This window comes from Hyperolius riggenbachi, chromosome 6 (assembly GCF_040937935.1).
Source record: "Hyperolius riggenbachi isolate aHypRig1 chromosome 6, aHypRig1.pri, whole genome shotgun sequence".
NCBI classification, from domain to species: domain Eukaryota; kingdom Metazoa; phylum Chordata; class Amphibia; order Anura; family Hyperoliidae; genus Hyperolius; species Hyperolius riggenbachi.
The window spans coordinates 198877203-198949291 of NC_090651.1; the positions used below are offsets into that span (position 1 = coordinate 198877203).

The 72089-nt window shown below is 46.5% G+C and overlaps 2 protein-coding genes across 3 annotated transcripts in view; one reads left to right on the forward strand and one right to left on the reverse strand.

The window, feature by feature from the left end:
* The first annotated feature begins 5803 nt into the window (after positions 1–5803).
* LOC137522115 (V-set and immunoglobulin domain-containing protein 2-like) lies at positions 5804–52692 on the forward strand. The gene is made up of 6 exons (XM_068242143.1): positions 5804–5812; positions 7274–7478; positions 17107–17259; positions 19834–19953; positions 46538–46685; positions 50488–52692. Exons 1-6 carry the CDS (start codon positions 5804–5806, stop codon positions 50579–50581), a joined length of 729 nt encoding a protein of 242 aa, XP_068098244.1. The 3' UTR covers positions 50582–52692.
* An 11965-nt stretch (positions 52693–64657) lies between these two features.
* Positions 64658–72089, reverse strand: part of SPA17 (sperm autoantigenic protein 17) — a 654098-nt gene continuing 646666 nt past the window's right edge. For both annotated transcript variants that reach the window (XM_068240291.1, XM_068240289.1), the window contains one exon: positions 64658–65526. The gene's annotated coding sequence lies outside the window, so the exon portion shown is untranslated. The remainder of the gene's footprint in view (positions 65527–72089) is intronic.

Below are 72089 nucleotides of genomic sequence, written 5' to 3' on the forward strand. Positions count from 1 at the left end.
TTTAAATGCAGGTATAGAGTTTGCCATAACGACTTCCTGTGGCAATGCATTCCACATCTTTATCACTCTTACTGTAAAGAACCCTTTCCTAAATAAATGGCTAAAACGTTTTTCCTCCATGCGCAGATCATGTCCTCTAGTCCTTTGAGAAGGCCTAGGGACAAAAAGCTCATCCGCCAAGCTATTATATTGCCCTCTGATGTATTTTTACATGTTAATTAGATCCCCTCTAAGGCGTCTTTTCTCTAGACTAAATAAACCCAGTTTATCTAACCTTCCTTGATAAGTGAGACCTTCCATCCCACGTATCACATTTGTTGCTCGTCTCTGCACCTGCTCTAAAACTGCAATATCTTTTTTTGTAATATGGTGCCCAGAACTGAATTCCACATTCCAGATGTGGCCTTACTAGAGACTTAAACAGGGGCAATATTATGCTAACATCTCGAGTTTTTATTTCCCTTTTAATGCATCCCAAAATTTTGTTAGCTTTAGCTGCAGCTGCTTGGCATTGAGTATGATTATTTAACTTGTTGTCAATGAGTACTCCTAAGTCCTTCTCCAAGTTTGATGTCCCCAACTGTATCCCATTTATTTTGTATGGTGCTAGACCATTAGTACGTCCAAAATGCATGACTTTACATTTGTCAACATTGAATTTCATCTGCCATGTATGTGCCCATATAGCCATCCTATCCAGATCCTGTTGCAATATGACACTATCTTCCTGAGAGTTGATGATTCTGCACAATTTTGTATCATCTGCAAAAATAGCAACATTGCTCACTACTGCATCTACTAGGTCATTAATAAATAAATTGAAGAGCACTGGACCCAGAACAGACCCCTGTGGGACCCCACTGCTAACAGTCTCCCATTTTGAGTACGATCCATTGACCACAACTCTTTGTTTTCTGTCCATTAGCCAGTTCCCTATCCATGAACACAGACTCTTCCCCAGTCCTTGCATCCTCAACTTTTGCACTAGACTTTTGTGGGGAACAGTGTCGAAGGCCTTTGCAAAGTCCAAGTATATCACATCTACAGCATTCCCAATATCCATATTAGCATTCACTACCTCATAAAAGCTGAGCATGTAAGTCAAACAGGACCTGTCTTTAGTAAACACATGTTGATGCTGAGAAATAAGATTATTTTCTACTATGAAGTCATGTATAGTATCTCTTAGTAACCCCTCAAATAGTTTGCATACAACTGATGTTATGCTTACAGGTCTATAATTTCCTGGATCTGATTTTTTTCCCTTCTTAAATAATGGGAAAACGTGGGCTGTACGCCAATCCACTGGGACTCTGCCAGTTGCAAGAGAGTCACAAAAGACCTCCAGTGTCCCCCTCTGTGTCACCTCTGCCCTCTGTACCTGCTTATACAAGTTTAAAAGCCAATTTTTTAATAAATTTTTAAAAATCGATTTTTTTCAAAAACTACAAGTCCAATTTGAAAAAAAAAATGTTTTTGACTTGTTCCCATGGAAACACAGAATCCATGCTTTTCGTATCGGCGGGACGTTCGTAAGTCGGGGACTACCTGTATATGCAGTGAAGGGGGGATTAAAGGGAACCTAAACTGAGAGGGATATGGATGTTTCCTTTTAAACAATACCAGTTGCGGGGCAGTCCTGCTGATCTCTTTGGCAGTAGTAGCTGAGTCACACACCTGAAACAAGCATGCAGCTAATCCAGTCTGACTTCAGTCAGAGCACCTGATCTGCATGCTTGTTGAGGGGCTATGGCTGAAAGTATTAGAGACACAAGATCAGCAGGAGAGTCAGGCAACTAGTACTATGTTACAAGGAAAAATCCATATCCTTTTCGGTTTAGGTTCCCTTTAATGATGATCCTCCTGTGCTTAGCTACTTGATTCCTGAGCCTAGCTGCAATATGAAGCATAAATGGATTCTAGGGTTCACGTACCATTTCATTTTGAAACTCTATCATTTGTATTCAAATTCCAATTCAGAGTTTTGTTAACTGTTACAATGACTTTAGAGCATGTTTCCATAAACATGTAAGATTGTTTGTTTTTTTGCTGTTAGTCTTTATTTTTGCTAAAACAAAAGTGAGTGGCCCATGTGCAATTCACTTTTTCTCCTGAGTTTTCTGCTAGGTGATACTTTCACAACTTGTCATAAAATGCATTTTAAACCGCCAACAAGCAAGTAAAAACAATAATTTTGTTAGCACTTTTTCACCAACTTTTAGGTAATTTTTCAATTGTAAAATGCTGAAAACTTACCGTATTTTAAAGCGAAGATGACAATTATCTCCTAGGAGATATCTCAGGAGAAAAGGTGAATTGCATATGGACCTGTGTGTGTGTGTGTGTGTGTTTGCGTGCGCGCGCACGAAAAAGATGAATGGGGGCACCAAAATCTGGATTAGCTCAGGGCGCTGTGAAGCCTAAGGCCGGCCCTGCCCAGGAGTAGTCTTAGCTACCGTAATATCTATGTTACGGCATGTTACACTTTCTCTTACAGGACTATGGAAGCCGTTTTGCCCATGCGAAAAAGCGAGGTGCAAAAATGAAATCATGCCTAGCAGAGGATGGTTTCAATCCATCAACCTCTGGGTTATGGGCCCAGCACACTTCCACTGCACCACATGCACCAGAAGGATACATTAGTTAGTAAGAAACAAAGTACATCTAGCAGAGGATGGTTTCGATCCTTCAACCTCTGGGTTATGGGCTCAGCCCGCTTCCGCTGCACCACTTTGTTGCCATACAGCAGATGATTTGTTAACCCTCTGGGCGATATAATTACATCGCCCAAGAGGGGGCGCAGCACTTTTTTTTTAATTTTTAATTTTTTAAATCCTGTAGCGAGCCCTGGGCTCGCTACATGATAGCCGCTGCGCACCGACATCCCCCCACCCACTCCGATCGCCTTCGGCGATCAGAGTAAGCAGGAAATCCCGTTCAGAACGGGATTTCCTACTGGGCTTCCCCGGTCGCCATGGCGACAGGGCGGGATGACGTCACCGACGTCATGGACGTCGTGACGTCAGAGGGAGTCCCGATCCACCCCTCAGCACTGCCTGGCACTGATTGGCCAGGCTGCGCAAGGGGTCGGGGAGAGAGGGGCTGCGCGGCACGGCGGATCGGCGACGAGCGGCGGCGATCGGAAGTTACACGCAGCTAGCAAAGTGCTAGCTGCGTGTAACAAAAAAATTATGCAAATCGGCCCAGCAGGGCCTGAGAACTCCTCCTGCGCGACATACCCCGAGCTCAGCTTATCGCCCAGGAGGTTAAAGACAGTCTTAAGCCAGTCTTAAGCCAATGTGTTGTAAGACACAAGTAAGCTTTAGGTTAGCAGGAATGGTTGCATGGCCACCTAGCTTTTCATCCTTCCCACCCTTGCCCTGGAATCTTCCAGACTTCAAATTCAGCATGTAGTGTTGGTGGTATAGTGGTGAGCATAGCTGCCTTCCAAGCAGTCGACCTGGGTTTGATTCCTGGCCAATGTATGTGAGCTTGCTTTTGACATCCTACAAATCCCTGGAAAACAAGACAAAACAAGGGAGGAGGAGAAGGAGAGAGAGAGAATTTTTTAATCGGATCTGGATATCTGCAATATCCGCGGATATCCGTGTTATGCGTCGAAATATCCAGATAAAAAAAAAATCTGGAATCCGAATCGAATAGCATAAAAAAGTTTGGATATCCGGATTACCCGGATATACGGAATCCGGATGAGCATCCCTGATCCCCACTGTCAAATATGGTGGTGGCAGCATCATGCTCTGGGGGTGCTTCTCTTCAGCAGGGACAGGGAAGCTGGACAGAGTTTATGGGAAGATGGATGGAGCCAAATACAGGGCAATCTTGGAAGAAAACCTCTTGGAGTCTGCAAAAGACTTGAGACTGGGGCGGAGGTTCACCTTCCAGCAGGACAACGACCCTAAAGATAAAGCCAGGGCAACAATGGAATAGTTTAAAACAAAACATAGCCATGTGTTAGAATAGCCCAGTCAAAGTCCAGATCTAAATCCAATCGAGAATCTGTGGCAAGATCTGAAAACTGCTGTTCACAAACGCTGTCCATCTAATCTGACTGAGCTGGAGCTGTTTTGTAAATTACAATGAGCAAGGATTTCAGTCTCTAGATGTGCAAAGCTGGTAGAGACATACTCTAAAAGACTGGCAGCTGTAATTGCAGCAAAAGGTGGTTCTACAAAGTATTGACTCAGGGGGCTGAATAATTACGCACACCCCACTTTGCAGTTATTTTTGTATGATTTTCGTTCCACTTCTCACGTGTACACCACTTTGTATTGGTCTTTCACATGGAATTCCAATAAAATTGATTCACGTTTGTGGCAGTAATATGACAAAATGTGGAAAACTTTAAGGGGGCCGAATACTTTTGCAAACCACTGTACTTACCATAAACTTTGTATTGATGTTGAAATACAAGTAATTAAAAACAAATTAAGAAAAAGGACAGACTAAACTTAATTTAACAGAGGTTTATTACTGTATAAAGAATTGTAAAAAGGAGATTTATGCATCCTGGAAGGCCAAGATTTTTTTTTCTGGTTGCTTGAGCATTCTGGTTAACTGCATAATGGGGGTTTTACCTAATACAAAAGGGCACCTGTAGCTACCTAAGATAGGTAAGAGAAGTAAGGAAGAAGTGACAGCTGGGCCAGTTGTAGACCGTAAGTAAATTTACCGATAATGTAATACCGCTTTGAAATTGTTACTTACCATTTTTGTTATGGTTATTGTTATTTAACCTTGCACATAAATTGTTATTTGCCGTAATTGTTATTTAAAGTCGAGCCTAAATTAGCTCGCATCTTTTTCAAATGTATGCGTCAGAGATGCAGGCATGTGCCTCTCTTGCTGTGTAAAGAACAGAAAGGGGCTTCTTATCAGTTAAGAGTAGTGGAGTAGTTAAGAGTGCAACATTTCATTCAGATACATCTTTAGACTTAGTAAAAGGCTTGGATTATGAATGTAATTTGTTGATAATGACTTTGTCAAAATGTTTGATAAAAGAGAACTGAAATACCGTATTTTTCACCGTATAAGATGCTCCGGAATATAAAACACACATAGGTTTAGAGGGCAAAAACCAGGGGAAAAAATAATATAAACTAAACCTGGTGCGTCCATATTTCAGGAGTATTTTGTACAGGACCTCCCTCAAATGGTGCCCTCCTGTGTCCCCATGTCTCCACATGTATCCTCCTGTCACCCGCAAGTGTCGTCCTGTCACCCCCAGGTGTCCTTGGTGTCCTGCTGTCACCTTCAGGTTTCCTGCTGTCCCCCCCAAATGTCCTCCTTTCACCCCTATGTATCATTCCTGTCTCCCCATGTGTCCTCCTATCACCCCCAAGTGCCGTCCTGTCACCCCCAAGTGTCCCCGTCACCCCAGGTGTCCTCCTGTGACCCCCAGGTGTCCTCCTGTCACCCCCAAGTGTCCTCCTGTCACCCCAAGTGTCATTCCTGTCACCCCATGTGCCATTCCTGTCACCCACAGGTGTCCTGCTTTCTCCTCTATGTGTCCTTTTGTCACACCCATGTGTCCTTCTGTCTCGTCCATGTGTCCTCCTGTCACCCCAAGTGTCCTCCTGTCACCCCAAGTGTCCTCCTGTCACCCCAAGTGTCCTCCTGTCACCCCAAGTGTCCTCCTATCACTCCAAGTGTCCTCCTCTATCCCCCAAGTGCCTCCTCCACTCTATGTTTTCTGCTGTGGCTGAGTCCACCTAGCTTGTCGCTACCCCTCCTTGTGTTGCCAGGCACTAGAGGAAGCCACACAGGGAAGCCAGATGTCTAGATGGAGGAGGTAAGCTTCTGGCGCTGCCGCTTCTCACATGGGGGGGGACCAGGGGACACAAGGAGGGGGTAGAGACAAGCGAGAGGGGGGGGGGGACTCAGCCACAGAGGAACACAGGCAAGGCAGGGAATCCCAGATGATGGCAGGTCAGTGGTTCGTATCGGCAGGCGTCCGTAAGTCAGGTATTCCCTGCCTTTGCCGTATAAGATGCAGGGACTTTTTCTCCCCATTTTTGGGGGAGAAAAAGTGCGTCTTATACGGCGGAAAAAATGGTAGACAGAAAGCATCAGGCAAATGCTTCAAAGCCTAGTAACATATGGGGTTGTATTAAAAAAAAAAGAAGAAGAATAACTTGCTCTACAGAGTGTTTAGCATAGCAATTAGGGCTCATTCACACTAGTCAGTGAGTTGAAATGCATGAAAATGCATGAATAAAAACTCATGAATGGTTGTGAATGGGTTTGTGAGTTGCTGTGGATTTCCATGCATTTCCATGAGTTTTATCTCCCGACCAGTTGAAATGCACTGCACAGAAACTCCCTGTTGTAGTGTGAATGATAAAATGAAAGTCTATGGATTTTTATATTCCCATGAAAAATGCACTCTATGTGCAGTGAATCAAAACTCACTGCAACTCACTGAGGCCTCGATTCATTAAGCATTACCGCATTCGGTAATGCTGAAAACAGCTGAGTTTATAGAGCATTTAGTAAAATATCAATTCATCAAGGCTGTTACCATATGGCAAGCTGAAATTACTGAGCAGTGAGGTAAATTATCGACTTGTACGCTAAATGCCTCAACACATATCAGTAAATGTCAATTAATCAAGGTCTCCTCCGTTGAAAACCAGCTTCGAATGCCTTCCATGTGACAGGAGCAGAGAGCCAATAGGAACAGCCTCTGTCTCCTGCAAGTCCCTATGATCGAAAGCCTTCTCCGGCGGGTCCAGCTTTCTACCCCCCAGGCAGCAAGCATAGAGAAAAGAACAAAACAGGCTTCCCCTGCGACCCTTTGGCCGTTTAAGCCCTTAGGTTCCTGTTTGAAGATGCAGAGGAGCTAGTGGGGAAATCACCTAAGAATGGCATGTGTAATGTCTCCTGGAAGTTCTTCTAAGCTGTAGCAGTTAAATCAAATGTTAATAAAGACTAATGGTCAGATTCAGAGCAAGCAAAGGCAGTACAACAAACATGTACATCTAAAGGGATGTTGGGATGCCTCTTACTATTGTAATGCTGTCTCTGCACGGAGAACAGAGACAAATACACACTCTTCTGCTGTTACTGGACAGGTATTTTCCCGACACGTTTTTTTCTTATTATCATACAGTCTTTGATGAATTGAAGGCTCAGTGTGAATGAGCCCTTAGTACTCGGGACAGTGTCCTTTTCTTATAATGTTACATAGCGCATCCTGAAAATGCTTCTGTCTTCCTGCCATTTTTACTTATTTGTTTTTCACATTCTGCAGATTTATTACTACTCAGGTTCGTCTTATAAACCAGGATCACAGGCGGATAGACTGAACGTTGTCCAAAGTCCTCCAACCTCTGGAATAGCATCTATTCAACTAAGTAATATCGCCTGGTCTGATAATGGCTCCTATGTCTGCGAGGTCAATAATCCCCCGGATTTCTCTGGCACTGGCTCTGGTGTGGTGCAGCTAATGGTTCTGGGTAAGATGGGGAAAAACCATGAAGTACAGTAACAAGAAAAAAATAAAAGTCATGTGTATAGTTATACAAGCTAATTCGCACCCTTTAGGGCATAGTTCAGCTCACTAAAACACTGAGAGATATGGGTACAGAAAGGGATGATGTAGGTCTGATGTAGGTCTTAGGCACAGAGGTGTATGAAGTATAATTAAGTAAGAGGCATAGAGAGCACTGAAGTATGAGATGATAGGCATGGATATGGATGAAAAGCAATGAGATATGAGATGCAGAGAAAGTTGAGTTATGGTATGGTACAGTGTATGAATAGGAAATGATGAGATATCGGTTATAGAGTGTGATGCTAAAGGCAGAGCCAGGATAACACCATCTTGTGCCGTGTGGATGCCATCTAGGGTAATAACATTGCTGTGTGTATATTTGCATAGTACTTCCTATGCTTTTAGGTGTCGAGTGCAGACACCTAGGGGTGCTCGGATACCCCTTTTTAAAATTCGAATTGATTCGGATCCAGATACCCAGATATCCGGATCCGAATCGGATATCCGAAACCGAACTTTTTGGTATCCGAGTAAACTCGAATATCCGAACCCAAAATCTGTCCGGATTCGGATAGAAAACCGAAAGTAACCGGAAAATGGCTTAAAAAGCTACCCTATGATCCTGTGATAGAGGCTGCAAAATCGTTAGTGCCATGGCGAAACCGTGACACAAAAAATGGGCGTGGTCATACAGTGAGTGGGCGTGGCCATGGTTGGGGCCAAATATACATGAACTTAGCAGCGATGTAAGCTACAGATAACGGGCCTGCCCATCAAAATATTGGATGGAGTCCCCTGTCCTTTATTTAGATCATTTACAATCAGTATAGGCATAGATCAAAGATGTATACACACATACAATTTTGATTGGTCAATCACTGACCAATTTTACCACCCCCATGCAGTAAGTGGGCCAACAGACAATGCATTTGATGAACAGAGCTAAAATTGGCTAATCGAAATTGTATGTGTGTACCAGGCTTTACAGCTAATACTGTACATACAGCTGGTTTAAAATCAGTAAAGGCACAGAGTAACATCTTATACTGTACACACTGGAGGTAGATCAGCACACAGTGCAGGCACTAGAGAACAGCTTATACTGTACATACTGTAGGCAGCAGAGATCAGCACACTACAGCTAGCACACCCAAAAATATGAGGGTTACGTTGTGCGGTGCGCTACACGCGCCCGACGAAAAATGGATGTGGCCATGGACCAGAATGTGTGTGTTGTCACGGGTGGAGAAAAATTTACATGAACCTAGCAATGGTGGGACATTAGATTAGGACAGTGGTGGTGAACCTTTTGGAGGCCGAGTGCCCAAACTGCAACCCAAAAGTCACTTATCTATCACAAAGTGGCAGCAGCAATTTAAACTAAATACTGTACAAACGTTTTAACTCATACATGAACATTATGGAAAATCCAAGTTGAAAATAAACTGTGAAGATAAATAATTTTATCCGGTTTATCAGAATCAGAATCAGTTTATTTCGCCAAGCATGACTGGGTCATGCCCAGAATTGGGTTTGGCACAACAGAGAACTCAGCGACACAACAAAATAAAAATACAAAATAAAAGGCAACACAAAAGGCAACAACAGAGACATTGATAGCAACCATGACATCTAGCACCCAAGTAAAAAAAAAAAAAAAAAAAAAAAAAAAAAAAACAACAGTAGATGGATGACGCATTACAGTAAAAACACAATAGTGCACGTAAAATGTACCCTGAGATAGGTGTAGCTTAGCGGAGTAGGGCACTAATAGGGACACGGGTGGCAGGGTAAAACAGCAAACACTGTATGATCTGACTACTGGCCTGACGGAGGGAGCCAGTGAATGGAATTCATGAGTTTAACAGCAGCAGGGAAGAAGGAGTTCCTGTGCCTAGCTGTCTTGGTGGGAATGGTCTGTAGCCTTCTGCCAGATGGGAGCACATTAAAGTAACGGTGGCCTGAGTGTGAGCGGTCATTTGCGATCCTTTGTGCTTTGGAACGCAGTCTGGAGTTGTAGAAGAGGTCAAGCGAAGGGAGTGGTTTCCCAATGATTCTCTCCGCCGACCTGATGACCCTTTGGAGCTTGTATTTGTCCCTGTTTGAGGATCCAGCATACCACACCAGGATGGAGGTGCAGATGACAGATTCTATGGTGGCAGAGTAGAAGTTAGACATAAGCTCCTGTGCCATCCCAAACTTCCTCAGCTGGCGAAGGAAGAAGAGCCTCCATGCCTTCAATGAAGATTGGGGGTGGGGTGGGGGCCTGCTTCCTGAAGTCAACAACCATCTCAACGTTTTTGGCTGTGTTGAGGACCATCCTGTTTCCCTTGCACCAGTGGCAAATTCTGTCGACTTGTTGACGATCGCACATCAATCCATCCTACTTCTGAAAAAATGTATTCATTTTTTTTAGAACCTCCCAGTTTTATTTTCTGTTTTAAAAAGCTAAAAAAGTAGGTTTACATTTTTATCACTTTTTGCACAGAAATCCTGGGGAAATTGAACGCCAGGGAGGTTAATGCTATTGTCTCATATGATGATGATTCAGCTTTTCCCATAGTCTCGCAGTTAGCAATCATGTGACCCCCAACAAGACAAATTCAGCAATCATGAGGCCCCCAACATTACAAATTCAGCAATCGTGAGGCCCCCAACAAGACAAATTCAGCAAACATGAGGCCCCCAACAAATCATGAGGCCCCCAACAAGACAAATTCAGCAGTCATGAGGCACATAAATAGACAGCATTTCACATAAATAGGCAGATTGCCCCCTCAATATGGTAGACACCTCTCACCTGCCTTCTGAATTCTCCTTTACTGGCTGCTGTGCCTGGCAATACTGTTTTTGGCTGGATTGGGGATGATGTGTGGGCTGAAAGGCCTGGCAGTGATGCTGTGGCCTGGCTGGCGGTGATGCTGTGCCCGGTTTGACTGGCGGTGATGCTGTGGCCGATGCTGTGGCTGGGTTGGCTGGATGTGATGCTGTGACCTGGCTAGCGGTAATGCTGGGCTGTGCTTGGCTGGTGGTGCTGTGGCCTTTTTGACAGTGATTCTGGGCTGGCTGGCCTGGATAGTTTAGGTAGTGACAGGTGCCCCCTAGTTAAGGTAGCGCCAGGAGTCCCCCAGTTTAGGTAGGTACAGGAGCACCCCAGTTCAGGCAGTGACAGGAGCCCCCCAGCTCATTTAGGGACAGGAGCCCCCAGTGTATGCAGTGACAGGTGCCCCCTAGTTCAGGTAGTGACAGGGACCCCCCAGCGTATGTAGTGACAGGAGCCCCCAGTTTAGGTAGAGACAGGAGCCCCCCCAGTTTAGGTAGTGACAGGGACACCCAGGTTAGGTAGTGACAGGGACCCCCAGTTAGTTAGTGACAGGCTCCCCCCTTACCTTGACAGCGAGCGTGAGTCCCGGCCAGGGGCATAACTAGGAATCGCTGCCCCCCCCCCCCCCTGCAGGAATTCTGAGCGGCCCCCCGGGCCCGCTCAGGGCCGTTTTTGGGGGCTGGAGGGGTCGCAGCATGAGGGGAGAGCTTGGTAGCACGTTGGTGGGGAGAGGAGATGGTCCCCCCCCTCCCTCACCTCGGGCTCTACCCTCTGCGCTCCCCTCCAGCATTGAATAGTGGGTATGCAGGCGACGGGGCAGCGGCAGATACATACCTTCGTTGCGTTCCACGGATGTTCCTCTCTCTAGCTTTTTATGCGACTTCCTGTATAAACAGGAAGTAGCGTCAGACACTAGAGGGAGAAACATCCGCGCTGGAATGATTTTTAAAAGATGCTGCAGAAACGAAGATTGAGGCAGAGGAGATCAGCGTGCACGGAGGGCTGTGAGCGCTGCAAGGAGATGATTCAGCGGCTTTTAATTGTGTGCCTGCTGCCTGCAGACATGCCGGGTGAAGGGAGAGAGGTGACCTGCTAATGTAGCAGTGTGCACGGAGGGCTGTGAGCACTGCAATGGGAAGATTCAGCTGCTTTTAATTGTCATCCACTGCCTAATTTAAAGCTTACATGTCGGGTGAATGGACAGAGGGAGCTGTTGCAGCGAATGTAGCAACTTGTAGGCAGTGCAGTGCTATGCACACATGCTGCTAAATTAACCGCACAGCTACCACTGTCCATTCACCCGACATGTAAGCTTTAGATTAGGCAGTGAATGACAATTAAAAGCCGCTGAATATTCCCATTGCAGTGCTCACAGCCCTCCGTGCACGCTGCTACATTAGCGGGTCACCTCTCTCACTTCTCCTGGCATGTCTGCAGGCAGTGGACACACAATTAAGAGCAGCTGAATCCTCTCCTTGCTGATAGACAGAAGATAGGAAGACGCAGCCACGGAATCCCATCTGCATGACGGGGAACGTGGTGACGTCACTGTGCACGGCCGCGCACATGTGAACCGCAACCATGCAGAAGTTGAGACGCAAGATAGGGGAAGTCAGATGACAGGAAGTGGAGGGCGGAATGGGTTTAAGAGGGGTAGATATCCTTACAACCTCACCTTCTGGAGAAGTGACAGGGTCACGGAACGCGTGAGGGGGCACAGAGAGGCAGCGGGTCCACAGAGTTTGAAGGACTGGGTAAGAATCTTACATTTAGCGGCTTTACTATAGATGCGCTTGGTACCTCGGAGGGTGCGCTTAAATATTTCTGATAGCCCATATTATTTTGCCAGTACTCCAGACAACTATATGTACTGTGACATTATATATTATTTATGTGGTTTACGCTGGTTGATCTGTGCTCTGCATGGTTTTACATGTTTTTATTGGTTGCTGGGATAAGTCCCTAATAAACATAATTGACTATTACTCTTGGTAGTATGTGAACAGGTGCAGTGACTGGTATATAATATAACACTGCGTGCGCTCACGTAGGTAGGTGCACTGAACAGGTAGATATGCAGTGATTGGTATTACAAATGTGCAGCTGCCACACACACAGGTACCGTGCACAGGTACATCGGCTGACTGGTATATAATATAACACTGCTTGCGGTCACGTAGGTAGGTGCACTACTGAATAGGTATGCAGGGATTGGTATTACAAATGTGCAGCTGTCACACACACAGGTAGTCACTGAATGTGCTGGGCCAGGCAGTGGCACAGTAGGAATTACTAAGGGGCCAAGGTCCAGCAGCTGCGACTGACTGACAGGGCTGTATATGCAACACAAGTGTCTGTGGGACACACACACACACACACACACACACACACACACACACACACACACACACACACACACAAAAATAGATCACAAGAACAACATTAGCTCTCAAAAGAGCTGTTGAGGAGTGCTTTTTAGCAATAGGTATCAGCAAGGAGCAAGCTAACAAGCCTAACACAAGAGCCTAACTAAGCTTTCCCTATGTCAGCAGGTTCTCTCCCTTCTCTAATTACTGCAGCCTAGGGATGATCGAAGAGAGCTAATTCCGTTCCGCTGGAATTTACAGATTCCGCCAGCGCTAAATTCCATCGCTATGACATTTCCTTGGAATTCCGCATTCCGGCGGAAAAATTAAAGTAATGCAAACAAAACCTTGTTTATGCTAAATGGTAGCCCATGGAACCTGCTGGCTGTTCCCCCGGTCATTTTTTTTTTTCCAGCAGGAGGTGTCACTTAAGCCATAGGACCTAATGGTGGCCTCCTCCACCCTCCTCCACCCTCGTCTTGTCTTCCAGGGATTTGTAGGATGTCAAAAGCCAGCTCACATACATTAGCCAGGAATCAAACCCAGGTCAACTGCTTGGAAGGCAGCTATGCTCACCACTATACCACCAACACTACGTGCTGAAGCCAGCCTAGCATGTACCATTGTGATATACCCAAGAGAAAAATGAACTTGCTTAGGGATTTGTAGGATGTCAAAAGCAAGCTCACATACATTGGCCAAGAATCGAACCCGGGTCAACTGCTTGGAAGGCAGCTATGCTCACCACTATACCACCAACACTACATCCTGAAGCCAGCCTAGCATGTACCATTGTGATATACCCAAGAGAAAAATGAGCTTGCTTAGGGATTTGTAGGATGTCAAAAGCAAGCTCACATACATTGGCCAGGAATCGAACCCGGGTCAACTGCTTGGAAGGCAGCTATGCTCACCACTATACCACCAACACTACATCCTGAAGCCAGCCTAGCATGTACCATTGTGATATACCCAAGAGAAAAATGAGCTTGCTTAGGGATTTGTAGGATGTCAAAAGCAAGCTCACATACATTGGCCAGGAATCGAACCCAGGACAACTGCTTGGAAGGCAGCTATGCTCGGGCAGTTTTCTTTGATGGGACGGAGCTTAGCTTCTAAGCAGCTAAAAATTAGGCTTTGGTAAGATAAACAAAGTTCTGATGCTGTGAACCTGTTAAAGAAACACCAAGCCTTTTCAGTGCTGCTGAGTAGAATTTTAGTCTGAAGGCTCACTTTAATTGAACCTTTCTACCTAATGCTTAAAACTAATCCCCCTCCTAGAGCCTAAAATGAGCTCCATACCTCATGCCTAAAACTAGTCCCCTCTCCTTATCCCTAATCCTAACCTCCCCCTTGCCTTCTACAAACCTACTTTATATACTATTTGATCAGCTACTTATGTAGCCGATCAGTTATTACTCCCGTATCGGGCACCCTACTCACCATCTGGGCACCTGATTACTGATACTCGGCATTGGAGTCAATTAGACCCCTGGTGAGCCACGCCCCCAACCAAGTATGTGTACCTAGCTTAAAGAGAAACTCCGACCAAGAATTGAACTTTATCCCAACCAGTAGCTGATACCCCCTTTTACATGAGAAATCTATTCCTTTTTACAAACAGACCATCAGGGGGTGCTGTATGACTGATATTGTGGTGAAACCCCTCCCACAATAAAACTCTGAGTACGTACTCCTGGCAGTTTCCTGTCTGTGAACCTTGCTGCATTGTGGGAAATAGCTGTTTACAGCTGTTTCCAACTGCCAAAAAAACCATGCAGCAGCTACATCACCTGCCAACAGTAAAAATGTCACCATGTAATAAATGTCAGAATGTAAATCAGGGATTTAAAAGATTTTACAATGGGCAAACACGGACTAAATCATTTATACATAATTATTGTAAAAATGAAGCACTTTTTTATTACATTATTTTCACTGGAGTTCCTCTTTAAGGCAAAAAGAAAACAAATATAATGAGGTGAGAGGTAAACAGAGGGATGAAGTATCATGAGGTGTGAGACACAGGGGACTGACATATAATGACGTGCGCAGCAAAGAGAAAAATTAAGTATAATGAGGTGTGAGGCGCAAGTAGGACTGAGGTATACTTTGAGAAAATCATTGTAGGATAAGGTATAATGAGCAGGGACAGAGAGAACTAAAGTATAATGAGATGTGAGGCAAATCAAATTATGCTGTTCTGTAGAGAGAGGAAGGGGGTGAACTTATGAACAGCAACTGGTTTCTGAAAGCTCAACTCTCTTTCATCAGGCTAAAAAAGCTATAATCACACCTTCTCTTTTACAAGATGAGGTGGAAGGGAACTCATGATTGTTTCTAATGTGACTGACCTCTGGCTGTACTTGATTGGACAGTCAATCCATGTTGCTATTGTTACTTCTATGTTTGTTTTGGATGAAGATGTTTTATTACTAGAAAATCAATCTCCAACACAATAGCCACAGAAACATGGTTAAACCAGCTGAGTGAATTGTGTGCAGGTAGTGTTGCAGCTTCGGCAGTGCCCACATGACCACAACAAGTATTAAAACACACCAGGGAAAAGGGACGTAACTATCCTGGACCGTGGCCCAGCCCCCACCCTGTAGGGGTGGGCCAGGAGCTAGGGGGCCCACGTACGTTAAATAAAGGCACCTGGAAATGTTGGTGCCCAGTAAGGCCAATTGTAAAATATTGGTATTAAATACGGTAATTTTACTATAAAAGTGTAAAATATCAGTAATAAATACAGATATTTTACTACAGCCAAACCTAGACAAGACAAGACAAGACAAATAACATTTATATTGCGCTTTTCTCCTTGCGGACTCAAAGCGCCAGAGCAGAGCAGCAGCCACTAGGGCGCGCTCTATTGGCAGTAGCAGTGTAAGGGAGACTTGCCAAAGGTCTCCTACTGAATTAGTGCTGGCTTACTGAACAGGCAGAGCCGAGATTCGAACCCTGGTCTCCTGTGTCAGAGGCAGAGCCCTTAACCATTACACCATCAGCCAACTGCCTAACCCTACTCTCACACAGGACCCTCCACCGTGATGCCTAAACCTAATCTCCCCACCCACCCACACTACCACACTACATGCCTAATCCGTAAAACCTAAACACCTTCCTCCGACAGGCACTACTTGCCTCATCCTTAAACCTAACCCACCCCCTTCCCGCACTACCTTTCTAAGGCCCCTATTCCAATTGCGGCATCGCACTGCAGCGGAAAAAAAAACACTAATTCTCAGGCACCACTATAGTGCATAAGATATCAACATTTGGGAACCCAAATTTCCACTCCTGCGCCCAAATCCTTATATTGAACATTTGCACCTATGGCAGCGCCCAAATAGTCCACTTGCCGCGTGCACTCTTTTATTACTGCGCATAGGGGACCCATCCTGTTCCTTATGCAATGCAGGCAGCACAGCAGAAGCAATTATACATTATCTGATCCTTGAGCTGATGGATCGGAGCAGTGACAGTCAGTTAGCAGTTACGTCACAAAGTATTGTGGTAGAGTAGTCAGAAAATGATATATGATATAACTGAGGTATGAGAAATAGATGAGAATGAGTTGTAATGAGATGTTAAGTTAATAATAATAATCTGAATATTTGTATAGCGCTTTTCTCCTGTCTGACTCAAAGCACTCAAGAGCTGCAGCCATTGAGATGTGCTCAAGAGGCCACCATGCAGTGTCTTCCCTTGAACTCCTTACTGAATAGGCACTGACCCTAGCTAGGATTTGAACCCTGGTCCCCCATGTCAACTGCGGTGTCCTTAACCAGTAATCTATCCAGGCACTAGAATCTAGTGTCTAGAAGTTGAGGTATGTACAATGAAATGTGAAGTATACGTTGTGAGGCACCAAGGAAGAAGTGGTATAATGAAGAATAACGAAGTGTGAGGCTGAGATATAGAGGGGAATGAGGAGTGAGGATAAGGTATAAAATGGTAGGAGGTATAAGGAAGTGTGAGGCACAGAAGGGGATACAATATAATGATGTAGGGGGCACAGAATGAGATGAGGTATACTAAATTGTGAGAGTATGTAATAGACCCAGTGTGTAACCGTGTAAAGTAAATGCCTCTAACAATACTATTTGGCATTACATTTAAGTTAGAATAACTGTGGGAAGCAGCCAGTGACCCTGGCAATAGAAAAGGAAAGATATCACAGTATCATGAGGCAGGAGTGACTGACAGAACCTTTTATCTGCTGTCTTTGTACCATTTTTGTACACAGTAGCTTTCAGAGTCTCATGTTGCTGGCAATGAAGCAAGTCTTCTTTTCTTTAAGTAATACATCTTAACTCAAAAATTCTAGCATTCCTTGCCTCGTAAAAAGTTCTCATTCCTCTACCATTACCTCACCCTTTTCTTTTTCTTTTCAGTTCCTCCATCATCACCAACTTGCCAGATTACTGGAACTGCAGTTGTAGGACAAGATGCCACACTGACATGCTCTGCTGTGGCCAACCCAAAGGCCATTTATTCCTGGGCCCTTGAGAATTCAAAGATCCCATTACTTCCTGGAATGATGGAAAGTAAGTAAAGTGACTTATTTTGGCATAAGTCACTTACCATTGGCGTGCTAATCGCTCGTGGTGTATCTTCGATAGCTTCACCAGTGTCTTCTTCCATGTCCTTTGGTGAATTTGCTTGATTTGTTTTTGTATAATATTGCAAAGTGACTGGGACCAGTCTTGATGCCATTCTCGTTCCCTGAAAGAAATCGCAAAGTACTGTACAATCGTCCAAAGATTGCATAGTAAAATCACAAGCGGATTTTAATTGCATTTTGTGGTTGCACCTCTGAACCAGCCCTTAGAGACCTTTTCCACTGGGCACATTCTAATAGGAAAATTGCAGTGGCATTGCGTTGCCCTTTTTCCACTTCAGCAATCAGGATCAGGGCCGGGCCGAGGCATAGGCTGGAGAGGCTCAAGCCTCAGGGCGCAGTGTAGGAGGGGGGGCGCACAATTCATTCAGCTGTCATTCCTAATTGTGTATGAAGCAGAAAGAAATAAGAAAAGGGGATACATAGCAGTGACTGCAAGCCAGATAACTAGATATTAAGGTGTTGGGGAGGTTGTGGGCCCTGTGGCCCTCTTAGTCTAATAGCAATCAGTGTGTGACGGCTGGGGTGGGAGGGATGGAGGGGTGCACTTTGGTGCCTCAGCCTTGGGTACTGAAGGACCTTGGTACTGCTCTGATCAGGATTGATGCAATTTTACCTACATGCAATCACACTGTTTGCTGTGTTTAGGTTGTAGTCTATAGGAGCGTACAAAAATCAAATAGCAAGCTTGGTACTATGCCATTTTTGTGCAATTCACCTCTGCAGCATAAAGCCCTGCCCCCTCAGCTACCAAAAATCACAATTGCACCATACATAAGGACGATCAGATGAAAAATCATGCCACGGGATACAGATAATTCTGGAACACACTGCAAGTCATAACAGCGCGTTTCTAAACTCAATTATGATTTGCATTGGAAATGGGTTCTCACCACTTTTCCAAGAAATTACACCCAAAGTCTCTATCCCATTGCAAATTGTTTGTGTGTCGTTGCGGCAGAGTACCGTATTTTTCGCCGTATAAGACGCACTTTTTCTTCCCCAAAATTGTTGGGGAAAAGTGGGTGCGTCTTATGCGGCGAAGGTACAGATTTTGGAATGCAGAGGTGCGCAGGGAAGCGGTATATACGTTACCTGCTCCTGCCGCCGCGCTCCTGGCTCCAGTCCTGCTTCGGGATCCTCTTCTCCCATCTACCGCTGTTGCAGCCGCCGAACATCGCTGGCCAGTGAGTCCTAATTAGCCGCGCGGTGATTACGCGGCGCACGTGTGCTGATTGCGTAATCCCTGCGCGGCTAATTAGGACTCACCAGCCAGCGATGTTCTGCGGCTGCAACAGCGGTAGATGGGAGAAGAGGATCCCGAAGCAGGACTGGAGCCAGGAGCGCGGCAGCTGTAGCAGCAGGCATCGGTGGATGGCAGAAGAGGATCCCGAAGCAGGACTGGAGCCAGGAGCGCGGCGGCAGGAGCAGGTAACGTATATACTGTAATTACGCTGCTGGCACAGGGGGATATGGACAGGGGGACATGGCCGGCACAGCGGGACACGGACGGCACAGGGGGACACTGACGGGGAAATGGCTGGCAGGAGGACACTAAGTGGGGGACATGGCTGGCACAGGGACACAGACAGGGGGGCATGGCTGGCACAGGGACACAGACAGGGGGACATGGCTGCCACAGGGACACAGACAGGGGGACATGGCTGCCACAGGGACACAGATAGGGGGACATGGCTGCCACAGGGACACAGACAGGGGGACATGGCTGCCACAGGGACACAGACAGGGGGGCATGGCTGCCACAGGGACACTGACAGGGGGACATGGCTGGCACAGGGACACTGACAGGGGGACATGGCTGGCACAGGGGGACACTGACAGGGGGACATGCCTGGCACAGGGACACTGACGGGGACATGGCTTGCACAGGGGGAGACTGACAGGGGGACATGGCTGCCACAGGGGGACATGGTTGGCACAGAAGGGCATGGTTGGCACAGGAGAACATGACAGGCACAGGAAGAAACAGCAGGCACAGGGGGACACAGGAACAGCCAATCCCTACACTGACCACATAGGGGAACACAGGCAGGCAACATGGGAATAGGCAATCATTACACTGTCCCCTTATGTGGTCAGTGTGATAGTATGTAGAGTAACTGGGGGGTAAAAAGTCCATAAGACGCCCCTGCATCATAGACGCACCAAGGTTTAGTTTTTTCTTCTTTTCCTGATTTTTGCCTTCTAAATCTGGGTGCGTCTTATATGCCGGAGCGTCTTATACGGCGAAAAATACGGGTAATAATTTTTAAAAGAGAGGAGGTCATGTAAATTGATCAATTTTCTTGGTTCCTCATATTGGGTACATTGTGCCTCATAACATCAGTTGACTTTGCTACAAAGTTTTAAAATCCTAGATGCTTATGGAGAAACTAGTGGCTGCTCTTAGTACTAATGATGATTACTGTCCTGCTAAGTACCAGTTGTATACTTTATAATTTCTGTTAAAATTATTTGCTTTGTCTGTTTTCTATTCCAGACCAGATAACAGGATCTCTCCTTCTGACAAATGTGTCACAGGCTATGTCTGGCACTTATCGATGCACGGCGTCCAATGAGCAGGGTCAGTCTACCTGCACGGTGGGCGTAACAGTGTCAAGTAAGGATTCCAAATCAATCTACAGTCCATAATAACCAGTGAGAATGTATTATTCCTGGCTGTGATTTGTGAATGGATGGTCAGTGGTATAGCCGCAGGGGATGCAGAGGTTGCGACTATACTGGGGCCCTTGGACCACAGGGACCATTTAGGGGCCTTTTTTCTCAGCCACAATATTAGCTCTTCAATACGTGCTATTCTGGCAAAGATCACTTCTATATACAGTATGCTTTGAATAGTGCTAATCCTTAACAAACTGTTCCCCTCCTCTGCTTACACCTCTCATACTGTGGATGTCCTTTGCAGGTTTTGTTGTGGCATATGAATTGTTATGCATAGAATTCTTGGGGGGACCAATGTAAAACTTGCACTGGGGCCCAGAGCTCCTTAGCTACGCCACTGTAGATGGTGTTTGAAATCTGATTGTCTCAAGTCTGATACTTTTAATGTCTTTAGTGCTCTTTGTGCTGACATAATGGTAGTTCCACTTTAATACAAAGATGTGTGTGTATATAAATATATGTGTATGTGCGTGTGTATGTGTGCTGTGTGTGTGTGGTGTACACAAACTATTTTGTAACTGAATGTTTTGGAAGAAAGATGCCGGCACCATCAAAAATCTTCTTATGCTCTTTTATTGATCCAAGAACAACGCAGCCATCATGGCAACGTTTCAGAGAACACTTCTCCTTTGTCAAGCTAAGCCGCGTTGTAATACTGGTAATAATGGTATTACAACGCGGCTTAGCTTGACAAAGGAGAAGTGTTCTCTGAAACGTTGCTATGATGGCTGCGTTGTTCTTGGATCAATAAAAGAGCATAAGAAGATTTTTGATGGTGCCGGCATCTTTCTTCCAAGTATTGAGTTGGCCAGGAGTGCTGCCGGGCCTTGCCAAGGCACATCATCCAGTTACAACAGAGGGGTGCCTTACACATCTTTGCCAGTAACTGAATGTTTTTAAATATATTTTAATTAACTTTGCAGCATGCTATAAAATGTACATGCCCAGATAGCACATATTTGCGTAACACGCACTACACAAGCAATGCACATGTGTTTACAATGCAACCTTCACAAATTGCACTCACAAATGTTTTAATGTTGTTTATTGAATAAACCCCAGTGTGTGGTTTGATAAAAAGAACTTCCCTGAATTCTTATCTATCTGATTGGCACTGTTTCACTGCTTATACTGAAGTGTGCACTGTGCACAAAGCAGGAAGTAAAACTTCACACATCCATCCATTCTCCATGGTGTCCCTAGTTTGAATGCATTGACTCATTCAGTAAACACGTATTTGCACATCTGTTAGCATGATGGAGATATTTATTTTTCAGAGGTCAATAAAATGTATTTTTGTTTTGGATAAAAAGGGGAACAAATTGGATGTTTTTATTGCTGTTCTCATGAGCATTGGAAAGATTTTAACAAAATTCCTGTCATCATTCACATTACAGAAATCTCACGACTAGGGACATAGGCAAAAATAAAACCACTTCCCTAGAATACACAAGTTCTAATCCAAACCATTTTGGTTGGCGTTTTCTTTTTAAACAAGTTTTTGTTTTCTAAGATTTGGCATAATTACCTTGTGTAATATCAGAAATGTAACCCTCCATGCAGGTGCATAAGTACACTCGTATTTTAAAATATTGTAAAACTGTTTACAAGGTTGCAGGTTCTAGAGGGAGAGATGTGAAGTTACTACCTTCCCCTTCTCTGTGATAATTTATAACTCATAGGGCTTGATTCACTAAAGCGTGCTAAGTGTTAGCACGCCAGCGAAAAGCCCCTTAGCATGCGCAAAGTGACTTTGCACGCACTAAAATGTATTCAAAAGGTTGCGCGCAAAGTTTCGTGCTGAACGAAAAATAATATAATGAAAAAAAGAGCTTATTTTTACAATAATTATTTATACCTGATTTAGTCAGTGTTTGCCTATTGTAAAATATTTCCTCTCCCTGATTTACATTCTGAAATGTATCACATGGTGACATTTTTACTGCTGGCAGGTGATCTCTATGGAAGGAGATCAGGGCTGGATTTACAACTCAGGATCCTTTAGGCACAGGCGTTCTGACACCCTAAACTCTGCCCCTTAATGCAGGCCACACCCCCAAGTAAAAAATATTTAAACTCTTATCTCTGCCTCATTTGACTACCTGTCCTTAGAATCTTGCAGAAAACATTTCACCCACAGATCAAATGCAGATAACACGTCACCCACAGATCAAATGCAGATAACATGTTGCCAGGGGCGCCTTTAGCCATTTTGTCACTCCAGGCGAGAAAACCTATGGCGCCTCCCCCAACCCCCCCCTCCCCCATGAAAATCGTAATGCGGCAGTGTTTCACCAGCAAATACACGTACTGCGGAGGTGTTTCACCAGAAAATAATCGTAATGCGGCAGAGTTTCATCAGAAATGACACTTATTGCAGCAGCGTTTCAACAGAAAATACACATAGGCAGGGCTCCACTTTCATGAGGCAAAAAGGGGGACAGAAGGAGGCACAGGGGGATTTAATAAGGCGCACAGAGCGACATAAGAAGGGTCAGAAGAAGTCACAAAGGAGTACAGAAGGAGGCACAAGGGACAAAAGAAGGCACAATGGGCAACAAAAGGATGCACAATGGGGGACAGAATGAGACACAAAGGAGGACAGAAGGAGGCACAGGAGGGCGAAAGGAGGTACACAAAGGGGCAGTGGGCGGTAAAAGGGGACAGAAGAAGGCATGAGGGCCAGAAGGAGGCACAACAAATGACATGAGGGCCAGAAGGAGGCACAGGGGGACTGAAGGAGGCACACGGGGACAGAAGGAGGCACAATGGGGGACAGATTGAGGCACAAAGGTGGACAGATTGAGGCACAGAAGGAAAGAAGGAGACACAGGGGGACTAAAGGAGGCACACAGGGGAAAGGAGGAGGCACGATGGGAGACAGAAAAAAGCACAAGGGGCAGAAGGAGGCACAGGGAAACAGTAGGAGGCGCAAAGGGAAACAGAAGCATGCACAAAGGGGAACAGAAGGATGCACAAAGGAGCTACAAAAGGGTGACAGAATAAGGCAGAGGGGGATGTAAGGAGGCACAGGGAGACAGGAGGCACAGGGGGACAGACAGAGCCAAAGGGAGACAGAAGACACAAAGGGGCACAGGAGACAGGGGACAGAGGAAGACACAGGGTACAGAGGTGGCACATGGGGACTGAAGAGGCACATGGTGACAGAAGGAGGCACATGAGCACAGAAGGAGGCAGAGTGGGACTGAAGGAGGAACAGGGGGGCAGAGATAGCACAAGGTAACTAAGAAAGGCACAAGGGGACAGAAGGAGGCACAGGTGGACAGAAGGAGGCACAGGTGGACAGAAGGAGGCACAGGTGGACAGAAGGAGGCACAGGTGGCACAGGGGGACTGAAAAAGGCACGTGGAGGCAAAAAGGGAGACAGGAGGCATAAAAAGAGACAGAAGGACAAACAGGGGGTCAAACATGCCACAAGGGACTGAAGGAGACACAAGGAGACAGAAGGAGGCACAAAAGGGACAGAAGGAGGCACAAAGGGGGGAAAAAAGGATGTACAAGGCACAGAGGGACACAGTGGCAGCTGCCAGCAACTTACGCTAAGCAGATGCAGCAGAAACAAGTAATAGAACACCCGTGGAGGTGGGGCTTAGTCAAGGGGCCTGGCTTCATACAGTGGGCGTGGCTTAATCCAGCAACATGGCGCCCCCAGGACCAATGGCACTCCAGGCAATGGCCTGTACTGCCTATGCCTAGAGGCGCCCCTGCATGTTGCCCACAGATAAAATGCAGATAACACGTCACCCACAGATAACATGGAGGAAAAACATTTTAGACATTTATTTAGTAAAGGGTTCATTACAGTGGGAGTAATTAAGATGTGAAATGCATTGCCTAAGGAAGTAGTTATGGCAAATTCTACATCTGCATTTAAAAGGGGCTTAGATGCTTTCCTTGCGTTGAAAGACATCCATGCACTGGCGTAACAATAGGGGATGCGACCCCTGCCGTCGCGGGGGGACCCCGGGCCCCCCTAGGGCCTGCTCAGGGACTTTTGGGGGGCAGGAGGGGTTGCAACATAAGAGGAGAGTGTAGCAGATCGGTGAGGAGGGGGGAAATTCCCCCCCCCCCCCCTCACCTCGGGCTCTCCTCTCAGCGCTCCCCCTCCTGCAATCATTGGGGGTGTTCGTGGCAGCAGCGGAGGTGGCGGCAGGATGACTCATTACCTCCTTCTCGCTGGAGCTCTTCCTTCTCTAAGTGCTTCATTCAACTTCCTGTGTAAATAGGAAGTTGCACTTAGAGAACGGAAGAGCTCCGGTGAGAAGGAGGTAATGAGTTATCCTGCCGCCACCGCCGCTGCTGCCACGAACACCCCCAATGATTGCAGGAGGGGGAGCGCTGAGAGGAGAGCCCGAGGTGAGGGAGGGGGGGGGAATTTCCCCCCTCCCCACCGATCTGCCACACTCTCCTCTTATGCTGCGACCCATTCTGCCCCCCAAAAGTCCCTGAGCGGGCTCTGGGGGGGGGGGATTATTTTTTTTGCAGGGGGGCCCGGGGATTTCTAGGTACGCCCCTGCATCCATGGCTATAATTACTAGGTAATGCCCAGTGGTGTTGATCCAGAGATTTTATCTGATTGCCATCTGGAGTTTTTCCCTTTTGGGGCTAATTGTACCATGCCTTGTAAGGGTTTGTTTGCCTTCCTCTGGATCAACAGAGACATGTGAGGGAGCAGGCTGGCTGCAACTCTATTTTCTGGTTGAACTCTATGGACGTATGTCTTTTTTTCAACCAAAATAACTATGTAACATGTCACCCACAGATGAAATGCAGATAACGTCCCGCAGATTAAATGCAGATAACCTGTTGCCCACAGATTAAATGCAGACAACAACATGCCCCCACAGATCAAATGCAGATAACATGTCACTCACAGATCAAATGCAGATAACATGTCCTACAGATTAAAAGCAGATAACGTTGCCCACAGATCACCCAGAGGTCACTGGGGGCTGCTGGGGGTAGGGAGAGGTCACTGGGTGTTGCCTGGGGTGCAGAGAAGACACTGGGTGCTGCTTGGGGTAGAGAGAAGTCTTTGGGTGCTGCTTGGGGTATGGAGAGCTTAATGGATGTTTCTGGGGGTGCAAAGAAGTTACTGGGTGCTGCTGGCAATGCGGAGAGGTCACTGGGTCCTGCGTGGGGTCGGGAGAAGTCACTGGGTGATGCTAGGGGTGTGGAGGTGTCACTGGGTGCTGCTGGTGGTGCAGAGATGTCATTGGGTGCTGCTTGCGGTGCAGAGATGTCACTGGGTGCTACTTGGGGCAAGGAGAGGTCACTGGGTGCTGCTTAGGGTAGGGAGAGGTCACTTGGGGCTAGTAGTGTGGAGAGGTCACTGAGTGCTGCTTGGGGTAGGGAGAGGTCACTGGGTGCTGCTGGTGGTACGGAGAGGTCACTGAGTGCTACTGGGAGTACAAAGATCTCACTGGGTGCTGGTGGTGGTACGGAGAGGAGACTAGATGTCTGGGGGTGCAAAGAAGTAACTGGGTGCGGCTGGCAATGCGGAGAGGTCATTGGGTCCTGCGTTAGGGTAGGGAGAGGTCACTCGGGGCTAGTGGTGCGGAGAGGTCACTGGGTGCTGCTGGTGGTGCGGAGAGGTGACTGGGTGCTGCTTTGGGGTAGGGAAGGGTCACTGAGTGCTACTAGGAGTAGGGAGAGGTCACTGGGTGCTGCTGGTGGAACGGAGAGGTCACTGAGTGCTACTAGGAGTAGGGAGAGGTCACTGGGTGCTGCTTGGTGGTATGGATAGAAGACTAGGTTTCTGGGGGTGCAAAGAAGTTACTGGGTGCTGCTGGCAATGCGGAGAGGTCACTGGGTCCTGCATGGGGTTGGGAGAAGTCACTGGGTGATGCTGGGGGTGTGGAGGTGTTACTGGGTGCTGCTGGTGGAGCAGAGATGTCATTGGGTGCTGCTGGTGGTGCAGAGATGTCACTGGGTGCTACTTGGGGCAAAGAGAGGTCACTGGGTGCTGCTGGTGGTGCGGAGAGGTGACTGGGTGCTGCTTAGGGTAGGGAGAGGTCACTCAGTGCTAGTGCTGCGGAGAGGTCACTGAGTGCTGCTTGGGGTAGGGAGAGGTCACTGGGTGCTGGTGGTGGAGCGGAGAGGTGACTGGGTGCTGCTTGGGTAGTGAAGGGTCACTGAGTGCTACTAGGAGTAGGGAGAGGTCACTGGGTGCTGCTTGTGGTACAGAGAGAAGACTGGGTGTTACTTGGGGTAGGGAGAGGTCACTGGGTGCTGCTGGTGGTGTGGAGAGGTGACTGGGTGCTGCTTGGGGTAGGGAGAGTTCAATGGGTTCTGCTGGTGGTACGTAGAGATCACTGGGTGCTGCTTTGGGTAGGGAGAGGTCACTATGTGCTGTGGAGAGGTGACTGGGTGCTGCTTGGGATAGGGAGAGGTCACTGGATACTGCTGCGGGTGAGGAGATCCCATCTTACCTGCTCCCATGCAGATGCATTGCCAGGTCCTTTTGTTGACAGGCCCTACTTGCACATCTCTAGGATTATCGTAGGTTACATAGTTATTTTGGTTGAAAAAAGACATACGTCCATCGAGTTAATTAAGGCTGTTCTTCACTCCATACCTATGGCACATAGGCAGGGCTTACTTTGGACGGGAGGCGGGGCTTACATGCAGTGTGCTCTTCTTACATTTGGGAGGCGGGGCTTTGCCTGGGACTATAGCTGGTAACATGGGCCTCAAAGGGACCTTACACGGTATGTCTGTCTCTGCTTCTCTCCTTCTGACTGTTGCTCTGTCTTCTTTGCGCTTGGCCCTTGCTCTCCCCAAGCTTATAAGGTGCTTGGCCACCGTGCCTGCAAACTGCACATGTGGCGGAGAGAAGCTAGAGGTTGGTAGAGCCCCAGCAGCAGATTCACAGTGGGATGCAAAAGTTTGGGCAACCTTTGTTAATCGTCATGATTTTTTCCTGTATAAATCGTTGGTGTTTTGATAAAAAATGTCAGTTAAAAATATCATATAGCAGACACACACACAGTGATATTTGAGAAGTGTAATGAAGTTTATTGGATTTACAGAAAGTGTGCAATAATAGTTGAAATAAAATTAGGCAGGTGCATAAATTTGGGCATTTTAGTGATTCCAAAACCTTTAGAACTAATTATTGGAACTCAAATTGGCTTGGTAAGCTCAGTGACACCTGACCTACATACACAGGTGAATCCAATTATGAGAAAGGATCAATTGTAAGTTCCCCTCCTCTTTTAATTTTCTCTCAAGAGTAGCAACATGGGGGTCTCAAAACAACTCTCAAATGACCTGAAGACAAAAAATTTTCAACATCATGGTTTAGGGGAAGGATACAGAAAGCTGTCTCAGAGATTTCAGCTGTCTGTTTCCACAGTTAGGAACATATTGAGGAAATGGAAGACCACAGGCTCAGTTCAAGTTAAGGCTTGAAGTGGCAGACCAAGAAAAGTCTTGGATAGACAGAACCGACGAATGGTGAGAACAGTCAGTCAAATGCCAGACTAGCACCAAAGACCTACAACATCATTTTTCTGCAGATGGAGTCACTGTGCATCGTTCAACCATTCGGCGCACTTTACACAAGGAGATGCTGTATGCGAGAGTGATGCAGAGGAAGCCTTTTCTCCACCCACAGCACAAACAAAGCCGCTTGAGGTATGCTAAAGCACATTTGGACAAGCCAGTTTCATTTTGGAATAAGGTGGCTGATATTGTGGTGAAACCCCTCCTACAGTGTGATGACAGCACCTAGGTACCGAAATCACACTGTGGGAGCCCTGTTGCATTGTGGGAAATAACAGGTGTTTCTAACTGGCAAAAAAGCAGCATCTCCTTCAGGGCCGGTTTCCCCATAAGGCACTGTAGGCACGTGCCTACAGACGCCATATGTGGGAGGAGCTGGCCCCACAGATATCACCAAGTGCTGCTCTGCTCCTTTCTCCCTCCGATGTAGTCAGGTGTTTGGTGCTGCAGACAGAGTACGCATTGGTCTGCTGCTGGCTGCCTCACTTTACATTGCAAATGACTCATTAGTTGCAACCCTTCTCTGCCTTTAATACACCCAATCCCAAAAGCCAATTACAGTGGGATGCGAAAGTTTGGGAAACCTTGTTATTCGTCATGATTTTCCTGTATAAATCGTTGGTTGTTACGATAAAAAAAAGTCAAATATATCATATAGGAGTGTCACAAGCCCCCTATTGCCCGGACCGCACAATGCCTTCCAATCGGTTTCAGCACACAGACCATGCAATCTGTGGTTGCAATCGGTGCGCATAAACCGCTGGGATTTTGGCAGCAGACAGAACAGAAGGGAGCCTGTGAGTTACGGTAATACAAATTACACACTATTTCAGGGTATAACTGCCACCACCTCTGTTACCATGGGACAGAGGAACCCACTGACTGGTTGACTCTAGACCTGCAAATAGAAAACGGTTAAACACTCTATTTTATCTAGCTATCAACAACAGTAGCGACTCTTCAGAAGCCAGGATTCAGTTTTGTGTTGCTGAATAATAGGTGTAGCCGAACAAATAAATGACGTTAGCGTCGTTTATTAAAAATGCAACATAAATAATTAATATATACAGAAAATAATTAAAATCAACAATTATAGAAACATTAGTAGCGCAGTAAAAACATGAAAAGGGAGAAAATACTTAAGTTTGTTGAAATATGTCCTTTCTGGGAAAACTCGTAAAGTTCCTTTGTTTCAGTTCAGGAGCAAAGTTCAGACAAGATGGCCGCTAACCACATGGTCCTCTGGCTAGCAGCAGCATGCTCTCGTGAAGATGGGATTTGGAGGACTGCCCCTCCCTGTATGCACCCTGGTTTTATGGAGGCTAATTTTGGGGATGGAATAAAGCCAGCCCCCTCCGATTCACAAACCAATCACAGTCCATTCCCTCGGAGAGATATTTAAGTGTAAACTTATAAAACACTGTAATTCAAAACCGATAAATGCCACATTTGCGCTGATAACAGATTAATATTCCTCAGATTATGACAATTCCTATGACAGCAGACTTGATTAGGGTAGAGGGTCCAGTTCCTGAGAAGTTTAATAACTTGGTTGTAGCATACCCCTTGCCCCTCAAGACTGGTATCAAAAGATTCAGTAAGACACTACAAACCCAATGATACAACTCTCATAACTATCTTAGATAATATATTCCATAGATAGGCAAAAAAATCATATACAGCATTCATTTACTCTCTGCTGCTGACAGAGTCAGGCAGCCTGGTCTCATGCTGAGTTTATCCTGTCTCTTCAAAAGGCAGTAACACTTGCCATTTGCTTACTGCTGGAGGGCTTTCACACCTCGGTGTCACTGGCAAGGAAAGGGACTCTTTTGATCCAGTTAATTAACCACACAGGCCTTATCAGAGAGCATACTTGGCTCTCATGAAAAGAACACTGCTAACACCTATGAAGACAACAGAGACCCCCATGCTTGACTGCCTGGTATCCACAAACATAAGATTCGGATCTGGCACTTCAACGGCAATCGGTGCAGCAAACCGATTGTGATTACGTTCTCTTTCCTCACGGCTCTTCCGTGACACCTCTCCCCAAGGATAGAGGCTTCAGCCAGGCATCCACAAGATGTGTGGCGTCGCCGTTAACCTGCGATATCTGGTCTAGTTCCCCATTGCAACGGGATAGCCCGTCGGCGTTCTGGTGGCGGCTGCCTGCCTTGTGTTGATTCGTAAAGTCGTACTGCTGCAATGACAGGCTCCATCGTAAGAGCTTGCCATTGGTCCCAGCAGTGCGGTTCAGCCAACTCAGGGGATTATAATCGGTAATGATCGTGAAGGAGTGGCCGTACAGATATGACTGCAGCTTCTGTAGAGCCCACACGATTGCTAGGCGCTCATTTTTAGTAGTGGAGTAGGCTACCTCTCGGGGCAGGAGCTTCCGGCTCAGGTAAAGAATAGGGTGTTTGCGACACCGCGTTCGGATGTGGCGTCTGCCAGGACTGCTTACAAGGGCAGGGGGTCAGGTAGGCCATCAGCCAGCCCACGCAAGGGGTCCTTGCTAAGTAGCTGTGGACCTAAGGGAACCCCGCGGGAATCCCTGGATCTTCCCAGCTCTTGACAGAAGGCACATGCCTTGCAGTATTTTGCTACATCCATGTTCATCCTGGGCCAATAAAAATGTTTTTGAATACAGGCAAGTGTCTTGCGGACCCCCAAGTGCCTGGCCAGAGGGCCATCATGTGCGGAGTGCAGCACATGCCCCCTGAATGCACTCGGTACCACAAGCCACTTGGTATTCGCATGAGGGTTACCTGTAGTGGGATGCACAGCCTCGCTGTACAGTCTTCCACCTTTCCAATATACCTTGAAAGCGGCCCCGTCTGCGAGGGGCTCAGAGGCTTGCTGCCTTAGCGCCTCAAGGCTTGGGTCACTTTGTAGTGCTGCTGTGAATGCAGCACTGTCAGTTTCAGCCAGCTGGCTCATGTCACATGAAGTCAGCGGTTGAAAGTTCTCCCTTCTGGGGTCAGCACTGAACGAAGAGTCCGGCACTGAGCCTACAACCCTTGCAGCACTCGCTGTTTCAGCCACCTGGCTCATGTCCCATGAGGCCAGCGGCTGAAAGTTCTCATCGCTGGGGTCAGTACTGAACGAGGAGGTCAGCACTGGGCCCACAATCCTTGCAGCACTCTGGGTGACTGCTAGTACAGGCACAGTAATAGCATTACAATAATTGACATTCTTCACATCATTGACACATGCATTAATGACAGTGACAGGTACAGGAACATTTTCATTACAGACAGTTTGTACATTAAACACAGGTACCTTTGACTCAGGTACTATTGAACCCGGTACCCTTGAACTGGGCACATTCAACCCACCTTCCACTGGTGCTCCCCCCAGTGTGTAAAGTACCTGGTGGTGGGCGTCGAGGCGGTTGTGGCAGGTTCGTAATAGGACACAAGCTTGCCCAAATCAGTACCCAATAACACAGGGACTGGGAGATCATCCACAACCCCAACAACTCTTTCTTGAACCCCCATCCCCCAGTCGAGCTTCACTCTCACTTGGGCTATGTGTGAAAGGGTACCCTTCACTCCAGTAAGGGAAAGGGATCGGTTGGAGCTGATGCTCTCCTTTGGCACAAGGTGTGAGTGAACGAACGTGATGTCTGCTCCGGTGACAATCTTGTCGTTCACTCTAACAGGCTGCTGCTGGTCGGTTCCAGGCGAGTACTCGGAGGAGCTCTGAGACTGGGGTCCATACTGACAGTCTCCTGCGTAACTGTTGCAGCAGGGCCCGTAGGATGCTCAACCTCTGTACGCATAGGATCTTCAGTCTGTGGTTCCCCTCGACTTGAGTCAGATGGGCTGGTGTCCACCTCAGCGGACACATCCCGCTCCCGCAGTTGCTGGGCATCCCATTGATACAAGTCTGTTATCATGTCCTGTTTGTTCTTGCGGAAGGTGTCAATGCCCCACGTTTGACAAAGATTTGCCAGATCTGCTTGGCACATGGTCTTGTAGTCCCCGGACATTTTCACACCAAATAAAATAAAACTTTTGGGGAGGGGTACTGCCTACACAGTCTCTCTGTATATATAAAAAATATATTGCATTCAGCTTCAACCAACGAATTAGTTTGTTTCCCGACAGGGCTGATTTGATAGCGCTATCTGAGATATTTTCAGCACAACACAAAGATCCCAAACACTGCCAAACACTGTCACAAGCCCCCTAGTGGCCGGACCGCACAATGCCTTCCAATCGGTTTCAGCACACAGACCATGCAATCTGTGGTCGCAATCGGTGCACAGAAACCCCTGGGATTTTGGCAGCAGACCGAACAGAAGGGAGCCTGTGAGTTACGGTAATACAAATTATACACTATTTCAGGGTATAATTGCCACCACCTCTGTTACCATAGGACAGAGGAACCCACTGACTGGCTGACTCTAGACCTGCAAATAGAAAATGGTTAAACACACTATTTTATCTAGCTATCAACAATAGTAGCGACTCTTCAGAAGCCAGGGTTCAGTTTTGTGTTGCTTAATAATAGGTGTAGCCGAACAAATAAATGACGTTAGCGTCGTTTATTAAAAATGCAACATAAATAATTAATATATACAGAAAATCATTAAAATCAACAATTATAGAAACATTAGTAGCGCAGTAAAAACATGAAAAGGGAGAAAATACTTAAGTTTGTGGAAATATGTCCTTTCTGGGAAAACTCGTAAAGTTCCTTTGTTTCAGTTCAGGAGCAAAATACAGACAAGATGGCCGCTAACCACATGGTCCTCTGGCTAGCAGCAGCATGCTCTTGTGAAGATGGGATTTGGAGGACAGCCACCCCCTGTATGCACCCTGGTTTTATGGAAGCTAGTTTTGGGGGTGGAACAAAGCCAGCCCCCTCCGGTTCACAAACCAATCACAGTCCATTCCCTCAGAGAGAGATTTAGGTTGAAACTTATAAAACGCTGTAATTCAAAACTGATAAATGCCACATTTGCGCTGATAACAGATTAATATTCCTCAGATTATGACAATTCCTATGACATCAGACTTAATTAGGGTAGAGGGTCCAGTTCCTGAGAAGTTTAATAACTTGGTTGTAGCATACCCCTTTCCCCTCAAGACTGGTATCAAAAGATTCAGCAAGACACTACAAACCCAATGATACAACTCTCATAACTATCCTAGATACTATATTCAGTAAATAGGCAAAAAATCATATACAGCATTTATTTACTCTCTGCTTCTGACGGAGTCAGGCAGTCTGGTCTCATGCTGAGTTTATCCTGTCTCTTCAAAAGGCAGTAACACTTGCCATTTGCTTACTGCTGGAGGGCTTTCACACCTCTGTGTCACTGGCAAGGAAAAGGACTCTTTTGATCCAGTTAATTAACCACACAGGCCTTATCAGAGAGCATACTTGGCTCTCATGAAAATAACTCTGCTAACACCTACGAAGACAGCAGAGACCCCCATGCTTGACTGCCTGGTATCCACAAACATAAGATTCGGATCTGGCATGTCAACGGCAATCGGTGCAGCAAACCGATTGCGATTGCGTTCTCTTTCCTCACTGCTCTTCCGTGACTAGGAGACACACACTAATATTTGAGAAGTGAAATGAAGTTTATTGGATTTACAGAAATTGTGCAATAATCGTTTAAACAAAATGAGGCAGGTGCAAAAATTTGGGCACCACAAAAAAGAAATGAAATCAATATTTAGTAGATCCTCCTATTTCAGAAATTACAGCCTCTAAACACTTTCTGTAGGTTCCAATGAGAGTCTGGATTCTGGTTGAAGGTATTTTGGACCATTCCTCTTTACAAAACATCTCTTGTTCATTCAGGTTTGATGGCTTCCGAGCATGGACAGCTCTCTTTAACTCACACCACAGATTTTCAATTATATTCAGGTCTGGTGACTGAGATGGCCATTCCAGAACGTTGTACTTGTTCCTTTGCATGAATGCCTTAGTGGATTTTGAGCATTGTTTAGGGTCGTTGTCTTGTTGAAAGATCCATCCCCAGCGTAGCTTCAGCTTTGTCACTGATTCCTATACATTTGTCTCCAGAATCTTCTGATACTGAGTGGAATCCATGCATCCCTCAACTTTGACAAGATTCCTAGTACCTGCACTGGCCACACAGCCCCACAGCATGATGGAACCAGCACCATATTTACTGTAGGTATTTTTCTTGGAATATATTTATAGCTAGATGGTGCGCTCCTTGAACCTATATAGCAGCAGTTTACCAGAATACCATATATTTGGATCTCTATAACCAGAGGTTTAGGTGTCACCCCTCAATTGTAAATTCTAACAGGCAAACGGTCTAGCGGTCAACAAAATACCAAAATAGTCTCTCATTGAACAGTTCAATATTAAAGTGTTGCAGTCTTCATAGCATAACAGTCTTTAAATACGCTCACCAGATCAATATGCCAATCAATGAAAGATCAGCTTATGCGTTTTTGGCCAAGCCAGTTACGATGCCTTTCTTCATGCTTGTATCCTGGATCACTCGTAAAAAAACAAGACAAAACACATATGGTGTAGTAGTCTGTACTAGGGCCGCTCCAAATTCCCCCACACACAATCTGCTCACCAGATCTTATGGCCAATCGTAACAGACCGGCAATCTAATTTTTGGCCCAGCCAGTATGTAGTCCCGGTGCCTCTTCTCACCTTCCCAGCAGTCAGACCCTCAGATGTTCATAAAGGGAAAAAACAAGTACAGATGGTGTAGTATGTCACACTATTTTCCCAACACAGTGCCCATGCCCATTGATTGGCATATTGATCTGGTGAGCATATTTAAAGACTGTTATGCTATGAAGACTGCAACACTTTAATATTGAACTGTTCAATGAGAGACTATTTTGGTATTTTGTTAAGCGCTAGACCGTTTGCCTGTTAGTTTTTCTTGGAATGCTGTGTTGTTTTTCCTCCATGCTTAACGCCCCTCTTGTTATGCCCAAATAACTAAATTCTAGTTTTCATCAGTCCACAGCACCTTATTCCAAAATGAAGTTGGCTTGTCCACATGTGCTTTAGCATACCTAAAGTGGCTCGGTTTGTGCTGTGGGAGGAGAAAAGTCTTCCTCTGCATCACTCTCGCATACAGCATCTCTTTGTGTAAAGTGCGCCGAATGGTTGAACAATGCACAGTGACTCCATCTGAAGCAAGATGATTTGGAGGTCTTTGGTGCTGGTCTGTGGGTTGACTCTGACTGTTCTCACCATTTGTCGCTCCTGTCTATGCGAGATTTTTTTTGTCTGCCACTTTGAGCCTTAACTTGAACTGAGCCTGTGGTCTTCCATTTACTCATTATGTTCCTAACTGTGGAAACAGACAGCTGAAATCACTGAGACAGCTTTCTGTATCCTTCTCCTAAACCATGATGGCGAACAATCTTTGTGTTCAGGTCATTTAAGAGTTGTATTGAGACCCCATGTTGCTACTCTTCAGAGAAAATTAAAAGAGGAGGGAAACATACAATTGACTCTCATAATTGGATCCACCTGTAGAGATGGCCCGAACCTCCGATTTTCGGTGTGCGAACTGCGTTCACGAACTTCACGTACTTTGAAAACTAGAAACATTTATGAGGGTCACAAAAGTGATGGAAAAGATGTTTCAAGGGGTCTAACACCTGGTGGGGGGCATGGCGGAGTGGGAAACACTCCAAAAGTTCTCGGGAAAAATCACGATTTGAAGCACAGCAGCGTTTTAAGGGCAGAAATCCCATTGCATGCTAAATTGGAGGCCTAAAGTGCTTTTAAAACATCTTGCATGTGTATACATCAATCAGGGTGTGTAATTAGTGTACTGCTTCACACTGACAGACCAAACTCACTGTGTAACGTACCACAAACAGTTGTTTTTGTAGTGACGCCCGTGCTGGACTGGTGCGCACCATAGCCAGAGTGCAGGCCATGGTGGTTTTCAAGCTCATATGGTCGGGCTGAGGTAACTGAGTGTCCAGCTGATCTAATTTGGTCTGTCCACAATGAAGCAACAACCTTATTATCTATTTTCTTGGGTCAGGTGTGCCCCCCAAACCCAACACACTCATATAGCCGTCGGTCATTGCTTCATTCTGATACGCAAGCCCCTTCACCGCGGCAAGGTAACGATCACGAACCAGAAAAATGATTATAGCAGCCACCTGAAGTCCTGGACCCTGTTGGTGGTGGCGGAGAAGGCAGTCAAGCGGCCAGCAGGCAGAGATACTGTGTGGGGGGACTGACTTAGTCTTGGGGCAGGCAGCAGCGGCCGGCAGGCAGAGAGGTTGTGTGGGGACTGACATAGTCTTCGGGTAGGCAGTAGCCCTCCGGTATCCATGCCTCATTAATTTTGATAAAGATGAGGTACTGAACACTTTTTTGACCTAGGCGACTTCTGTTCTCACTGACAATGCCTCCAGCTGTGCTGAAGGTCCTTTCTGACAGGAAGCTTGAGGCAGGGCAAGCCAGAAGTTGGATGGCATATTGTGACAGCTCTGGCCACAGGTCAAGCCTGCGCACCCAGTAGTCCAGGGGTTCACCGCTGCTCAGAGTGTCTCCATCCACACCTAAGGCCAGGTAGTCGGTTACCTGCCGGTCGAGACGTTGGTAGGGTGGATCGACCGGCAGGATCGGAAAGGGCTAAGGCGAGGTGTTGGACTAAAGAATGTCCGCATGCCCAACATCACCATGAGATCGCTGGAGCATCCTGCCCTTGCCTGCGTGGACATGGGAGGAGGAGGAAGATTACTGGCAGTGGCATCTTTATTCTGTTGTGCTGTGACATCACCCTTAAACGCACTATAAAGCATAGTTGCCAGCTTGTTCTGCATGTGCAGCATCCTTTCTGCCTTCATGTGAGTTGGTAACATGTCCGCCACTTTGTGCCTATACCGAGGGTCTAGTAGCGTGACCACCCAGTACAGCTCATTCCCCTTGAGTTTTTTTTTATAGATGGGTCCCTCAACAGGCTGGACAGCATGAAAGACGGCATCTGCACAAGGTTGGATCCAGACACACTATCCAACTCCTCTTGCTCTACCTCAGTGATGTCAGGTAAGTTCTCCTCCCACCAGCCACGAACAATACCACGGGAGCGTTGAGCAGCACAAGCCCCCTGCAATGCCTGCTGAGGTTGTTCTTCTGCTGCCTCCTTCTCCTCCTCAAAAAAAAACACCTTCCTCATCATCTGACTCCTCTTCCCTGCAAGACTCTTCCTCATCCCCCCTCTGTGCTGCCTCAGGTGTTGAGGAAACATCTTGTTCTGATGAGAATTAATCCTACAATACTTCCTCCTGGAACTGTTCCTGTCCACGCTCATCCACAACACTCTACGCACGGCACGCTCCAGGAAGAAGGCATGCGGGATCAAGTCACTGATGGCACCTTCACTGAGACTCACCATGTTTGTCCTCAAACGGCCGCATGAGCCTGCAGGCATTTCGCATGAGTGTCCAGTACTTCATCAAGAACATCCCCATCTCCCCAGACTGTGTCCTTTGACTGTAGTTGTAGAGATACTGTTTAACGCCTTTCTCCTGTTGTAGCAGGCGAGAGAACATCAGGAGGGTCGAATTCCAGCGAGTCGGGCTATCGCAAGTCAAGCGCCTCACCGGCAAGTAGTTTCTCCACTGAAAATCGGCCAAGCGTGCCATGGCCATGTAAGACTGACTGAAATGCCCACACAACTTCCTGGCCTGCTTTAGGACATCCTGTAAGCCTGGGTACTTAGACACAAATCTCTGGATTACGTGATTGCACACATGTGCCATGCAGGGTACATGTGTCAACTTTCCCAAATTCAAAGCCGAAATGAGATTGCTGTTGTTGTCACACACCACGTTGCCGATTTCCAGTTGGTGCGGGGTCAGCCACTGATCCACCTGTTTGTTAAGAGCAGCCAGGAGAGCTGCTCCAGTGTTACTCTCTTTGAGGCAAGACATGTCTAAGATGGCGTTACACCGTCGTACCTGGCATGCAGCATAGGCCCTGGGGAGCTGGGGCTGTATAGCTGGAGAGGAGATCGCAGCACCAGTAGAGTCGCGCTGCCACTCAGCCAAGGAGGAGGATGACGACAGCGAAGATGATGTAGCAGGAGGAGTAGGAGAAGGAGAGGAGGTGGCAGCAGGCCTGCCTGCAAGCCGTGGAGGTGTCACAAGTTGGTCCGCTGCACAGCCACGTACTCCCTGCTTGCCATCGGTCACGAGGTTGACCCAATGGGCTGTGTAAGTAATATACCTGCCCTGACCGTGCTTGGCAGACCAGGCATCCGTGATCAGATGGACCCTTGACCCAACGCTGTGTGCCAGAGATCACACCACATGCCTTTCTACTTCCCGATACAGTTTGGGTATCGTCTTTTTTGAGAAATAATTGCTGCCTGCTGTCCTCCACTGTGGTGTCCCAATCAGAGGCGCTTTTAGAGGCCAGCTGAACAGCTAATTGCCTAGAGCGCCAGATTTATGGCAGGCGCTTTGAGGGGAAAAAAAGTTTATTTTTCCTGTCCTTAGAGACTGAAAACTTAGGGAACGGAGATAAAAAGTTCTAATGAAAGCCTTTGCTGTTCAGGCTCAAATAAGGAATCTACAAACCTTTTGTCTACAACACTTTGTATGGCATTCCCTAATGTTGGTGTTATCTCGAGATCTAGAGTGTGTCTGTGTGACTCCTGTCCTGCCCGCCCCTCCTTATGACTTGAAAAGAAGAGAGTAGGATGGTGTCTGTGTGCATTCCAGAATGGACTAGCCAGGAGGAAGGAGGGAGATTTTCTCCCAGGTTGCTGGTACAATATATAAGGCAATGTGAAGCACTAGGCTGGTTGAGGGAAATAAATGTACAATTTGATGGCAAGCTGGTAAATGTACACAGCATGATGCAGAAGTAAAATAAAGAAAATAAATCAAAAAATAAAGAAAAAAAATGAACTTAGAAAACAAAACAAAAAAAAACTTGCACTACACTCAGCTAATCAATCACCTCTCTCACTCTGTCAAACGCTAAGCCTGCGGCCTGGCTGGCTCCGTCTCACCCTCTCCACACAGCAACTACTAGTACACTACACTACAATCTATCACTCAAACTAACAATCTACGGTCACTCTCTCACAAATACACCTAGCTAGCTACTACTAATATAGCTCACACTCAATGTAATTCTCTCTCACAGTCTTTAAAGGGACTCCGAGCAGTGCAGAAACTATAGAAAGATGCATATCATTTTAAAGCTCTCTTTCTCCTCTTTCCAATGATATATAAACCGCCACCCTACGCCTTTTAGTTTTTGCTATTTGCGCGATCGAAATTGCCGCGGCCGGGATTTCGATCGCGAAAATAGAGAAAACTAAAAGTCGTAGGGCCGCAGTTTATGTGTCGTCAGAAAGAGGAGAAAGATAGCTTTAAAATGATATCCATCTTTCCATAGCTGCATTGTATTACACAGGGCGACTTTTTCTCAAAGTCAGCAGCTCCATTCACTTTGGTTCTGTCACTCCTACCCCTTCCCCAATAAAGTTTTTGGCCCCAAAGCAATGGAGCGAGAACAGCAGCAATTTCCTGCCACTCCTAAAAGAAAATGGAGTGATGGTGTTGTTGGTGGATCACGTCAAGTACGCGATCAGGTTGAGGGTGGCAGAAGCAGCAGCAGGAAGCGTTCCCCCCCGGTCAGAGATGTCTTCCCTCTGTTCGGACGCAGGAAAATTTTGACAGAGCAGCAGGCGAACAGAGTTGTTGATTATTTAGTTCAGGAACCCTCTACCCAGTCTGAGGAACTTGAAGCTAGTTGCAGCAGCACCAGTAGTGGCCAGGTTCCTCTTGGCCAGAACCCGACTGCAGCTGCTTCTCTTGACGAGGTTGCTTCCTCCCAGTACTCTCCTCCAGAAGTAAAGCACACCTACGTCGATGAGGGAGATGTGGAGAAGAGTTAAGAGGAGACATTGGAGGAGACCATGGGACCAAGGTCCCAAGAAGTGGTGGGTTCTGTGGTGACAGAAATGGCCCCTGTGTTTTCTTCATCCAGTAGTAATCCATCACAACTGAGAGCTTGTGTCACCACCAATCTACATCACCACCAGTCAACTACAGAGGTGTTTCGTGGCCAGGTGGAGTTTCCAGAAGAGTCTCTTATGGGTTCCAGTGATTTGGTTGAACTGGATGATGTTTTGGATGATGAGGCGGCTGATCCACCGTTGCCATCTGGTGGGTTAGGCACTAGCAGGCATGAGCAGCATGGATAAAAAGAGCAGATGGTTGGCCAGCAGCCTGCAAGTGCTTTACCGTCTGTCAGTACCTACCAGTCCAATGCTGAGCAACAACGTGCTGGAACAGGTCACACCACTGCTCCACGTGCATGCACATCCCCTGCATGGCATTATTTTACTTTTCTGGAAGAGGATGAATCCAGGGCAGTTTGTTCTGTGTGCCATAAATCGGTGAGCAGAGGCAAATCGGGCACCGGGCTCAGCACTTCAGGGCTGATAAGCCATCTGCGCAACCACCACAGACGGGAGTTTGAATATGTAAAGAATTACAATAAGATGGGTGGAGGAAAAGCAGCAGCAACAGGCCCCTCCTCTTCTTTTTCTACTCGTCCTGTCCCCTATCTAACCTGCTCAGTCCCATTCTAGTTCAAATCCCTCTGCATGCCAGTCTGGAAGAGGACTCCAGACCTCGGCAAGCACCTCATCATCACCCTTGTTGGTTTCCTCATAATCACCAGTGTTCCAGCATCAGGCCTCTGTGCCAGAAATGTTGCAGAGGAAGCGGATGCTCCCTGCAACTGATCTGTTTGTTGTGAAAAATAATGCGCTCCTGGCAAGGATGTTGAGCCAACAGCTGCTGCCCTACCAGTTTGTGGACTGTGCCCCCTTCCGCAGACTGATGAACAGTGTTTCTCCACAATGGTGGATTCCCAGCCACCATTATTTTGCCAGGAATGCTATCCTTGCCCTTCACCAGCACATTGTGGAGCGTGTTTAGGCCGGTCTATGGATCATGCTGTCGGTGGCAAGGTGCACGTCACTATGGATGGATGGAGCAGCAGGCATGGGCAGAAAAAGTATCTAACCGCCCATTGGGTCACCCTCCATGGTGCTGCTGAGGAGGGTGCAAGATCTGGGGCATCTCAGCTGGTGGTGCCGCCACGTGGGTTGAAGGGGAGGCCTGTTCTACTTCCCTCTGCTACCTGCTCTGTCCAAGGCCAGTCCGCCGTTGCTGAGCCTCCCAGCAAGTGGTCCCGCTCCTACACTGGTATGACGCACCATTAAAGGGATATTGTAGGGGGTCGGGGGAAAATGAGCTGAACTTACCCAGGGCTTCTAATGGTCCCCCGCAGACATCCTGTGTTGGCGCAGCCACTCACCGATGCTCCGACCCCGCCTCCGGTTCACTTCTGGAATTTCTGACTTTAAAGTCAGAAAACCACTGCGCCTGCACGCCCGTGTCCTCGCTCCCGCTGATGTCACCAGGAGTGTACTGCGCAGACACAGACCATACTGGGCCTGCGCTGTGCGCTCTTGATGACATCAGCGGGATCGAGGACACGGCAACGCCGGCGCAGTGGTTTTCAGACTTTAAAGTCTGAAATTCTAGAAGTGAACCGGAGGCGGAGCCGAAGCATCGGTGAGTGGCTGCGCCAACACAGGATGTCTGCGGGGGACCGTTAGAAGCCCCGGGTAAGTTCAACTCATTTTCCCCCGACCCCCTACAGTATTCCTTTAATGCCAAGCAATGCTGAAACTCAAATCCATGGACGAGAACAGGCAAACCGGATCTGTAATCCTTGCAGCCTTACAGGATCAGATTCGGCAGTGGCTTTTCCCCTGAAAACTGGACACAGGTGTAGTGGTGTCTGACAATGGTACCAACATGCTGGCCGCCATTTCGGAAGGTGGCTACACTCACTTACCTTGCTTTGCCCACGTCTTCAATCTTGTAGTCCAGAAATTTCTACGAACTTTTGATGGGTTGAAGGATGCTGTGGCCTCAGCACGAAAAGTGTCAGCCCACATCTGTCACTCCGCAACCGCGGCCTTGAAACTGCTGCAGTGCCGCCATAGCCTGCCGCAGCACAGGTTTATTTCTGATTGTCCGATGCGGTGGAACTCCACCCTCCAGATGCTGGAGAGGTTGTGGGAGTAGCGAATGGCGGTCAGGCTATACCTGTCTCAGACATCTTGCTCCAGAACAGGGCCACTGGACTACATTACTGGGGACCAGTGGCAGCTGATTGGACAGGTCTGTAAAGTGTTGGAACCATTTGAGCAGGCAACAAAATTGGTCAGTGAGGAGCACTGCAGCATATCAGAAGTGCTCCCTATTATCTTCATGCTGAACAAGGCTCTTGACAAAGTGCTCGGACAGGGGGAGGAAGCCCTACTGAACAGTGGCCAGTCAAGTGGGGGAGTGAGTGAGCATGCTCAAGTCCTGGATGAGAAGGCAGAGCTTGTGGAAGCGGAAGAGCCCGGTGGTGGGAAGAAGATGCTGATGATGTGGAGCTGGAGCATGATGACAGTTCTGACAGCCAGGAAGAGGTAATTAATGGCAGACATCTCTTCCCTATGGCTGCGCATATGATCCAGTGCCTCCGTAAGGACCCCCAGATTAAAACTTTAGAATCAAGGCTCGACATGTGGGTGGCCACCATCTTAGATCCCTGGTGCAAGGGGAAAATGCGGCAGTTCATACCCCCCTCCCAAGCAAACGCCAGGATGCCCTTCTTTGTTGGGTAGAAGATGTGTTTCCTGAACCTGTATCCCAGGCCCAAGCTACCAAGCCTCATCATACTCAGCAAAGGTCTGGTGCCCCCACTCCCAGCAGCAGCACCAATAGCCAATCTGTGAACCTGCTGAGTATGTTGAAGAAATTTTATCAGCCAATGCCAGATGCACCACCAGTGGGCAAAGTAGGGTCCAACATCGGCAGGCCCGTATGGTGACTGATTACTTGGGGTCGGCCAGTGCTCCAGACAATATGGAGAATAATGATGACCCCATGGAGTATTGGACAAAACAACTGGATACCTGGCCTGAACTCGCTCAGTATGCACTGGAGGTTCTTGCATGCCCTGCCGCCAGTGTTCTTTCTGAGGGAGTATTTAGTGCTGCAGGTGGGGTGGTCACCGACCAACGGACCCGTTTGTCCACAGACAATGTGGACATATTAACATTCATAAAAATGAGAATGACATTCATAAAAATAAGAATGAGTCATGGATCAGTGATGATTACAAGGCCCCTCTCACTGATTCACGATGAAGATTGGACAGCCTAAATTAAAATTTTGCTGTAATGACTGCCATGGAACCACCTCTAGGTCCCATGGCCTACGACAACTCCTGCTGCTCCAAACAAAAATTGTAATGACTGCCTTGGAACCACCTCTAGGTCCCATGGCCTACGACAACTCCTGCTGCTCCAAAAAATAAATTGTAATCAGGATTGTGATTCAGCCACCACTAAAGCCAAAGATATCAGCAGGACTGCCAGGGGAATTGGTATTTGTTTAAAAGGAAACATCCATTATGTTCCCTTTAACATTGTGGAAATGGTTTCGCCGGAATTGCGGAATTCCGCAGAATACTGCAGGGATCCGCCGAATGTTACGGTTACGTAATTTTGTTACCGCGGAATCCGGAATTTCCATGATATCGGAAATTGCCTGTTCCGATCATCCCTAGTCTCAAACACCTCCCAAACTGCATCAACAGCAGGTACTTCATCATCCTCCTCCTCACACGTTACATCCATAGTGTCCCCTAACTCAGACATATGAGGTGGTGTAACTTGCTTAGCGCCTTCATCTTGTTGTAACAATAATGGCTTGAATCAGTGATTTCCCCACCAAATAACTCCTGCAAAGTGTAAAATGTAGTGGATGTGGTACTTGTAGTAGCGCTGGTGGCTGCGGAAGATGAGGTGTTCTGTGTTAAATAGTCAACCATGTCCTGACAATCTTGGGAGTTGATGGCACGTGCCTTCTTTTGAGCACTGTACTTTGGGCCAGGGCCGCACAAAATCACGTCAGCACGACCTCGAACAGACCTACGTGCGCTCACGTAGGTATAGGTATGTAGGTGCACTAAACAATGAACAGGTGGAGTGATTGGGATTACAGATGTGCAGCTGCCTGTCTCTCTCACACACACACACACACACACACACACACACACACACACACACACACACACACACACAAACACAGGTACCGTGAACAGGTGCAATGACTGGTGGTATTAACAATGCGTGCGCTCACATAGGTATAGGTAGGTAGGTGCACTGAACAGTGAACAGGTGCAGTGATTAATATTACAAATGTGCAGCTGCCTGTCACACATAGGTACCGTGAACAGGTGCAATGACTGGTGGCATTAACAATGCGTGTGCTCACGTAGGTATAGGTAGGTAGGTGCACTGAACAGTGAACAGGTGCAGTGATTGGTATTACAAATGTGCAGCTGCCTGTCACACACACACACACACACACACACACACAGGTACCCACAGGTACCATGAACAGGTGCAATGACTGGTGGTATTAACAATGCCTGCGCTCATGTAGGTATAGGTAGGTAGGTGCACTGAACAGTGAACAGGTGCAGTGATTGAGATTACAAATGTGCAGCTGCCTGTCACACACACACACAGGTACCGTGAACAGGTGCAATGACTGGTGGTATTAAGAATGCATGCGCTCACATAGGTGTAGGTAGGTAGGTGCACTAAACAGTGAACAGGTGCAGTGATTGGGATTACAAAGTACAGCTGCCTGTCACACACACAGGTAGTCACTGAATGTGCTGGGCCTGGCAGTGGCACAGTAGGAATTACCAAGGCTGTCTATACAACACAAGTGTCTGTGGGACACACACACAAAAAATAGATCACAAGAACAAGATTAGCTCTCAAAAGAGCTGTTGAGGGGTGCTTTTTTAGCAATAAGAATCAGCAAGGAGCAAGCTAACAAGCCAACAAGAGCCTAACTAAGCTTTCCCTATAGCTCTCTCTGCAGCAGCAGCAGCAACTCTCCCTTCTCTAATTACAGCAGGCACACGAGTGAGTCCAATGCCTGACGCTGCCTGCCTTCTATAAGGGGATGGGGCTCCAGGAGGGAGTGTAGCCTGATTGGCTACAATGTGCCTGCTGACTGTCATGTAGAGGGTCAAGGTTGGGGGCGAATCGAACTTCCGGAAAAGTTTGCGGTTCTCCGCGATCGCGAACCCCCGGAAGTTCGCCGGTTCCCGTTTGCCAGCGAACCGTTCGGGCCATCTCTATTCACCTGTGCATGGAGGTCAGGGGTCATTGAGCATACTAAGCCAATTTGAGTTCCAAAGGTTTTGGAATCAATAAAATGACCTACAGGAAGCGTTTAGAGGCTGTAATTTCTGCAAAAGGAGGATCTACTAAATGTATTGATTTCATTTATTTTTTGTGGTGCCCAAATTTATGCACCAGCCTAATTTTGTTTAAACAGTTATTGCACAATTTCTGTAAATCCAATAAACTTCATTTCACTTCTCAAATATCACTGTGTGTGTCTCCTATATGAAATATTTAGCTGACATTTTTTATCATAACAACCAACAATTTATACAGGAAAATCATGATGATTAACAAGGTTGCCCAAACTTTTGCATCACACTGTGCATATAGGGATTTAATGATTTGTAAAACATCACATTCTGCATTGATTTACATTCTTCACAGCACTCCAACATTTTTGGAACTGTGGTTAGTGTTCCCTATATTTATTCTTATGTTATATGCATGGAAGTCATTTCATGGTATTTGAGGCGCAATTTTTTTTTCTTACTAGCTTTTATACAGCCCTTGCTTTAGCTGGGAGTTAGCAAATTGTGTGTTTTGCAGTTAGCATTCAGTTCAGAGGCAGTGGGGGTGAATTCCCTGGGGGTGAGAGGTCTAGGGCCCACCCGCACTTCCCTCTGGTTTGGTGGCCCCAGCCAGTGAGAGAGACTGGGGCCCCCGGCTGTCGTGCGAACCAGTGTTTGTGACTTGTCTTGTATGTAGTAGTGATCTTTCGTATTCTTTTTCTGCACGTATGAACAGTGCAAAATAGCACCTCTCTTGGTCTTTAGGGCTCTTTTCCATGGACAGTTGAACTGTGTGCTCAGCAAGCAGTTACTAGGAAGCAGTGAGCAGTTACCAGGCAGCAGCAAGCAGTTATGACAGTTTGAGAGGCATTTCACTGCCTATCAACTGTCTGTGGAAAAGAGGCCTAAGCTAGGTTTAAAACTCAGTGCTCTGTATCTGGTCTTATTTAAAGTGCACCTGAATTCTTGCATAGGACAGAAAGAAAACATAGAGAAATGGACTCTTTGGGCTTGATTCACAAACCCGTGCTGTTAGTACGGGCGTGCTAAAGTTAGCACGTGAAGTGCTGCTCGCCTGACTTTTGCGCACGCAAAGTGCCGCGATTGTGGACATTTGCGTGCGATAACGCAGACTTTTGCATGGAAAAGTCTGCGTTATCACACTAAAATGTCCACAATCGCACCACTTTGCGTGCGCAAAAAGTCTGCGAGCGGCACTTCGCGTGCTAACTGTTTAGCACGCCCGTGCTAACAGTTGGCACGGGTTTGTGAATAAAGCCCTTTATGTATTAAGAGAGTTTAGCCTGTCTAATTTCCCATAATCTGTGACTAATCACAAGTGTAATTTGATCTCTCAGCTGTGTCAGCTCAGGAATTTTGGCAGTCCTTGCAGAGCAGCTAATTTGTAAACACAGGATGTTAACTTTATGTCTGCTTAGATGAAAGGAGGAAGTAGACACACTGCAGATTTTTTGCAGGATTTGTATAAGCTGTAACAAAGAAACATTTTTATTTAAAGGTTATTATGCTGTTGCTAATCGTTTAGAGCAGAGAGGAAGCTCTGAGATCAGGTCCGTTTTAAAATAGGAACTCTTTCTATGACACTTATACACGTGTGGCTAATGTTTAACTAGGGTAAAGTTTTCCTGTTTGGGATGTCTGATTAATGTGCTTCTCTGTGTTCCTAGGCATTGCAGAGGCCGGAGCCGTAGCGGGCGCAGTGGTGGGAGTTCTGCTGGCACTATTGCTGATCACAGCCCTTGTCCTCTACTTCCTGTGCTACAGAAAGAAGAAAAAAGATGTTCCAAGACCAGACTATCCTGGCAATGAGATAAGGTTGGCAGAGAGATCCAGATCCTTGATCCAGGCACTTAGTTCTTCTATTTATTACTGTGGAAACATTTCTTGGCTATGTTAATTCTACAAAAATGAGAGAAAAACAGTGTCCTAGCCAGCCAATCAGATTCCATCTTTCAGACTCCCACATGTTGCAGAAAACTGTAATCTAGTACCTTAGTGTTGTGATCCACAATATACAATACAATACAATACAATAACATTTATATAGCGCTTTTCTCCCATAGGACTCAAAGCGCTTAGGCTCTCTCAGATTCAGTAATTAGTAGGATGAAGTATTCACACAACAAAAGTTATATTTCTGCAAATGCCAAACTAAACAGGTGGGTTTTCAGTCTGGATTTAAACATGTCCAGGGATAGAGCTGTCCTGATCTGTTGAGGTAAGGAGTTCCAAAACGTAGGGGCAGCATGACAGAAGGCTCTGGGACCAAAAGTTTCCAAGTGGACTCTGGGTATGACTAGATTATTAGAACCTGTTGATCTGAGAATGCGGGGATTGCTACGCAGCTGCAACATATCTTTCATGTATCCAGGGCCTAAATTATTCAGGGATTTAAATGTCAGTAGGCCGATCTTGAATAGGACCCTCCATTCTATAGGTAGCCAGTGAAGGGAGTGCAGGACTGGCGTTATGTGGCAGTGACGGGGTTGGTTGGTTAGCAGTCTGGCAGCAATATGGGGTTCAGAAGACAGTAATGATTTCATAGTGCTCACGTTTTGTAATTCTAGTCAGCACAAAATTATTTCCAGAACACCCTCTGAACAACCAGAATATTAAATACACCTGCTTACAATTGTATAGATTACCCCTTGTGCTGCCATTGCCAATACAGCTCTGAACCTTTGAGACATGGGCCCTCATTCAATTGAATTAACTTTTCTCATGACTTTTCTCAAAAGAGCTTAATCAATAAAATACTGTCAACCCTCAGTAAGTAAAAGTGTACTTAAAATAAGTTGCCTTGCCCCTGTTTAACTTAAAGGGATACTGTAGGGGGGTCAGGGGAAAATGAGTTGAACTAACCCGGGGCTTCTAATGGTCCCCCGCAGACGTCCTGTGCCTGCGCAGCCACTCACCGATGCTCCAGCCCCGCCTCCGGTTCACTTCTGGAATTTCAGACTTTAAAGTCTGAAAACCGCTGCGCCTGCGTTGCCGTGTCCTCGTTTCCCCTGATGTCACCAGGAGCGCACGGTGCAGACACAGACCATACTGGGCCTGCCCAGTATGCTCCTGGTGACATCAGCGGGAGTGAGGACACCGCAACGCAGGCGCAGTGGTTTTCAGACTTTAAAGTCTAAAATTTCAGAAGTGAACCGGAGGCAGGGCCGGAGCATTGGGGAGTGGCTGCGTGGGCACAGGATGTCTGCGGGGGACCATTAGAAGCCCCGGGTAACTTCAACTAATTTTACCCCGACCCCCCCCCCCCCCCCTACAATATCCCTTTAAATAGTTTTTGGTACTAAGGTGATATCCCGTCAACTGGGACATAGTCTAGTCAATGCTGCCATTAGCGGAGAGAAAATCAGGTCAGCTGTGTTGGCACTCCATCCACTGCTGATACTTACAGTGGGATGCGAACGTTTGGGCAATGTTGTTAATCGTCATGATCTTCCTGTATAAATTGTTGGTGGTTACGATAAAAAATGTCAGTTAAATATATCACACAGGAGACACGCACAGTGATATTTGAGAAGTGAAAGGAAGTTTATTGGATTTACAGAAATTGTGCAATAATTGTTTAAACAAAATTAGGCTGGTGCATAAATTTGGGCACCACAAAAAATTAATGAAATGAATATATTTAGTAGATCCTCCTGTTGCAGAAATTACAGCCTCTAAACGCTTCCTGTAGGTTCCAATGAGAGTCTGGATTCTGGTTGAAGGTATTTTGGACCATTCCTCTTTACAAAACATCTCTAGTTCATTCAGGTTTGACGGCTTCCGAGCATAGACAGCTCTCTTTAACTCACACCACAGATTTTCAATTATATTCAGGTCTGGGGACTGAGATAGCCATTCTAGAACATTGTACTTGTTCCTCTGCATGAATGCCTTAGTGGATTTTGAGCAGTGTTTAGGGTCGTCGTCTTGTTGAAAGATCCAGCCCCGGCGCAGCTTCAGCTTTGTCACTGATTCCTGGACATTGGTCTCCAGAATCTGCTGATTCTGAGTGGAATCCATGCGTCCCTCAACTTTGACAAGATTCCCAGTCCCTGCACTGGCCACACAGCCCCACAGCATGATGGAACCACCAGTCCACCACCATATTTTACTGTAGGTAGCAGGTGTTTTTCTTGGAATGCTGTGTTTTTCCTCCATGCAGAACAGGGCTTGTTATGCTCAAATAACTAAATTTTAGTTTCTGCAGTCCACAGCACCTTATTCCAAAATGAAGCTGGCTTGTCCAAATGTGCTTTAGCATACCTCAAGCGGCTCTGTTTGTGCTGTAGGTGGAGAAAAGGCTTCCTCTGATATAGCATCTCCTTGTGTAAAGTGTGCCAAATGGTTGAACGATGCACAGTGACTCCATCTGCAGCAAGATGATGTTGTAGGTCTCTGTGTTGGTCTGTGGGTTGACTGACCGTTCTCACCATTCGTCGGTTCTGTCTATCTGAGACTTTTCTTGGTTTGCCACTTCAAGCCTTAACTTGAACTGAGCCTGTGGTCTTCCATTTCCTTAATATGTTCCTAACTGTGGAAACAGACAGCTGAAATCTCTGAGGCAGCTTTCTGTATCCTTCCCCTAAACCATGATGGTGAACAATCTTTGTCTTCATATAAAAGGTAGAAAACCGAGAGCCCAATATAGTGTAGCTTGTATTGGAGGAGTGTGAATGATAATGATGAAACGTAAGTATTGTACTTACAAACCAGGGTTACCTCCAAGGCAACCACTGAAAAGGCAGGTGGGGAGACCAAGCCTGTCCCCACTCAGGATTAAGACGTCGCTCTCTGTGGATAGAGGAAAAAAAGAGGGTGTACCACCCTTCCACCAAGGGTGGATTCTTGATGTGTAGAGCTGTACAGAGGCGCCAGTAGGATAAAAGTCACTAAAACGTTTAAAACGTTCGGGATGCGGTGGTGGACCAGCCAACCCAAAACACACACAGGTACTGTCGATTCAAGTAATAAATAATTTATTTATATACTCCAAAGACAAGTTGCAACGCGTTTCACGGGCAAAATCCAGCTTCCTTAGGCAATAAACAACAGGAGTGATACACAGCACGGAGTCCAAAATACGCTTGGCACCTCAGAGCCTGCTGCAAAGGGAGCCTCTCTGCCGAATCTTGCAGTTAGTCTGGCACTGTTATTGGCCTGAGGAAGCGGGCTCTGACCCACGAAACGCGTTGCCTGCGCTGCTAATAAAAACCTTTGTTATTACAAAGATTTTTTCGTCATTGAGGTAAGCTATCTCAAAGTTATTTTTCGTTTTAAACTGTTTTTAGATGCTTTTATACTTCACCAGGGTGCCTCTTATACCCTTATTTTATTTAACCACTTCCTGAAAAACATTTATCAAAGTCATTATTGTGCACCATCAATGTAAATAATGAACTGTTAAAAGTCTGAATATTCAGCTAAAGTGCACATTTGAACCCTTTAACACGTGGCATGAAGGGGTTAAATACCATGAAGAGAGATATGCATACAATACTGTGAGTTTATAGACAGAGAAAAACAATACTGTGATGATATATATATATATATATATATAGAGAGAGAGAGAGAGAGAGAGAGAGACTAACACTTATTTTTTTCCCCCTCTCTCCTGCAGGGAGGATGCAATATCTCCGATGATGTCAGAAGAACAGGGGCAGTCATCTAAGTTGCGTGATTCTCATGCGAGAAGTGAAAGCAGGGTTGTGTAACCATCATTATATGGAACATTGAAGTTTTTAATTTTGCAGATTTCACTATATTTTCAATATCATTAGCCTAGTGGATTAATGCAACACCATAATTTAAGTTTGCAGTGACCCAGACACTGGAGCAGGAAAGGGTGTTTTAGAATTTTAAAGGGCACTGAGCACCATCCATTTTTTTTTGTTTTACAGCGAATCTCCCCATAAGTACCGTATATACTCGCATACAAGCCGAATTTTTGATCCCAAAAAAGTGGCCCAAAAGTGGGGATCTCGGCTTGTATGCGAGCCATAACTACTGAGAGGTGCATGCAGATGAGCGAGCTGTGGGCCGCCATCCTTCCGAGCACCCCCGCAACCCCCTGGAGTGGAGCGGCAGTGAGACCTTGCCGCTTTTCTCTCACCTATTAAATGCTGCTGCTCGGGCATTGCCCTGTATTCTCCTATGGTGGTTTCCTCCTCTGACCCCCTCGCACTGCTCTCCCCTGCTCTGTCAGCTGCCTGGACACTGCGTGATGCTAGGCATCCTCTTCGCGCTGTAATTGGCTGTCAGCGTTACACTTCCTCCCGACGACCCAGATCTCCTAGTTGCTGTGGAGATGCATCCCCTCCACCGCTCGGGACACGCTTGCACGCACATCCACCCTGCCGGACCGACAACTCCAACATCCAGGCAGCTGCCAGAGTGACAGAGCATGGGAGAGCGGAGGGGGTCAGAGGAGAATACAGGGGAAGGCTCGGGAGAGCGGCGCGGGGGGATGCCAGTGTCCTGTGTTCTGGGCACCAACACCGCAAGGGGGGCAGAGGAGAATACAACATAGGAATACATTGGAAGACTCAGGCAGCAGCATTTAACAACTGGCAGCACGATCGCCGACAGTGTCCTGTGGCAGATAAGAGAGCCAGGAGAATGGGCAGAGGAGGAAGAGAGATGCCAAGGGAAAAGCCACATTTAGGAGGAGGCCCAGGCAGCAGCAGTTAACAGGTGAGAGCAACGTGGCTAGGCCTCACCTTACTCAGTACTTGCTATTATCTGCACATCAGTAGAGCATTACAAGTCAGCCATACATGCCACTCTGCTTTGGGGGTAGGACAGTGACACACAGCCCTCTCATCTGCATGCACAACTTCACCACAGCAGTCACTGCAGCTGGCTGGCACAAGTTGGTAATCCCTCTGTCATTTACTGACAAGGGAAACTCACCAGTAGCAGTCGCATTTCCTACCCCCGGCTTATATGAGAGTCAATCATTTTTTTTCAGTTTTTCAAGGTAAAAGTTTGGGGGTCGGCTTATATGCGGGTCGGCTTATATGCAAGTGTATACGGTAGGTTTGTAATACAGTGTGCAATTGTGAGGGCGTGAGTTGGGGTGAGCCTCACTACTTGCCTACAGGGCGCGTTTTCTCTGGTTGCCAGCCCGTGCAGGATGCACCATCTTCTACTTGGGCAGACCACAACATTACGCATTTTTTTAATTTTCCCGGCAATTTCTCTCTCTTATGCTGCAATGCATGCCGAGAGATGTAGTTCATGGTTGTGAGTACAGAGATGTACTTGCACCTCGGCATGCACTGCAGTGCACGATTACTTCCAAGTACAGGAAAAAGAAGCTGGGTAACTAAGGCCTCTTTTCCACGACTGTTGATAGGCAGAGAAATTGCTCTCAAACTCTCACAACTGCTCACTGCTGACTGGTAACTGCTCACTGCTGGCTGGTAACTGCTTGCTGAGCACACAGCTTAACAGTTCGTGGAAAAGAGGCCTCACAGCAATGGTCAATGACATGCAGATAATTCAGAATTAAAGGGTTATGCCAATTTTGTGTGCAAAAGGCAGCTTGAAAATGGCCCAATTGAAGTTCACCTTGGTGGTGTTAAATTGTTCCATTTTCAAGCCTCTTTTCCACGGACTGTTGAACTGGGTGCTCAGCAAGCAGTTACCAGGCAGCAGTAGGCAGATATCAGGCAGCAACAAGCAGTTACCAGGCAACATTGAGCAGTTGTGAGAGTTTGAGAGGCACTTCGCTGCAATCAAAATTTGCATAATCCAGCACTGCACAACTCAAAATTATTTGCATCTCATTGACTATTCCTAGTAGCAAAGTGTTAAGGTGCATACACACATCAGACTATAGTCTTTAGAAAATGAAAGATCACAGACCAATCTTACCCCCTTCCATGTAGTATGAGAGCCATACTCTACACAGTCTATTCTATGGTGCTGAACTCCACATCAGAAAAAAAATCTTTGCAAGATGCTGCACACACAGATGCTGTACAGACACAAAAGATCAGTATCTGCAAAAGATCTGTTCCTGCTAAAAATCCATTCCTGCAAATTACAATGATAGTCTATGAGATCTGCAGATCATCATACACACATGATTTAACTGACATTCATCTGCAGATCAGATCCACCAGGATGGATTTTCAGATCTGCGGATGATTGCTTGATCTGCAGATGAATGCCAGTTAAATCATGTATGTATGATGATCTGCAGATCTCATAGACTATCATTGCAATTTGCAGGAATGCATTTTTGGCAGGAACAGATCTTTTGCAGATACTGATCTTTTGTGTCTGTACAGCATCTGTGTGTGCAGCATCTTGCAAAGATTTTTTTCTGATGTGGAGTTCAGCTCCATAGAAAAGACTGTGTAGAGTATGGCTCTCATACTACATGGAAGGGGGTAAGATTGGTCTGTGATCTTTCATTTTCCAAAGACTATAGTCTGATGTGTGTATGAGCCTTTAGGACGTGTTTCTACTTGTGTCGGTGTGGGTCTACAAGATGCATGCCGACACTTGGTCTAAAGCAGGTATGTCAAACCGGTCCTACGAGGGCCGAGGTCCTCACACATTTTTGACACAGCTCAAATTAATTGATGGGTCTGAATCAGGAAATGTGTGGTCCATAAGGTAGAACACATTCCTCTCTTTCTCAATCCATCCTAAACACTGACATGGATCTGGCCCTCCAGGCCTGGAGTTCGACACATGTGGTCTAAAGTGTTCAAATCCAAATATGGCATGTTTAGCGGCATGTGCTTCATTATCCCTCCACAGCAACAGATGTGTTGCCAGCCTGGAGGCTACTGAGGCATTTACATGGCTTTGGCTATTCATTGTAATCCGAGAGATTACTGCCAGGGGACAGCAATGGGGCATTGTGTACAAGGATTAAAATGCATCAGACTGCAATAACACACATCCAATTTTACAACCTACATGCAGTATGAAAGCTTGCCTACACAATCTGTTCAAGTCTGTTTAGTTTCCAAAATCTGTACAACCTCATACTGCATGGAAGAGATGAAATTGGTCAATCATTGGCCAATCAAAATTGGATGTGGCTACGTTTCCACTAGTGCATTGTGATTTCTTTGTGGAAAAAGCGTAAACGAATTTGCATGCTAATGCAAATTTCAATGCTTATGTTAACGTGAAAACGCTTGTGGTTTCGCATATTTTTCTAAATATGCATTTTAACCATGTCAATGCCTGTGTGCTTTTTTATTGAAATTTACGTGAAAACGTACGCAAATTCAAATGGAAAACCACATGGCGAAAATGCAGGCGAATTTCCTATTACATTATTACATTACATGCTCTGCTGTGCAGAATTTTTCTGTTGCATGCAGTCCATTTCCACATAACACACACATTAACAGATTACCATATTTTACGGACTATAAGACGCACCTGGTTTTAGAGGACAAAAACCAGGGGGAAAAAATACTAAACCAGGTGCGTCCATAGTGCAGGGGCATCTTGTGGTGTCTCCCTAAACAATACCATACATGTAAACATGAAATGCTCTCCCATCCATGACTGAAATCTTACCTTAGGGCCCATTCACACTAGAGTGTTTTGCCGGCGATTTCGGCAAAACGCTCAAGCACTAGGGCTTTTTAATTCGCTAGTGCTATAATATCCTATGGGCCCATTCTTACTTGTATGATTTGCATTAATCGCCAGCGATTAACGCAAATCGCCAAACGCAAACGTGTAGCCTGCACCATTTTCAGGCGATTTCCCGGCGATTGCGATTCAGTGCTATAGAAGCGCTAAACGCGATTGCGGGAAAATCGCTGCAGTGTCCAGTGATTTTTTTTCCGCGTTAAATCGCGGAAAAATCACTCCTGCAAAACGCCAGCAGTAATCGCCGGCATTTTGCACTTTTAAGTGTGAATGGGGTCTCACCCTTTCCCCCATGCTAATGATGCCTGCCCACCTCCTCCATGCTAGCAAGCTGGTAGCAATCTATACCCCATTCATGCTAATGATACACTCCTCCATGCTAGCAATCTATGCCCCCATTCATGTTAATGTTGCCTAATCCCCACACCCCCCACGCTAGTAATTTATGTCCCCATTCATGTTACTGATGTCTGCCTCCCATCCATTCAAACTATGCCCCCATTAGGGCTCGTTCACACCTAGGGCATTTTGCACTTTTTTAGCGCCGGCGATTTTAAAAAAACTCCCTAAAATCGCTAGTTATGGTATAGCTCTATCAGTGCATTTTGTCTGCTTTCTGCTCAGCAAAGCGCTGCATGTACCATTTTTAGGGCATTTTTGCTACAATGGAAGGTATAGGAAAAGTGCAAAACACTCACAAAATCACTTTGTGCGGCAATTGCGTTTACGCTTTTAAGAATAAATACATTGTATCAAAGAATTCACTTCCTGACTTGTGTAAAAATAGAATCATTCTGCAAAACCGCTTTGAAAAGCGCTTGACAAAAAATCATAGCGCGCAGGTAGGCGCCGGGAGGGGGAAAAAAATTACATCCCAAAATTGCAAAACGATGGATGCGAACAAAGCCTTAAAGAGAGTCTGAAGCGAGAATAAATCTCGCTTCAAACCTCATAAATAGCAGGGGCATGTGTGCCCCTGCTAAACCGCCGCTATCCCGCGGCTTAACGGGGGTCCCTGATCCCCCAAATCCCCTCGGTGCAGTGGGGGAGCGCTTCCTGGTTGGGGCAGGGCTAACCGCCGCAGCCCTGCCCCACGCGCGTCTGTCAGCGCGTATCTCCGCCTCTCCCCCGCCCCTCTCAGTCTTTCTTCACTGAGAGGGGTTTGGGGGTGAAGGGACCCCAGTTTAGCGGCGCGATAGCGGCGGTTTAGCAGGGGCACACGTGCCCCTGCTAACTTTGAGCTCTGAAGCGAGATTTATTCTCGCTTCAGAGTCTCTTTAAAGCTAATGATGCCCCCATCCATGCTAGCAATCTAATTCCTCCATTCATGCTAATGATGCCCACCCCCACCCATCCATGCTAGCAATCTATGCCCCATTCATGCTAATGATTCCTGCCCCCCCCTCTCCATCCCTGCTGGCGGTCTATGCCCCCGTCCACGAGCAGCAACTGCAGTTAAAACCGCATTGTGAGTCGTCACCTGTTCATCCAGGGCATAAATTCTTCCTGCTTGTATGGTCGCTTGCTTCCTCTTACTGTGACGTCACAGTAAGAGGAAGCAAGTGACCATACAAGCAGGAAGAAGTCACGGGGTGGAGGACACGCAGTGCCCGGGATGAACAGGTGATGGCTTGCGCTGTGGTTTTAACTGCAGTTGCCATGCAGGGAGGGGGCATAGATTTCCAGCGCGGACAAGCATCAGAAACAGGGACATGGATTTCCAGCGTGGACGAGGGGCAGGCAACAGGAACACAGTTGGAAACATGGATTTCCAGCGCAGATGAGGGATGGGCATCAGAAACATGAATGGGGACATTGTTTTCCAGTGCCGACGAGAGCAGGCATCGGGAACACAGACGGGACATGGATTTTTAGCGCGGACGAGGGGCGGGCATCAGGAACACAAATGGCATGGATTGCTAGCGAAGACAAGGGACGGGCATCATTGATGTGAAGGATCTATAGATTGCTAGCAGGGATAAGCCAGGCAGGCATCACTAGCATGGACTGTAGCGTAGTATTCGGATTTTTTCCCCCCACATCTGTAGCGTAGTATCAGACTTTTTCCCCCCACATCTAATAGTCCGTAAAATATGGTATGTGAAGCATACTTTCTATGTACTGTATGCCTGCATAACACTACAGGCATTACCTGTGATGTGACTTTTCCCTCTGCTGCTTTGCGATTTGCCAAACAATAGGCACAATCGCATTCGGTAATGCTAAAACAGCTGATTTTACCGATCACCTTCCTAAATTACAACTCACTAAACCTATCTCCTCAGAGAAAATCAGAGTTCCCGACTAGTGAGGTGAATTACCGACGAGTTCCTGACTAGTGAGGTGAATTACCGACTTGTGCGGTAATTACCTCAGGAAATGTCAAGAATTGTCAATTCACAAAGATTTCCGCATTTAATTTACTAGCCAAAACAGTTCGGTATTTTTCTCCAGCTCACAGCCTTTGGGGAGAGCCAGGCAGCCTGCTTCTCACTCTGATTTGATGCGATGGAGTATCGGGTGGGTCTTTCACTGTATCAAAGCAGAGGAAGCTGACCATTCTGAGGGCTTTCTTGCATCCCTTTAGATGTGTAAATATGTATTCTAGCATACAGAAGAGCTCCCCATGGTGGCTGCAGCACATCTAAGGGCCCATTCACACTAGAGCGTTTTGCCGCTTTTAATTTTTAAAAATTACTCCTGCAAAACGCCGGCATTTTGCGCTTTTAATAGTGAATGGGTCCTAAAGGGATGACAGGCTTCATTGGACAGAAAACCTCCAAGTCACACACACAGCTCCATGCCTTCCCACTGACTTGCTCCATGCTAGTAAGTGACACTCACCAAGCAGGGCTTAGTGAATTGAGGCATGTACCGAACTTCAGACTCATGCGGGAAACCTTTTGTGAATTTGGAAAGAAAGTGTAAAATACCGAATTAGGTATTTTACCGACCTGCCCATTGTGAATAGAGTCCATTGGGCTCTATTCACAAAACTTCTCATAAATGACTTATTTATCACCTAATTGATAAAAAAATAACCTTTCAGCACATTTACAAGCAAAATAATCACTTAAAGTTATGGTACGTACACACTTGCGACTATGGTCGTTTGAAACAGCAGCTTAACGATCGGTCTGCTGACAATCGGGTAAAGAACTTTACCAAACGATCATGAAGTACAACGTCAAACATACAATATCGGCATGATGAGAAAATCCAACAGGACGGATCATATTGAACGACAATTGGTACAAAACTATAGTGTGTACAGTAATCTGACGAACACGATCGTTACAAGGGCCAATGTGCCTGAGTTGGATTTTGGCCAGCTTTCATACTTCCTGTGTAGCCCGGCCTGTAAAGATTGTTACATTACACATTTCAAATAAACTTTGTTTGCAAGTTAACTATCATATATTTGTATCTACTGTAACCGCATGTTTGTGGTTTTTTTTTTAAATTTTATATAAATATGTACGTAACATTTCCCTCTGATCGTTCGTTTCTGCGAGAAAATCACATCACTCAAGTGGGATCACACACATAGCATTACGTTACCAAGAGTTTTCATATTGCAAAGCACTCAGAAAACCGCTCCTAGTGGGTTTCTGGCCTGAGGGCGGAGTGGGTTCAAGGGGGCCCCCAGGTTAATTTTTGCTGCGGGGTCCCATGGTGAATTGAAACAGCCCTGACAACTTTGTCCGAAACTTTTTTTTTTAATGGTGTTTCACACTATACAATAATGAACAATACAGATCTGTTGCACTATGTTAATTTATTTAAGAAATATTTTAATAAATACACACAGGATAATGGTGAAGTGAAATAACATAATATAAACAAGATATATTAGAAGTTTTTGCAGCAATCTCATGTGGGAACTGTGATCTTTAGTAATGGCAAAATCATAATGCAGGCGTAATTCAAATCAGTTATCTTTTGCCGATATTTGTGTAACAGCTTGTGCTGATTTACTAGAGGGCAAAGAAAAAGTGAATATTCATCTTAAAATGTAAATGCATTTTTTTCAGTATGTTTAATACTTATTTTGTATCAGAATAATATCAAATAAAAAAACTTTTTTTCTCTTCCTCCTGTTTGGTGGGTTTAGGTCAGAAATGACAGTTTCTTGTTTTCTGCAGTGTGGTAAAATTTAAAGCTCATGTCCAGTGGGGAAAAATCTGTTAAATTAAAGAGAACCCGAGGTGGGTTTGAAGAATATTATCTGCATACAGAGGCTGGATCTGCCTATACAGCCCAGCCTCTGTTGCTATCCCAAACCCCCCTAAGGTCCCCCTGCACTCTGCAATCCTTCATAAATCACAGCCACGCTGCTGACAAACAGCTTGTCAGAGCTGGCTGTGTTTATCTCTATAGTGTCAGTCTGCTGCTCTCCCCGCCTCCTGCAGAACTCCGGTCCCCGCCTGTATCCTTTCCCTCCCTGCTGATTGGAGGGAAGGGATGGGGGCAGGGACTGGAGCTATGCAGAAGGCGGGGGAGCAGCTGAGACTGACACTACAGATGTAAACACAGCCTCACAGCACGGCTGTGATTTATGAGGGATTGCAGAGTGCAGGGGGACCTTAGTGGGGTTTGGGATAGCAACAGAGGCTGGGCTGTAGAGGCAGATCCAGCCTCTGTATGCAGATAACATTCTTTAAACACACCTCGGGTTCTCTTTAAGTTCTGTTTTGGTAAAAAAAAAAATCTAGGAATAACTTTCTTTAAGGTCTCTGGAATGTTTGAACTGTTGCCCTGTGTAAACCTCCAGACTTCTGAAACCAGTAAATAATGGCTGCTCAAGTTACTACAGTGGTGTTGGGGTTGATGTTACAATGCAAAGCATGATGGGAGTTGAGTAACCTGGAGGGCACTGATTAGTATTACTATTGATTTATAAAGCGCCAACATATTTCATCGCGCTGTACAAAGTCAGAAACAAATATTGATTAGCTTATTATGAGTAGAGATGGTCGATGACACGATATTATTTCCAGCGTGCATGCAACTTTACCCACTTCAGTCTATCAGGACGGATATATCCGTCCAGATAGACTGCAAAGCTGCTGCAGGGCCATGCGCGCGCGCTCCCGCTGCCTTTTGCTGCCCCTCAGATCAATGAATGGGAATACAGATCCCATTCATTGATCAATGTCCCGCTAAGAAAAACCGACAGCTTTCTCCGGAAAGCTGCAATTTTTCTATGTCCCACGTCACCCCTTCTGCTCCTGCAAGCCTAAAGACTTTTGGGCGTGATAACCAGTGCACTAAGTAGGTTAGCACCGCTTTTAAAATCAAATCGCGCGCAAAGTCCCGTGCGCAAAACTTTGCGCACGCTAGGTCCGGTGCGCGTGAAACGTCGCATAGCGGTGAATGGGCACTCAGAATTTATCACGCCTCAGGGGCTTTTCACTGGCGTGCTAACAGTTAGCACGCTTTTGTGAATCAAGCCCATTGTATTTATTCATGTCTGGGGCAAAGAGTTGGAAGTGAAAAAAACGCTATACAAAAGCGCTTAGAAAAGCGGTTTTCTAAGCGAAAATTGGTCTGAAAGAGAATAGAAAGCTAATAGAAAAGCTTTTTTTCCCCCTCAAAATCGCTCAAATCGTTCATCGCTTGCGATTTATAATGTGAACTAGGCCTTACTGACTAGTCGAGGTAGGATTTCCCTATGTAGGCACAAATGTCTATAGGTGCCCCCAGTATAGGTTAGCCAGCCATAGATGCCCCCAGTATAGGTTAGCCAACTATAGGTGCCCCCAGTATAGGCTAGCCAGCCATAGGTGCCCCCAGTATAGGTTAGCCAGCCATAGGTGCCCCCAGTACAGGTTAGCCAGCCATAGGTGCCCCCAGTACAGGTTAGCCAGCCATAGGTGCCCCCAGTATAGGTTAGCCAGCCATAGGTGCCCCCAGTATAGGTTAGCCAGCCATAGGTGCCTTTAGTATAGGTTAGCCAGCCATAGGTGGTGTGCCCCCCCCCCCCCAGGCTGTTGGAATACAGAGTAGGAGGGGGGAGAAGCGGCAGCACATGGGACATAGCTGTGGGGAGAGGGACCTGACTCCTCCCTCCCTCTCCTCGGGTCCCCCTCCTTCAATGGAGGGGGGAGTACGGAGGGGGACCCAAGGAGAGAGAGAGAGTGAGGAGTTGGGTCACTCTTCCTGCGGCCCATGTGCAGCCACTGCTCCCCCTCTTTTACAGTGTCCCCTTCCTCACGGAACCCCGGACGGTCACCCGGCCTGCTCGCTCTTAGAAACAGGGATGAGTATGTTTAATAGGCTGTGGAAATAAACTGAAGTGCCTTAAAGCGGAATATAACCCTGCATTTCAACATTGCTCTAAAACATTATTTACAGTATATTATATGCAACCAGCATTTTTTTTTTACTAGACCAGCATTGGAAGGGTTACACAGGGCTTTAAAGTCCCTAGAGATTTCTGCAGACGCATCCGAAGTTGAGTTAGATACTTTTTGTTTACAAATATGTATCTAAGTGTTTATTGTGACTCATCTCTCTCAGTTGGAGGACAGCCAAAGAGTGTGTAACATTTCTAAATATATACATATAACTAAATAGAATGTAACTATCTGAACGTCTGCACGAACTTAAAACCTCTGTGTTTAACCCTTCCAATGCTGGTCTAGTAAAAAAAAAAATGCTTTTTGCATATAATATGCTGTAAATAATGTTTTAGAGCAAAGTTGAAATGCAGGGTTATATTCCGCTTTAAGAAACCAATGCAAACACCTGGAGAAGAAACAACCTCCATGTTTTAAACAGGTGTGGCTGCTTTCCTTATTTTGAAGGACATCTGCGGCTATAATTACTAGTTAGTTCCCAGCAGGTTTTGTTCACACCTAGGACGTTTTGCAATTTTGTAATTTTTTTTAAGCGATTTTAAAAAACGCCCTGAAATCGCTAGTGCAATGAATCCTTATGGGATAGTTCATATCAGCGCATTTTGTCTGCTTTCCGCTCAGCAAAGCGCTGCCTCTACCATTTTTAGGGTGATTTTGCTACAACGGAAGATATAGGAAAAACGCTCACAAAATCGCTTTGTGTGGTGATTGCGTTCGCGCTTCTAAGAATAAATTCATTGTATTTATTCTTTTCCGGGTCAAAGAGTTCACTTCCTGACTTGCGTCAGGAAGTGAAAAAACGAATCGCTCTGCAAAAGCGCTTAGAAAAGCGCTTGCCGAAAAATCGTAGAGCACAGATGAGCGCTGAGACGTGGGGGGGGTTGAAAATCAATCACAAAATCGCAAAACGCTGGCCTCAGCGATTGTGATTTTAGACGTGAACAAAGCCGCAGAGTTGATTCTGGGATTTTATCTGACTGTCACCTGGAGGCTGGAAGGAATTTTTAACTGGGCCAAGCCTTGTAAGGTTTTTTTGTTTTTGTTTTTTTGTGTAAGCAAAGTGAAATCCGCTCAACCCTAGTCATCCAGACAGTGCTGGAACCAGGGGACTTGGACCCACAAGAACAGAGATGAGGGAGAAAGTTCAGAATAATGTCTGAAAAACGATTAATTCCAACTTTACTGATTCAGTTGAAATCTGTACAGCCATGTCACTGCTGACATGTTCCTTAGGACCTGTGTGTCCAAAACATGTCATCTGCCTGGCTGTATGGCTTTCACCTGAATCAATAAAGTTGGAATTCACTGGGGGGTTTTTTTGCCTTCCCCTAGATCAACTAGGATATGTGAGGATGCAGGAGAGAAAAGTACCTGGACATGATGGATGAATGTCTTTTTTTAACCAAACTAAATTACTGTGCATGGTTAGTCATTTTTGTATGACAAGAACATGTACTGACCTAGGTACACTAAAACCTTTGTGATCATTTTGGTGTTCCCTGATGTCTATAGGCTGTCTGTGGCCATTGGACATTCTGTAAAACCAGGCTCAACTTCTATTGGCTATGTCTGCAAGTTGGTTCTGCTCATTCTCCTCTCTTCACAGAAAAGTAAGGGCAGTGATGATCACCAGATGAAATCCGAATAGGTTTTATTCAGATTTCATCCAGGTAATTAAAGCACAGGTGCGGCGGGGGGGGGGGGGGGGTTAATCTTACCCATCAGACGTCTTCTTTGATCCATCTCACGGTGCCTCCCACGATGCGTTCCAAGTGCGTCGCGTGACTGCAAACACTTCCTCCTTCAACCCGGAAGGAGGAAGTGTTTGTAATCATGTGACTGCGGCTTGGAACGCATCGTGGGAGGTGCTGAGCGGACGGATTGCAGAAGACATCTGATGGGTAAGATTAAACCCCTCGCCCACCCTCACAGGTGATTTAATTAGCAGGATGAAATCTGAATAAACGTATTCGGATTTCATTCGAATACGTTTTTTGAGCATCCCTGAATACAGGCTGCTCAGCAGAGAGACAAGTATTGTGTTTGTACAGAGATTTTTCACATGAAAAGATCACAAACCCTATTTTTATACCAGCAAGTCTGTAGCTAGTCAATTAATCAGCAGCTATAGGCTTTGAGTTCCTATATTTCTAGACCTTCCTAGACTATAGCCAATGCTTATTTTTGTTCACATCACTAGTAGCAATCTATTCATCATAGTTTGATATTTTGTTTTTTACATCATGTGCATTTTCATTTTGGTACTGTACCATGACTAACTAGATCCTTTAAAAACTATGGCCCCAAAAGTCCCCCTCCTGGTTTGCAGGGTGGATGCCCAAATTGTTGCAACCATGAAAGCATTAGTAATTATTTCTTCCATGTCACTTACATACTATGTTTTTAAAACTCATCTCCCCTTTTTTACTTGACTATCAAGCATTCAGCACTAGCTCTGCAAATGCAAACCATTTAGCCACATTACTGTTTAAACTATATTTTGGTGAAAATTGGTATTCCTACCTGAAATGTGTGCAATGCAAACTGCCTATCTGTGATTGCTTTTAAACATAAGCTATCAGAATGCCTTACATCATAAACAGTGTTGGTTCTGGAGCAGACACAGGTGGCACATCACATGGGCAACAAGTGTGACAGCAGTGGATCACCAGAAGGAACTCCCCTAGACTAGCATAACATTGCTAAAGATTAACTATCGTTGCTGCATTGCTATCGATGCTAGTTAGATAGTGAATATGAGATCATTATGACCATTCTGTGACCAAGCAGGTAATCATACTTGTAAAATAAGTCTTCAATCCAGCAACACGTCCTAGAGCTGGGCAATGGCAGGCGTTAATTGGTGTGGTTGTCTTGTAAAAGAAAAAATATGGAACAAACCATTGCTAATTGTTTTTTTTTCTTTTCAAGATTTAAGTTCCAGGGCTGTCCTCTGCAACCAATCTTCACTGCCTCCTGAGTCAGGCCTCTTTTCAATCCCCGGCCGGATGCTTAATAGCAATGTGGACAGGCGGCCCCCATGTACGTGCATCTGAAAACGGTGGCTCCAATGCTTAAATTCAACAGGACACAGGTTTTCACCACCAACTAATGCAGTGTGTCAAACATGACACACACAGTATTACCGTCAACTGCCATTTGGCTGCATGTAATAGCAGCCAAACCACACTTGCAGCCGGGAGGGTGAACTGCTCGACATAGGTGCAGTTCAGTTGTTCATGGAAAAGAGGCCTTAATGATCCAGCGTTAGCTCAGTGCAAGCCAGAATGAGGAAGGCAGCTCCATGGCTTGTACAGTTAAAATCACAAATGGCAATGACAACTTCCAAGTTTCTTTCAGCACGGTTCACCAAAGTGGAATTCAAGACAGATCTAAAAACACTTTTACTCCCATCCGTTTACTCAGTATTGCTGTGTTCATTACAGAAACCCTGAAGTAAGGGAAACCTGGGGGCTTCCATCTTTTCTTTTTAAAATGTCAAGTTAGTGGTTGTGAGGATTAAAGGCACTACTTAAACCTGCGTAGTTTATATGTGCTTATTTATAAAACACAGTAATTTCAAAGTCTTCCTAAGAGAAACTGCCAGGTAGGTTTCAGAGGACATACTAGTTAGTCCAGTTGTGCAAAGAGTAATAAGTACCCCTACTCTGTTTGCTAATTATTCATGCAGAAAAATTGGGATTTCTGGTCAGTTTGTCCCAATTTTATGTTTACCAATAAATGCAAATTTCCTGTCAAAACAACAGGTAAAACAGCTAATGTTTAATTGCATTAATATAAAAATATTTGTGCAGTACAAATCTATGTCTGTTGCAGTTTAATGAGAAAGGAATTTCACTTTCAGAGATAAGGATCTGCACAACAGCCAGGCAAGCAGCATTTTTAAAAGGTACCAGTAGTTAAGTAACACCTTCATGTTTGTCTCAGTCCAGGCTTTATTTAAATGAAATGTTATGACTTCTAAGGACCTGAATTTGAAAGGTGAACCTTCAGTGCAATTACATACTGTACTTAAGTTACTACTTTCATATTCTTCTCTGTTTGTAATAGTGTCACTTTAGTCACAGATTGTTGGCATAGTACCACATTAACCTCAGTCGATCCAAAGGGATTGGGTGAGCACTGGAACTGTCATCTGTCTCAAGACTTTGGAGGGTTCATATACTTAGGAACATTATTTTTGTGTCCAGAATAATAACCAATGAGTTTAATATAAATTATTTCATTGAAAGAGCTTCTCAAAAATGCATTCGAGCTGGTCCTGATGACTTTATTGCAGAATATGTGACTGTGAAACAAAATTAGAAGCTCTTGACTTCTTGCAGTAGAAGCATGCAAACATTAAAGAGTCACAAAATCAGAGGAGATCCAGCGAGCGGGATGTAAGGGAGGTGCAGCACAACTTATGGAAAAAAAGACTTCTCTAAACTAGTCTTTCATTAAGCAGAAATAGAAATGAAGACAAAAGTAACCTGACCACATGAAGAGAAACAGGGAAAGAAAAGAGCAAACACACATAATCTTCCTGGGTCGCACAGGTGCAATCATTCCCACAGGGGGCAGACCGGAGGACATCTCTAAGCTGGAGAAATGTTCTGCTCGCAGCAGCAATGGTGAGCCAAGTCATGATGTCAATATAAATTCACCTACAAAAAAAACAACAAAAAACATAATTTAGACAACATTCACTGGAAATTCAGCTGCCCCTCCTCCCTAAAAGTGCTAAGTAATGATGCTACTGCTTCCATTTCTAGAGGAGATGAGTAGAAAAGCTCCTAGCTCTAACTCTTCCAATGGGAATGGATGTTCCTAATCCAAGAGATCACTGGAAATGCTGCTGCTATCATTAGTGGAGGTTAGTGAAAGTATTAGGGCTCATTTCCACTAGGAGCGTTGCGATGCGGCTACATAGCCGCATCGCACCGCAGGTGTGCTGAAACACATGCACGCCAGTGGAACAGTTTCCACTGCGTGCATGGTGTGCGGAGCGGTGCGACCCGATAATCTGCAGCATGCTGCAGATTTTCGCACGCCCGCATCCGCCCGCAGCCTGTCCCACCTCCTCAATACACTTCTGCATCGGAGATGCGGAAGTGATACGGGCACGTAGCCACACTCGCATCACTTTGCAAATGGAAACCCGCCCTTACTCTTCCAACTGTGGGAGGAAGCCAATTAAAGTGCTACCACTTCCTCTCCTAGGATGGTGGAAGTACTACTGCTCCTGGTGCTAGCAGAGGAGAGAAGTGTCACTACACCTACCCCTAGGGAAGGGGCAGGGGTGCCTCTAGCCCTTTTGTCACTCCAGGCAAGAAAACCTGTGCCCCCCCCCCCCCTCAAAAAAAAGAAAGAAAAAAGTGGCATGTGGTAATACAGGATGTGGGCCCAAGCTTCCTCCTATAAACAGTTAGTAAGACAAAGTGTCCCTAAAAGTAATTAGACAACAGTCTCCCCTCACCAAGAAGGGAAGCGACACAGGTTTCCTTTGGTTCATATATTAGCATGGTATTTAGTAATCGCGAGCCCCAAAAATGCCAGCTGCAACAGTAACTCAAAATTATCAAATGCGCACACACACACATAATTTTGATTGACCTATCCCTGACCAATTTTTCCATCTTCTTGTAGTATGAGGGCCAACAGACTTTGCATAATATGAACAGAGGAGCTCTAATGCCGGGCATACGCGGCTCGACAATGCGCCGGTATCGAGGCAGCGGCCCGATAACGGCGCATCCCTGCTCGTCCGCGCGGGCGTGTGGATCGATTTCCGCTCGTCCCCGGGGGCACTTGCTTATCTTCCGCTCGATTACCGCTATTGTCCGCACGCGGGGATCGAGCCGAGAATCGATCCACGCGGTGATCGGACATGTCGGAAATTATCAATCGAGCCATCAGCAGCTCGATTGATAAGAAGAATCTGGGCCGTGTATGCCCAGCATTCCACTACATGAAAGTGGTTACATTGGTGAAGACAAATTGGATGTGTGTGTACCAGGCTTTACAGCTAATACTGTACATACTGGAGGCAGTACTGGATCATCACACAATGCCGCTGGTTTACTAAAAAGCAGAGAGTGACTGACTATAATCTACATACTGAGGATAAAAATGAACGACACACACTGCAGCTAGTTTACTATCAGTACAAGCACAGAGTAACAACTAATACTGTACATACTGAAGGTAGCAGAGATCAGCACATGTTGCAGCTAGTTATTATCAGTACAGGCACAGAGTGACAGCTTATACTGTACATACTGGAGGTAGCAGAGATCAGCACATGTTGCAGCTAGTTACTATCAGTACAGGCACAGAGTGACAGCTTATACTGTGCATACTAGAGGTAGCAGAGATCAGCACATGTTGCAGCTAGTTACTATCAGTACAGGCACAGAGTGACAGCTTATACTGTACATACTGGAAGTAGCCGAGATCAGTACATGCTGCAGCTAGTTACGATCAGTACAGGCAGTTTATACTGTACATACAGGAGGCAGCAGAGATCACCACTAGTGTTGGGCGAACAGTGTTCGCCACTGTTCGGGTTCTGCAGAACCTCACCCTGTTCGGGTGATGTTCAAGTTCGGCCGAACACCTGACGGTGCTCGGCCAAACCGTTCGGCCACATGGCCGAACTAAGAGCGCATGGCCGAACGTTCCCCGAACGTTCGGCTAGCGCTGTGATTGGCCGAACGGGTCACGTGGTTCGGGCCCGAACGCGCTCTGATTGGCCGAACGGTCACGTGGTTCGGGTAAATAAATACCCGAACCACGTCATATCTCCGCCATTTCTCTGTGGGTTTAGCTTTGGGTAGGCAGGCAGGGTAGTTCGCTCTCCAGCCACGCTAGCCAGGGTCCCCCCCAGTCATTGTGTGTCGCTGCTGGGAACAGTAGTACACCGCTTGCTCAGCCACACTATATATAGCATTGTTTACTGCCACTGTGTACCTCGCTCAGCCACGCTATATATAGCATTGTGTTTTCTGACACTCTGTGTACACGGCTTAGCCTGACTAATATAGCATTGTGTGTACTGCCACTGTGCACCTCGCTCAGCCACGCTATATATAGCATTGTGTTTACTGCCACTCTGTGTACACCGCTCAGCCAGACTATATACCATTGTTTACTGCCACTCTGTGTACACGGCTCAGCCAGACTATATACCATTGTTTACTGCCACTCTGTGTACACCGCTCAGCCAGACTATATACCATTGTTTACTGCCACTCTGTGTACACCGCTCAGCCAGACTATATACCATTGTTTACTGCCACTCTGTGTACACCGCTCAGCCAGACTATATACCATTGTTTACTGCCACTCTGTGTACACCGCTCAGCCAGACTATATACCATTGTTTACTGACACTCTGTGTACACCGCTCAGCCAGACTATATACCATTGGTTACTGACACTCTGTGTACACCGCTCAGCCAGACTATATACCATTGTTTACTGCCACTCTGTGTACACCGCTCAGCCAGACTATATAGCATTCTTTACTGACACTCTGTGTACACCGCTCAGCCAGACTATATTGCATTGTTTACTGACACTCTGTGTACACGGCTCAGCCAGACTATATAGCATTGTTTACTGACACTCTGTGTACACTGCTCAGCCAGACTATATACCATTGTTTACTGCCACTCTGATTCTGCTGGGAACAGTAGTACACCGCTCGCTCAGCCAGACTATATAGCATTGTGTTTACTGCCACTCTGTGTACACCGCTCAGCCACACTATATAGCATTGCGTACTCTGCCAGTCAGTGTGTATATTGCTGGGATCAGTAATACTCCACTCACCGTCAACCACTATATGAGCTCAACATGAGTTCCCCAGAGACCTCCGCTGTGAGCAGCACTCCCAACAACAGCAACAGCCAACGCCCTACGCAAGCTATAACATCCACCCCAGCAGCCAGTGGTCAGCAGCAGCCCTCCCCGGAGGAGAACGTTGTGTCCATCGGTCCGTCGCCAGAGCGATTAATGAGGGCTACCATTGAGGAGATGATGGGGCCTGATGTGGAGGAGGAGGTCTGGCTCAGGCCAGCATCCCAAGTTAATGTTGAGGACGATGAGGGGTCTGTGTCTGGGGATGTTGGGGTGGCAGAGGTGGTGGGTGGGTCAGACTCAGGAGAAGAGTTGTATGATGAGGATGATGATCGGGACCATCTGTATGTGCCTCAGAGTCCGACCCCGGAAAACATGTTGTATCGTGTGTTTAGGTACTAAAATCTGCGTTCCCAGTAGTGTTGGGCGAACAGTGTTTGCCACTGTTCGGGTTCTGCAGAACATCACCCTGTTCGGGGTGACTATATAGCAGACTATATAGCATTGTGTTTAATGCCACTCTGTGTACACGGCTCAGCCACACTATATAGCATTGTGTTTACTTCCACTCTGTGTCTGCTGGGAACAGTAGTACACCGCTCACCCACCACTGTATAGCATTGTGCTCTGTGTCGCTGCTGGCAATAGTGGTACACCGCTCACCCACCACTGTATAGCATTTCTGTACTGCCACTGTACTGCTGCCAGTCAGCGTGTACTTTAAGGATAAGTGAAATGAGGAAGAAATCCGGTGAAAGAGGGAGGGGCAAGGGAAGAGGTGTTTCCCCTGACGGTTCACGTACAGGCCACAGGGGAGCACCCAAGAAAACCCACTCAATACCGCCCATGTTGTCCAGGACAACAACCCTCACAGATCCAAAAGAACAGGACCAGATAATTACTTGGATGACCTCTCAAGCGTCCAGCAGTGGGTTAAGCAGCACCAGCACATCACGCACGAGGTCCGAGTCCTCAGCCAGTTACAAGGAGCCAGTGGGCACAAAGCTGACACAACCGGCAGCGACACCACGCACACAACTGCCAGATAACCAGACGACGTTGGAGTGAGCTGCGCAGAGGTTGTTCTGGGGAGCTCTACTCCACGGCGGCGGCCCCCCACAATGACATATGACGAGTTTGAGGAGATGGAAGAGGAGGGTATGGACAATGTGGACATAGACCCAGATTTTGTTTGTGAACGAGAACATCGCCGTCATAGCAGCAGCACAGATGAGTCTGTTGAGGAACCCACTGCTGCACGAGTTTGCCTTGTGCCACAAGGTAGGCGGCGCGCAATTTCTGGCACCGCAAGCATGGAAGTTCAAGTGAGAGGCAAAAGAGGCGCAAACAGAAATCGCCAGCAAGGCAGGTGCTCCAAAGTCTGGGCTTTCTTTGAAGACTGCACTGAGGATGTTACCATGGCGATTTGCAAGGTGTGCAAGACCCGCCTGAGCAGGGGGCAAAGTATTAACAACCTCTCCACCACCAGCATGAGCCGCCACATTCTATCCAAACATTCCACTCTGCGGGCAAACGCGGCAGGACAGGGTACCACCAGCAACACTGCCTCCCTTGGGTTCACCAGACTCACCACCAGACCCGCCTCAGCAGCAGCAGTAGCCCAGCCATTGCGTGGTTCACAACATTCACAAACATCAGACGATGCTGACACTGTCACTTTCCGGACTAGTGCTCTTGAGGTCTCCCAGTGTTCATCAAACACAACAACCAACAGCCCTTCGGTGTGCAGCCCTACGGTTGAGTTGTCTGTCTCTGAGATGTTTGAGCGCAAGAGGAAATTGCCAGCAAATGACCCCCGGGCCGTGGCAGTAACAGCCAGCCAGCATAGCCAAGGTTCTGGCCTGCGAAATGCTGCCATATCGAGTGGTGGAGACAAACAGCTTCAAGGGCATGATGTCAGTGGCCATCCCACGTTACGTGGTTCCCAGCCGCTACCACTTTGCGCGCTCTGCAGTGCCTGAGTTGCATGAGCACGTGGTCAGCAAAATAACCCGAAGCTTGAAGAATGCCGTTGCCTGCAAGGTTCAGCTCACCACTGACACCTGGACGAGTGCATTCGGCCAGGGTCTATACATCTCCCTTACTGCGCACTGGGTGAACCTCGTGGAGCCTGGCAGCGATTCCTCACCTGCTACGGCGCGGGTGTTGCCCACGCCGCAAACAGCTGCACCGCCGTCCCTCCCACTGGATAACAACAGCAGCACCTACCTCTCTGACTCCTTCTCCTCCAACGCATCTCAAAGCTGTACCTCATCCGGAAACGCTAACCCAGCACCAGCAGCAGTAGGATCGTGGAAGCAGTGCAGCACAGCTGTTGGCATGCGTCAGCAAGCGTTGCTGAAGCTGATCTGCCTTGGGGATAAGCAGCACACAGGGGAGGAAATTTGGAGGGGAATAAAGGAACAGACGGATTTGTGGCTGGCACCGCTGGATCTGAAACCGGGCATGAAGCTAGACACCTGGCACGAACTGGCAATGTACGCAATAGAGGTGCTGGCTTGCCCGGCAGCCAGCGTTATGTCGGAACGCTGTTTCAGTGCTGCCGGAGGCATCATCACAGATCGGCGTATCCGCCTCTCCACAGAAAATGCAGACCGTCTGACTCAAATTAAAATGAATCAATCCTGGATTGGAAACGACTACGCAACACTCCAGGACCCCAACCAAGTAACATGACCAATGAACATCTGGGATGGTTTAGCGTTTCCGGTCCCTGTTTATTGAACCTCTCATCTGTATTACATTTATGACTGCATGGCGGCAAAAAGCATTGGTGCTATATCCGCACGCTTTTTGTCCTCATGCAAGGCCTGGGTTGTTGTGTCTCACAAAGCGTGGCCTTCTCCTCCTGCGCCTCCTCCTGTTCCATCACGTGTGCTGCTGCTGCTGCTGCTGGGTTAGCGTTGCCGGTCCCTGTTTATTGAACCTCTTATCTTTATTACATTTATGACTGCATGCATGGCGGTAAAAAGCATGCTATCCGAACGCTTTTTGTCCCCATGCAAGGCCTGGGTTGTTGTGTCTCACAAAGCGTGGCCTTCTCCTCCTGCGCCTCCTCCTGTTCCATCACGTGTGCTGCTGCTGCTGGGTTAGCGTTGCCGGTCCCTGTTTATTGAACCTCTTATCTTTATTACATTTATGACTGCATGCATGGCGGTACAAAGCATGCTATCCGCACGCTTTTTGTCCTCATGCAAGGCCTGGGTTGTTGTGTCTCACAAAGCATGGCCTTCTCCTCCTGCGCCTCCTCCTGTTCCATCACGTGTGCTGCTGCTGCTGCTGCTGGGTTAGCGTTGCCGGTCCCTGTTTATTGAACCTCTTATCTTTATTACATTTATGACTGCAT

Coding starts and splice junctions, on each gene's coding strand:
- LOC137522115 (XM_068242143.1), top strand. Junction 7,479..17,106: donor GGTGCAGCTAATGGTTCTGG/GTAAGATGGGGA, acceptor TTTTCTTTTCAG/TTCCTCCATCATCACCAACT. Junction 46,686..50,487: donor TATCCTGGCAATGAGATAAG/GTTGGCAGAGAG, acceptor TCTCTCCTGCAG/GGAGGATGCAATATCTCCGA.